At 46.1% G+C, this 72,089-nt stretch overlaps 1 protein-coding gene across 2 annotated transcripts; it reads left to right on the forward strand.

The window, feature by feature from the left end:
* Window positions 1–19,569: 19,569 nt before the first annotated feature.
* On the forward strand, window positions 19,570–38,140 carry CRLS1 (cardiolipin synthase 1). 2 transcript variants are annotated; one of them, XR_013621079.1, is made up of 9 exons: window positions 19,616–20,077; window positions 20,228–20,346; window positions 22,892–23,029; window positions 23,189–23,318; window positions 24,121–24,206; window positions 26,548–26,616; window positions 26,723–26,814; window positions 36,676–37,363; window positions 37,521–38,140. XR_013621079.1 is itself a non-coding variant. In XM_068132868.2 (8 exons), the coding sequence occupies exons 1-8, from the start codon at window positions 19,771–19,773 to the stop codon at window positions 36,764–36,766; spliced, it is 1,032 nt and encodes a 343-aa protein (XP_067988969.2). In that variant the 5' UTR covers window positions 19,570–19,770; the 3' UTR covers window positions 36,767–38,140. The 2 variants fall into 2 exon arrangements, 1 of the variants encoding a protein (XP_067988969.2); XM_068132868.2 differs by having other exon boundaries at window positions 19,570–20,077; window positions 36,676–38,140.
* The last annotated feature ends 33,949 nt before the right edge of the window (window positions 38,141–72,089 follow it).

The following is a 72,089-nucleotide window of genomic DNA, read 5'->3' on the forward strand; positions in this document are numbered from 1 at the left end:
CAAGGTTAGACTGAAGATTAGACTTCAACACAACGTTTGACTGAAGATTAGACTTCACACAAGGTTAGACTGAAGTTTAGACTTCATACAAGGTTAGACTGAAGATTAGACTTCAACACAACGTTTGACTGAAGATTAGACTTCAACACAACGTTTGACTGAAGATTAGACTTCAACACAACGTTTGACTGAAGATTAGACTTCACACAAGGTTAGACTGAAGCTTAGACTTCACACAAGGTTTGACTGAAGATTAAACCTCACACAAGGTTGGACTGAAGATTAGACTTCAACACAACGTTAGACTGAAGATTAGACTTCACACAACGTTAGACTGAAGCTTAGACTTCACACAAGGTTTGACTGAAGTTTAAGCCTCACACAATGTTGGACTGAAGTTTAGACTTCACACAAGGTTAGACTGAAGATTACACTTCACAAAAGCTTAAACTGAAGCTTAGACTTCATACAAGGTTAGACTGAAGATTGCACTTCACAAAAGTTTAGACTGAAGATTAGACTTCACACAAGGTTAGACTGAAGATTAGACTTCACACAAGGTTAGACTGAAGATTACACTTCACAAAAGCTTAAACTGAAGCTTAGACTTCATACAAGGTTAGACTGAAGATTAGACTTCACACAAGGTAGGTTAGACTGAAGATTAGACTTTACACAAGGTTAGACTGAAGTTCAGTCGTTCAAACTCCTGGGTCTCACTATCAGCCATGATCTTTCTTGGCTCCAAAGTCAGCCGCTGACTGGACATCCTCCGCCGTACGAAGTCCTTCCTGGGCACACCTGAACTCCCCATAACGGGTTTGTAAATGGATTGGACTTCGTGTGAGTTAAACGTCACGGATAGAAATCATGATGCAATGATACGATGACATCGAGATAAATGATAACCGCAACGTCAGGATTGTAACTGTGAGTTGTTGCATTTCAAGAACTTGTTACGTCATTTATGCTCCTTTTCGTCGATCAGATATTTATTTATTTGCTTTTGAACAGCAGAGAGATAGCATGTACACACAGCTCTACCAAGAAGTATAACTCATTCACAAAGCAGAACTGACTGGGCCAACGCAACAAACACGAGAACGGCACTCAGGAGAGGGCAAACCTCCGCCTGGTTGGCCATATCACTCAATGGTGAAAAATCACTTAAAAAATTATACTAGCGGGATCGGGATCTGGATCTTCACCAAAATTGAATCGATTCTTCCTTGTCACACACCCAACCTGTCCAACAAGTTTCGTCCAAATCCATCCTTAACTTTTTGAGAAATCCTGCTATGTATCGTTTTTGCCCCGTCTCCCAATGGTGAAGAATCACTTATAAAATTCTAGTAGACGGATCCGAATCCGGATATTCACCAAAATCTAACAATTTCGTCCTTGTCACATAAGCTACATCCCTGCCAAATTTTGTCCGAATCTGTCCACAACGTTTTGAGATATCCTGCTATGTATCGTTTTTGGCCCTATTCCTCAATGGTGAAAAATCACTTCAAAAATTAAATAATTCTCATATCCGAATCCATATTCAGATCTTAACCAAAATCGAATCGAATCGTCCTTGTCACACACCCAACCTCTCCACCAAGTTTCGTCCGAATCCGTCCACAACTTTTTGAGATATCCTGCTATGTATCATTTTTGGCCCGATCTCCCCAATGGTGAAGAATCACTTTAAATATTCTAGTAGCCGGATCCGGATTCAGATCTTAACCAAAATCGAATCGAATCGTCCTTGTCACACACCCAACCTCTCCACCAAGTTTCGTCCGAATCCGTCCACAACTTTTTGAGATATCCTGCTATGTATCATTTTTGGCCCGATCTCCCCAATGGTGAAGAATCACTTTAAATATTCTAGTAGCCGGATCCGGATTCAGATCTTCACCAAAATGTAATCATTTTGTCCTTGTCACATTCGCTACATCTCTGCCAAATTTCGTCCGAATCCGTCCACAACTTTTTGAGGTATTTTGTTCACAAACAATCAAACAAACAGACAAACAGTGGTGAGAACATAACTTCCATTCATTCACCTTTGGTGACGGAGGTAACAACAACAACTCATTCACAATGCACTCAGACTTTCCCCCCACCGTCCTTCCCCCACCCCAAACCCAATCCCACAACTGCATGGACGGACTTTCACGCTGTTCTGACTCTGCCACAGCCCCGAGGGGGTTTCCCCCGAGGGTGCGGGGTTTGCCGGGGTCGCTGCAAACAGATCACTCGCGCTTTCCTGCTCCGTGCATCCGTATTCGGTTTCATGAGCGCGCGGACGCGTTTACCCCCCTCCCTGAACCGATACCCCTTGGACAGATGTTAATGGTGGGGCCTGCACCCCAGAGGCCCTTGGATATTGATGAACTCACTCGGGGGTTGCATTGGGCGGTGTTTGTGTTCATACACTGTGACGCACAGCCGAACCCCATTCTCAAATTGCAAACTTTTATGTTTTCTTTTTGTAAAGTCTGTGCTCATTTAAAGAGCTGTAAAAGAAAAACTCTTATATATAGATAATCTATGTAAATCACAAATCATGGACATATATGCAACATCAGGTCATGAGGTTTCCATAAAATGTGGGAGTCGAAGAAAAAAAAATTATTAAGAAACAATGAAAAGAAAAATCGAAAATATGACAATGAACTGAAACTTACAGGAGATATAATAAATAAATAAATGAACAAAACTCTAGCTCGAGATAGAAACAATACATTGTGTAAATTTAGGTGAACGCAATGAAAATTTGCAAATAGCAAATTCTGTGTGTGTGTGTGTGTGTGTGTGTGTGTGTGTGTGTGTGTGTGTGTGTGTGTGTGTGTGTGTGTGTGTGTGTGTGTGTGTGTGTGTGTGTGTGTGTGTGTGTGTGTGTGGAATAAGATGAACGAAGGTGAGTCGACGTTTGAAAATGTTCAGCCATCCTCTACGACCATTCGATCACCATTCAAAGAGATCTCGTGGTACTCGTTTCAACCATAATTGGGCGTAGTTATACGTGGATGGACGCTGACCTGGTTCGATCGACCAAATGGACTTGAACGTAAAAATTATATGGAGACCCCCAATCTCAAACAGAGCAAGTTAAATGAACAGCAGTTTAATATCTCCCCCTGGTGGGAACACGAGCATAGAGCATGAGAGAAATGCAAAACTGAGCAGGGGGTCAACTCAACCCACCACACCACCAACCACAACCACCCACCACTACCACCAACAACCAAAAAGGAACGACAGAATGACGGATAAATGGTAGATAATAAAGGGTTAAATTTATGTTAATTAGGCATTCAATTATCAATCTTTCTCATGATTCCAAGTATGATGGTTTGTATGCAGCCTGTGGCTGCATATTTTTCTGGGGGTGCAGTTGTGCAGCTGATGCTGTGCCCCAATTGCCAGTAAGCTGATACCCATTTTACTGACCACGGAAAGATGACAGGTTGAATCAACTCACATGGTGTTAATTCAACAGCACAACAAGGGCTCAAACGCAGGACCCTAAGATCTCAAGCCACATTTCAAGTCACATTGAAAGGCCCAAAAAAGACCCCAAAAAGACCCCACAAATTTGAAAAGACCCAGAAGACCAAAAAGTCCCTGAAAACCCACAATACCCCGAAGACCCTTAACGACCCCACAGAACCAAACAATCCAAAACACCAAAAATACCCCAAAGACCATGAGGACCCCGTGCAACCCAAAGACCCAAATTACCCAAAAGACCCAAAATACCCAAAATACCTAGATGACTGACAAATGAACCAGAAGATCCCAAGGATGAAAAAGAGCTTGAGCACCCAAAAGACCCAAATGAACCAGGGGACCCAAAAGACCCTTAGGACTCTGAAGACCCAAAAGAAGAGTCATTATGTCTATGAGCAACGGTACCTGCTATATGGGCGGGGCTTCAATTGGGAAGCCCAAATGAAAAGGCAAAATATCAAAAATTGAAGGCTTTTTTATTTTAAACGATTCATATGAACATCCGTTGAATCATATCACACGCAAATCATCAAAATCTAAACAGTACATGGCGCCCGTTTTGAAAAAAGATTGATTTCTGCAAAACGGAAGCGGCCGCTACACCTGTTTCTCAGTCGCTTTGCACACGCTGCCATGTTACTTCGGAGCCGCACGTTTATATAGGAAGAGTTCATCAGGAGTCGATCTACTCTCTCCTGGTACTTAGAATAAACAGTATTTTTAGAATTTCAACAAAAGCCACATCACTGTTCATATCTGTAAATATTATTCCATCGTGTTTGGAAAAATTGGAAAATTGGAAAACTTGGAAAAACAATATAGCCAATTTTACTCCCAGGGGTCCCAGGAATACCCACCCAAAATATCGTTGCGATCGGTTGAGCCGTTTTTGCGGTACCTTCGAACGGACGGACGGACATTTGGTGAATTATAGTGAGATTACATTGGAATTGTAGACGGTGGCTTGCAAACCGAGCCTCAAGGTCAGTGTATGGAAGCGGTTGTTTTTGGGGTTTTTTTGTTACAATAAATACAGTACGTAGGGAGGTGAAATTCGCTTAACGTGACATGCAAAGTGCGCAGAGTAAACCGAGTGTTCATTTACGTCTATAGGATGTCAATCCAAAACACCAAAAAGACCCTTAAATACCCTGAAGACCCAGTGTACCCGAAAGACCCAAATTACCCCAAAGACCCAAAATACCCCAAAGAACCAGATGACTGAAAAGACCCGAGGACCCCAACGATCCAGAGGACCCAAAAGACTCAAATGACCCAAAAGACCGTGAGGACGCAAATGACCCAGAGGACACAAAAGACCCAAAAGATCCCAATGATGCTAAAGAGCTTGAACAGCCAAAAGTCCTAAATGAACCAGAGCACCCAAAAGACCATGTGGACTCCGAAGACCCTAAAGAAGAGTAATTCTTTCTCTTACATTGGAATTGTAGACGGTGGCTTGGAAATTGAGCCTCAAAGTCGGTGTACAGAAGCGGGGTTTTTTTAATCACAATAAATACAAGGCACTCGCGAGGTGACATTCGCTGAACGTGACATGCAAAGTGCGCAAAGTAAACCAAGTGTTCATTTACGTCTGTAGGATATCTAATAAATAAATAAGATATAAGCACATCTTAAACTAGGCCCAGGCTTCAGACTTTGGCACGCTCACGCGGCTGCACCGTCAAATAAACTGTTCCAACCCGTCATTTTTAACGGGCTTTATACTAGTATATATATATATATATATTGTTACGGTTTTTAGAAACATCACATGTAAATTTAGTAGTAAATTCCCTTATAAATAACCTCTGTGTACATTTCCCCTTAATTGGCTGTTAATTAAAGATTGCACCTTAGCTAGTCCATGTACAACACGTAGGACACTTTAGGATCTCAATAGTTACGTCATTAGTATGTGTTTCAGGTAAGGCTGTGTTTCCAATAGTTGACTCTACGTTGCATCAATCAAATAAGATAGATCCCCTTTCAATTTTCCCCAATCGTCTCCCGCTCTTCAAGTGCAGTAGTGGTAAGGCAGCGTTTGCTGCCAATAACAGTTGGGCTGTTTCGTTGGCATTACACCGCCAAAACTCAATTGCCCACGAGGCCAGGATCGGAGAAGAAGAGGGAGGAGCCGCCAGAGCACGGGCGTGGCACCACCTCGTCATCAAAGGTGGAGCCAGAGAGCCCGTAACGACCAACCAGGGCTCGGTGGGCATGGCTTGATAGGGCGTGGCAAGAAACATCTCGAGAGTTTGAGAGGGTTCCAAGGGCATGGCAAGAAACGTCTGGTAGGTTCGAGAGGGTTCCAAGGCGTGGTAATAAAACCCTTGGCGCGAGGCCCCACCAGAGAGACGCGGGAGGAGGTTCAAGAGAGGCGGATGAGCAAGGAGCACTGGAGAGAGACGCGATACCAACCAGCACTGACGACCAGGTTTTCGCCACTGCACCGGAGCGTGACGCTCAAGCGGGACCTCGACATCGTGCCGCGATCCCCGGACCTCCCTGCCCACCAGTCCTGTGGACCGTCTGCCCTTCTCGTCCCTCCAGCCATTCCTGCCTACAATTCCCTATTCGTGTGAGTCTGTCTGTATTGTCCTGTGGGTATAAGTAAGCCTGTTTAAGGATCTGCGCTGGGTCTTCTTCTTCTTCTGTATATTGCTTTCGTTTCTCCTTTGGTTTCTTTGGTTTTGTATAATAAATAATAAATCCCTGTTCCTTCTTATTCTCTGGCTTCTCTCTCGTCCGATCGCTTTAGTGATTTCCCCATTGAGTACCTGTGGCGCGATTTCGGCCAAACCGCTTACAATCGGGTTTAGTCTTCCGTTAACGGCCCGCGTCGCGGCTCGCTTCGCTCGGCGCAATACATCAATTATGCTGCAGCTCGGGCGGGAGTATTTCCTCGCGTACCGGAAGGCGCTGGAACTTAGGTCATAGGAAGGATTGGCCTACTACCAGTCTGGAGTGAAAGAGAACGCATGAGCGAGTATGGTGGTGGAATTGACAAAGTGCATGGGATGTATGAATAAGGAACGGAACACGTGGTGTGAGCATGCAAGTGAAGCATCGACGTTAAACGGAGCAGCGGTTTGACCGACGTTTAGCCGACGCGAGCCCTCGGTCCGTGCCGGGCTGTGGGTATTGCGGGAGCCGGCGGGGATCGGTGCAGCGTCGCTTCTCTTCGGAGCGTCGTGCACGATCCGGGCCTGGCCCCGCCCCGCACGGTCGAGTCCGGGCCTTGCCGGGCAAGGCGACCGGTCCGGTTCGAGGGCAGGTAGGAGGGATCGGAACGGCGCCCCCTTGCGGTGGCGGCATCCCACCCGTGCAAGGTTGACCCATCGCGCTTGGGAACGAGAGGCCCTGCGTAGGGATGGTGCTTTAAATCTCGTCCCAACCAAACCTCCTCCCCTGAACCGAATGCCGGACGGACCCAACTTGCAGTAGACAAACCACCTGTATGCATTGCGCAGCTTTGTGAAGCCGAGCTTTGCAAATGTCATGACGTACCGAGAGGCTCAAGTTTAATGGACGGTGATGATGATAGTGTTTTGATTCGAAATTTGGAGCAGTGAAATTTGATTGGCAAATTCTTATGGGTAAAAATGATTGGCAGTAATGATTGGCAAATTTGATTGGCAGAAAATTGGATGGGCAAAATTGATAATGGGAGATTCCCGAGGTGGAGGGATGGCAAATCCACCATCCCTCACATCCACCGGGCACATGAGCTATAGTTTATGGGGTTTGGCAGTGTAAGCTCGCCGAGGGAGGGTTTGGATAATTGTATAGGGACCTAGAAATGACCATAGGTGACATGAGTATTAAGTAGTGACATTGTACCTGTAGAGGGGACGTAGCAGATTAGTGGATTATAATAACAAGGGAGCGCAATAGTATAAGGGAAGACTGGGAAGCGCGAGTTTTAGAAGGGCACCAGGTAGATCAGATGATGCTGTGTGTGTAGACAAAGTATTGAGCAGAGTATTGTTAGTGTGGGTGAATGGCATTGTAGTGAATGAAGAAGCCTGGGAGGAAAGGAGGGTGCAAGAGCCACCAGGTGTGTGTGAGCACAGGTGTGCAAGTGAACAGGTGTATGGAGAATGGTTGGATGAAATGAATGGTCTGGGATACATGGAGTATGGAATGGATGGTGTGGAGTGAGTATGGTGGAAAACGTGGAGTGGAGTGGTTGGTATTAGGGGAGTGGATGGGGAAGATGGACCCCCTTCATGAATACCCGGGGAGGGTAGTTTAAGAGTAGGTAGAGGGTATAGGTAAATTGTGGTGGATATTGGCATCTGTGGTGCGTGTGGTAGAATGGTGTTTGGATGGGTGCATTATGCATTAGTGACGTGGAAATGGCTGGACGTGTTGCCTGTTAGTGTGTATGGTTAAATGGACACTCCGCCACTGTGAGGATGTCGGCCAGGTGAGGCCGCAGGTGGGCTCTGGGAGCTGGTAGAGTTGTGAATGGGGCCCGAGGATCCGGAGGACGGACCCGGGTAGCCCAGTGCCAGAGAGGGCACCGAGGGGGTAAGTGCCAGGGAGGGCCTTCCCCCAGTTAGATGGGTTAGGGTAAGGAGCAGGTAAGCTCGGAGGCAACTGCGGTGGCGGAGGTGTGCAGGTGAGTAGACCTGCTAGGGGAGCCACATGACTCAGCCCCGAAATTGTGCGAAGGCACAGGGAGTTGAATCGGGGGAGTGAGACCCCAAATTGATGAGCACCACAGTTTGGTCAATGGGAGTTTGGTTTTTAGAACCGCATCATGTAAGACGGCCAATGGTTTGGCAGAGAAAGACCCCGGGTAGTGTAAAGTGTGTTAATGTCATTTAGAAAGTAGTTAGGATTAAAAATCTCCTCGCACCATCTACACCCACTCACCGGAGGTGACGACAGTGCTCCACGCCATGCCATGGTTTGTTTATTTTTTTTGTTGCAGATGTTTTTGGGAATGTGAGACGCATCATGACGTGGGTGAGACATTGTGCTTGGTATTCCATCTCTTCCTCCTTAAGAGGGATTGATGATGAATTGGGTGATGGCAAATTTGGTTAAGAGGGATTGGTAACGAATTTGGTATTAGGGGAGATATGGGGAAGACGAGACGATAGAGATGAATTGTAAATTGTTGTGTAAATACTGGGTAAGTGGCGAGGGTAGAGTAGGTGACAGGGGGGGTGACGTACGTTAGGGACGTGCTTTCTCCACTCGATCTTCAGGCGCACCTCACCTCTGCATTGCCTTGTGTTGATGTGTACCCTTGCGCCCTTGCCCTCGCTGACTCTGCTTTGTCTTCCTCCCCACCCATGGACCGTGCTCTCTGGGCACTGAGGGAGAGCGTGCGGGAGCCGCATCTGTGTGCCCGAGCCACCGCTGCCAGCTGCCTGGATCGATGCACCACCTTATGGACCACATGTTTGTGGCTAAGCACCATACCACTATGGACCATGGTACTGTGGCCGAGCACCACTGATGGGACCCCACTTGTTGGGGCCTGGCCCCTCTGCTGGGACCGGCCACGATGGCCCAGGAAAGGTGCTTGCGGACCACGGTGAGGTGGCCCCTTTTGCCCTACAGGTGGACCACCCATAGTTGGCCCCTGTGGGCTATAAATAAAAAATGGACGCGTTTTGTGCCTTTTTATTATGTGCAAATAGGCAGCAAGCAAGAACAGCAAGCCAGAAGAAAGAACGACAACATGTAGAAGAAACATCGGACCAGCAGAGGGAGCAGAAAGAAGACCATCAGTTTGTTTTTATTGTGTGTGCTTATTATTTTTGAAATGTAGCACTGGATGGTGCTTGATGGTGCTTATTGGTGCTTTGGTGCCTGCATGCTCGGGGATGCATTACAATATCAATTCTGCATCCCCGGGCATGTAGAGGTGGTGTATCGATGCAGTGCATGCTTTTTCCTCCCTCCCACAGGGTTATTTTTGTTTCCCAAAACAAATGACAGGTCCTGGGTTGTAGTGTAAATACAAATAGTGTCACTTGTAAATAATGCTCCCTACCGTAAATGTGTAGTTTGCGAATTAATTCCGCAATTCGGTTATCCTGTGGGTGCGAATCTGTTAGGCAGGATGCAACATAGCAGGCGGGACATACTTAATTGTGTTTTAAAACTGTCGCACTCAAGGGCAAGGTTAATAGTAGAGGGGTATTACACCTGCGTGTCACATTAAGTTAAAGTTTTTTCGGCCCGAGCAGTGCCGTGAGGAATGAGGGTGCTGTGTTACGGTTTTTAGAACCTTCACATGTAAATTTAGTAGTAAATTCCCTTATAAATAACCCCTGTGTACATTTCCTCTTAATTGGCTGTTAATTAAAGATTGCACCTTAGCTAGTCCATGTACAACACGTAGGATACTTTAGAATCTCAATAGTTATGTCATTAGTATGTGTTTCAGGTAAGGCTGTGTTTCCAATAGTTGACTCTACGTTGCATCAATCAAATAAGATAGATCCCCTTTCAAATTTCCCCAATCGTCTCCCGCTCTTCAAGTGCAGTAGCGGTAAGGCAGCGTTCGCTGCCAGTAACAGTTGGGCTGTTTCGTTGGCATTACACCGCCAAAACTCAATTGCCCACGAGGCCAGGATCGAAGAAGAAGAGGGAGGAGCCGCCAGAGCACGGGCGTGGTGCCACCTCGTCATCAAAGGTGGAGCCAGAGAGCCCTTAGCGACCAACCAGGGCTCGGTGGGCATGGCTTGATAGGGCGTGGCAAGAAACATTGAGAGAGTTTGAGAGGGTTCCAAGGGCATGGCAAGAAACGTCTGGTAGGTTCGAGAGGGTTCCAAGGCGTGGTAATAAAACCCTTGGCGCAAGGCCCCCACCAGAGAGACGCGGGAGGAGGTTCAAGAGAGGCGGATGAGCAAGGAGCACTGGAGAGAGACGCGATACCAACCAGCACTGACGACCTGGTTTTCGCCACTGCACCGGAGCGTGACGCTCAAGTGGGACCTCGACGTCATGCCGTGATCCCCGGACCTCCCTGCCCACCAGTCCTGTGGACCATCTGCCCTTCTCATCCCTCCAGCCATTCCTGCCTACAATTCCCTATTCATGTGAGTCTGTCTGTATTGTCCTGTGGGTATAAGTAAGCCTGTTTAAGGATTTGCGCTGTGTCTTCTTCTTCTTCTGTATATTGCTTTCGTTTCTCCTTTGGTTTCTTTGGTTTTGCATAATAATTAATAAATCCCTGTTCCTTCTTATTCTCTGGCTTCTCTCTCGTCCGATCGCTTTAGTGATTTCCCCATTGAGTACCTCTGGCGCGATTTCGGCCGAACCGCTTACAATCGGGTTTAGTCTTCCGTTAACGGCCCGCGTCGCGGCTCGCTTCGCTCGGTGCAATACATCAATTACGCTGCGGCACGGGCGGGAGTATTTCCTCGTGTACCGGAAGGCGCTGGTACTTAGGTCATAGGAAGGATTGGCCTACTACCCTATTCAGCGCTGACCGGGCATGACGTCATACCCCCAGGACCGGTCGGACGGCCAGCTTAAAAAGACGAAGGGATTAAACCCCCCTCGGTAAGGGGAGTGCCGTCCCCCGGATCCGTAACAATATATATATATATATATATATATTTATTGTTGCGGTTTTTAGAACCCTCCACTTTGTAAATAATAATCCCTTGTAAATAATCCCCTGTAAATATCCCCTCTTCTAATGTTAAAAGAGAGCACCATAGATAGGCCACGAGCAACACGTAGGACACCATAGGATCTTCTTTAGTTATTTCATTAGTATGTGTTTCAGGTAAGGCTATGTTCCCAATAGTTTGAATCTACGTTGCATCTATCTATAATTCCAGTAATCTCTGTGTGTTTGTTTGTACGTTTGTACGTTTGTACGTTTGTACGTTTGTACGTTTGTACGTTTGTTTGTCTGTGACCGCTGTTTCTCGACAACCACGGGTCCGATATACTTTAAACTTGCCAGGTATATTGCTGGGGACCCGAGGATGTGCCTTTTCAAGGTTTCATATTAATCGGACAATTACTTACCGAGCTATGTCCAAAAAACGATTCAACCAATCAGAGAGCAGCGAGCTATCGCGTGTGCCGAACGTGGCGGACACACTCTGCCTCGGATGGCACATTTGAGAGCGTATTCATTTATTTCACGTTTGCAAACTATGTTGGCGCTATGTTGGCGTTAAACTATGTTTTAAAACTAATAAAAACCATTTCATGTAAATAGAGGGGGGGGGGGGGGATTGTCACTGTACTCGCACGAGCAGATGGCGGAAGTGCCTGACCGCCAAGTGAAGTCCGAGCAACTCGCGGTCGAAGGTACTGTAACGGCGTTCGGGCGGGCGAAGCTGCCGGCTAAAGAACGCCAGCGGTTGCCAAGCTCCGTTTTAAAACTAATTAAAACCCCGGGGGGGATTGTCACTGTACTCGCAAGCCGTTCGCCGTTCGCTTTGGCGTTGCGAATGGACCAAAACATTTCATGCACCAAACCATTTCATGTAAAGCGTTCGCCGTTCGCTTTGGCGTTGCGAATGGACCAAAACATTTCATGGACCAAACCATTTCATGTAAATAGAGGGGGGGATATAATTTTAGATATAGATATAGTACGGGCATGCCCTAGTTATTGAAATAAGGATAGGCCCTACAGCTCCCTCAACATCAGTGCGATTGGTTTTCTAACCCGTGCGATGCCATTACGCACGCGGTCGTCTTGGAGAAGAAGGGGGAAGAGTCAGCCAAGCGCCAGGAACAAGGCGTGGCTCTGTCAACGCCTCACCAAGGGGCGAGACCGGTGAGCCCTCGCGACCAACCAAGGCTGAGGCGAGCTCACCGGTGGGCGTTTCCAAAAGGCAGGCGGCTTGATACGCGGGCGGCCAATATAAGCGCCGCCGCGGACTACTTAAAAAGTCGACAAAGTCGGGCGAGGTCAAGTTGAGCGGTCGAGTCGAGCGAGCGAAGTCGAGCGGTCGAGTCGAGCGAGCGAAGTCGAGCGAGCGAGTCGAGCTAAGAAGGGGAGAGAAGGCGTGCACAAGAGAGTTGTGGATGAGGCCTTGGTTATGTTCATGAACTTGTTGGAGGCGCGCGCCATGAAAGAAGGGTTGGAGAGGGTTCGCTAGCACGACCATCCAGCTATTACGTACGCGAAGGATCCCAGTTTTCCCCCGCTGTATATAATTGTCCGGTCGCGTTCAACGACACGTGGAGCTGGTTGCCGGGTTTTGCCTCGAACCCGGAGCGTGGACCGGAGCGCGAGGTTGGAGCCGGACCTTGACGCCTACCATCTGCCTGGACCCTTCTCTTCCTTCCCACCATCCCTGCCATTCCATCCTTTCGTGTAAGTGTGTTTGTTCTGTCCTGGGCATGTTAATTAAGACTGTTTAAGCTTGCCCTGTGTCCTTTTATTTCCTCTCTTGTATATTCTTGCCCTTTCGTTTCCTCTTTAATCATTACTGTATAAATAAACCATATATGTTCTTTCTTTACCCCTTGGTTTCTTCTCATCCGATCGCTTTCGTCCTGTCCCCAATTGATATACGTGGCACGATTTGGCAGAACCGCTCAGAATCGGGTTAGTGTTATTAACGGCTCGGATTTCGGACTGCTAACTGCTCGGCAAACTCCATCTTGTCCGGTCCGAGCAGGGAATTATATCCCTGCTTTGCGGAGGGATTGGCAAAGGTATTTGGGAACCCGTTGACCAATCACCCTGGCCAATCTCACCCCGCAAAGGAGCGTGTAATTTCCAGGACTGGGGGAATCGGCCAGTGTAAAAGACAAGGGGATTAACCCCCCCTTGGTAAGGGGAGCGCCGACCCCCGGATCCACAACAATATATATATATATATATATATATATATATATATACATACATGTATATATATATATATATATATATATATATATATACATACAGTCACGTCAAAAAGTAAGTACACCCCATGTAAAGTTTTGACTTTTTCAACATATTTCAACATACAGCTATTTGATCTTCATTTCAACAATATTGATAGATAAAGGTGATATAATATAACAAATATCATGAAACATTTACATTTTGTAGTCCATTGTATAATTTAAATAAACATAAATGCAAATTTCGCATGTGGAAAAAGTAAGTCATGAAAGCCCGCTTGGAGTTTGCAAAAAAGCATCTAAAGGACTCTCAGACTGTGAGAAACAAGATTCTGTGGGCTTTCATGTGTTTTTCACTGAGGAGAGGCTTCCATCTGGCCACTCTGCCATAAAGCCCAGATCGGTGGAGTGTTGCAGTCAACAACTGCCAAAATTGGAGTCAATTCCCAAATAAATCAACTTAAACCCGAGTCAACTTGGACCCAAAATGAATCAACTTCTACCCTAGTCAACTTGTACCCAAAATGAATCAACTTCTACCCTCGTCAACTTGTACCCAAAATGAATCAACTTAAACCCAAGTCAACTTGTACCCAAAGTGAATCAACTTATACCCTAGTCAACTTGTACCCAAAATGAATCAACTTATACCCAAGTCAACTTGTATCCAAAGTGAATCAACTTATACCCTAGTCAACTTGTACCCAAAATAAATCAACTTAAACCCGAGTCAACTTGTACCCAAAATGAATCAACTTAAACCCTCGTCAACTTATACCCAAAGTGAATCAACTTGTACCCGAGTCAACTTGTACCCAAAATGAATCAACTTATACCCTCGTCAACTTGTACCCAAAATGAATCAAATTATACCCGAGTCAACTTGTACCCAAAATGAATCAACTTAAACCCGAGTCAACTTGTACCCAAAATGATTCAACTTCTACCCTCGTCAACTTGTACCCAAAATGAATCAACTTAAACCCGAGTCAACTTGTACCCAAAATGAATCAACTTCAACCCGAGTCAACTTGTACCCAAAATGAATCAACTTCTACCCTCGTCAACTTGTACCCAAAATGAATCAACTTAAACCCTCGTCAACTTGTACCCAAAATGAATCAACTTCTACCCGAGTCAACTTGTACCCAAAATGAATCAACTTCTACCCGAGTCAACTTGTACCCAAAATTAATCAACTTAAAACCGAGTCAACTTGTACCCAAAATGAATCAACTTATACCCGAGTCAACTTGTACCCAAAATGTATCAACTTAAACCCGAGTCAACTTATACCCAAGTCAACTTGTACCCAAAATGAATCAACTTATACCCGAGTCAACTTGAAGCCAAAATGAAGCAACTTATACCCGAGTCAACTTTTACCCAAAATGAATCAACGTATACCCTAGTCAACTTGTACCCAAAATGAATCAACTTAAACTATCGTCAACTTCTACCCAAACTGAATCAACTTCTACCTGAGTAAACTTGTACCCAAAATGAATCAACTTCTACCCTAGTCAACTTGTACCCAAAATGAATCAACTTAAACCCAAGTCAACTTGTACCCAAAGTGAATCAACTTATACCCTAGTCAACTGGCACCCAAAATTAATCAACTTATACCCTAGTCAACTTGTACCCAAAATGAATCAACTTATACCCAAGTCAACTTGTACCCAAAATGAATCAACTTCTACCCTAGTCAACTAGTACCCAAAATGAATCAACTTCTACCCGAGTCAACTTGTACCCAAAATGAATCAACTTAAACCCTAGTCAACTTGTACCCCAAATGAATCAACTTATACCCTAATGAACTTGTACCCAAAATGAATCAACTTAAACGCGAGTCAACTTGTACTCAAAATGAATCAACTTATACCCTCGTCAACTTGTACCCAAAATGAATCAACTTAAACCCGAGTCAACTTGAACCCAAAATGAATCAACTTAAACCCTCGTCAACTTGTACCCAAAGTGAATCAACTTGTACCCGAGTCAACTTGTACCCAAAATGAATCAACTTATACCCGAGTCAACTTGTACCCAAAATGAATCAACTTAAACCCGAGTCAACTTGTACCCAAAATGAATCAACTTATACCCGAGTCAACTTGTACCCAAAATGAATCAACTTAAACCCGAGTCAACTTGTACCCAAAATGAATCAACTTCTACCCGAGTCAACTTGTACCCAAAATGAATCAACTTAAACCCGAGTCAACTTGTACCCAAAATGAATCAACTTCAACCCGAGTCAACTTGTACCCAAAATGAATCAACTTCTACCCTCGTCAACTTGTACCCAAAATGAATCAACTTAAACCCTCGTCAACTTGTACCCAAAATGAATCAACTTTGACCCGAGTCAACTTGTACCCAAAATGAATCAACTTAAACCCGAGTCAACTTGTACTCAAAATGAATCAACTTCTACCCTCGTCAACTTGTACCCAAAATTAATCAACTTAAAACCTAGTCAACTTGTACCCAAAATGAATCAACTTATACCCGAGTCAACTTGTACCCAAAATGAATCAACTTAAACCCGAGTCAACTTATACCCAAGTCAACTTGTACCCAAAATGAATCACCTTATACCCGAGTCAACTTGTACCCAAAATGAATCAACTTATACCCGAGTCAACTTGTACCCAAAATGAATCAACTTATACCCTAGTCAACTTTTACCCAAAATGAATCAACTTATACCCTCGTCAACTTGTACCCAAAATGAATCAAGTTAAACCCTCGTCAACTTGTACCCAAAGTGCATCAACTTCTACCCTAGTCAACTTGTACCCAAAATGAATCAACTTATACCCTAGTCAACTTGTACCCAAAATGAATCAACTTAAAGCCAAGTCAACTTGTACCCAAAGTGAATCAACTTATATCCTAGTCAACTTTTACCCAAAATGAATCAACTTATACCCTCGTCAACTTGTACCCAAAATGAATCAAGTTAAACCCTCGTCAACTTGTACCCAAAATGAATCAACTTAAAGCCAAGTCAACTTGTACCCAAAGTGAATCAACTTATACCCTAGTCAACTTGTACCCAAAATGAATCAACTTATACCCGAGTCAACTTTTACCCAAAATGAATCAACTTAAACCCGAGTCAACTTATACCCAAGTCAACTTGTACCCAAAATGAATCAACTTCTACCCTCGTCAACTTGTACCCAAAATGAATCAACTTAAACCCGAGTCAACTTGTACCCAAAATGAATCAACTTATACCCTCGTCAACTTGTACCGAAAATGAATCAACTTATACCCGAGTCAACTGTACCCAAAATGAATCAACTTAAACCCGAGTCAACTTATACCGAAGTCAACTTGTACCCAAAATGAATCAACTTATACCCGAGTCAACTTGTACCCAAAATGAATCAACTTATACCCGAGTCAACTTGTACCCAAAATGAATCAACTTATACCCTAGTCAACTTTTACCCAAAATGAATCAACTTATACCCTCGTCAACTTGTACCCAAAATGAATTAAGTTAAACCCTCGTCAACTTGTACCCAAAGTGCATCAACTTCTACCCTAGTCAACTTGTACCCAAAATGAATCAACTTATACCCTAGTCAACTTGTACCGAAAATGAATCAACTTAAAGCCAAGTCGACTTGTACCCAAAGTGAATCAACTTATACCCTAGTCAACTTGTATCCAAAATGAATCAACTTATACCCGAGTCAACTTTTACCCAAAATGAATCAACTTAAACCCGAGTCAACTTATACCCAAGTCAACTTGTACCCAAAATGAATCAACTTCTACCCTCGTCAACTTGTACCCAAAATGAATCAACTTAAACCCGAGTCAACTTGTACCCAAAATGAATCAACTTATACCCGAGTCAACTTGTACCCAAAATGAATCAACTTATACCCGAGTCAACTTGTACCCAAAATGAATCAACTTAAACCCGAGTCAACTTGTACCCAAAATGAATCAACTTATACCCGAGTCAACTTGTACCCAAAATGAATCAACTTATACCCAAGTCAACTTGTACCCAAAATGAATCAACTTCTACCCTCGTGAACTTGTACCCAAAATGAATCAACTTAAACCCGAGTCAACTTGTACCCAAAATGAATCAACTTAAACCCGAGTCAACTTGTACCCAAAATGAATCAACTTATACCCTCGTCAACTTGTACCGAAAATGAATCAAATTATACCCTCGTCAACTTGTACCCAAAATAAAATAGGCCTTCCGTTTTTTCTTGTTCACCTGGAACATAGATCTGGGGAGCTAATGGAATGGCGCCTCGTCCGTCCGTCAGTCCATCCTTCCGTAAACACTTGCAAATCTTCTCCGAAACTGCTGATGGGATTGTGACCAAACTTGGCTAAAATGATATTTAATATGTTGCAACTCAAGTTTGCTCACAGCATTAAAAAAAAAAAAAAAGAGGGTCCAAGGGAGGATCCACATTGGGGGCTGGGGAGGGAAGAGGGTTGCTCCCCAAAGAAGGTATTTGCTTTCTTCTCAGGAACTACACACACAATTCCGATGAAACTTGACGTCAACCTTCATCACTCATGATGCAATCGGGGTTTAAGGGGGATATACGGGGGTGGGGGGGGAGTGGTGACTGTTGTTCCTGATCCAGGTGAGCTTCAGAACATGCAGTCCAATTATTATTATTTTATTTTTTATTAAAGCCTAACGACGCTCCTCATTGGTCGATTTAACAGGACAAGCTGGTCAATCTTGTAACGGTGATGTTGACCCGCTAATTTAAGAGGGATGACGTAACATTCCTGGACTCTTTCAATTGTGGACTCGGCAACAAAAATGGAAGGATAACTTAGTTTTTCACGAAAATTAGTGCAAAAATCAACTATGGATTTCCAGGTTCCAATTCTTCGTATTTTTACCTCCGCCACCAAGAAAGGTGGATGGAGGTTATGTTTTCACCCCTGTCTGTTTGTCTGTCCGTTTGTCTGTCCGTTTGTCTGTGAACAAAATATCTCAAAAAGTTGTGGACGGGTTCGGACGAAATTTGGTGGACAGGTTGGGTGTCTGACAAGGAAGAATCGATTCAATTTTTGGTGAATATCTGAATATGGATTGGGATATGAGAATTATTTCATCTTAAAGTGATTCTTCACCATTGGGAGATCGGGCCAAAAACAATACGTAGCAGGATATCTCAAAAAGTTATGGATGGATTTGGACGACACTTGTTGGATGAGTTGAGTGTGTGACAAGGAAGAATCGATTCAACTTTGGTGAAGATCCGGATCCGGATACAGCTAGCAGAATTTTTAAGTGATTCTTCACCATTGAGTGATATGGCCAACCAGGCGGAGCTATGTATGCTCTCTACTGAATGCCGTTCTAGTTCTTCATTTTAGCATGTGAAATGTATCATGTGAAATGTATCATGTGAAATGTATCATGTGAAATGCACGCTCAGCTTGATAATGAGCTATACCTTTTGGTCGATGACTGCTTTTATTTATTCGTCCCATCATATTATTTAATTTATCCATATTAAATTAAATTATTTATTCATATTAAATTATTTAATTTATCCATATTATTTAATTTATCCATATTAAATTAAATTATTTATTCATATTAAATTATTTAATTTATCCATATTATTTAATTTATCCATATTTATTCATACATATTTAATTCCCCATCCTAATCAATGATCCAAATCCTAATTAACGTCTATAACATCTTCCCCACCACTGGTGAAACTAACTTGTCTATTATTATTGTACTAGTTTAGTCTTACTAATACTAGCATGACTCGTCGCGCTCCGCGCGCCTCGCTCGCTACGGTACACGTCGTTTCAGAGAGATGGGCATCTTTGACCATTTTGGTGTCTTTTGGGTCTTCATGGTGTTTTGGGATCTTCAGGGCCATTTGGGTCTTCAGGGTCTTTTGGATCCTCTGGGTCTTTAAGGGTATTTTGGGTCTTTGGGGTGTTTTGGGTCTTCGGTGTCTTCGGTTCCGTTGGTACGTGGCTTTTGGGTCTTGAGGGTCTTTTGTTTCCTCTGGGTTCAAAATTTATTTATTGACCAATGCTTAGCTACCATGACGGTGTTATGACGCTGGGTTACACAGCGGAATATCGTTCTCCGCTCTTCAAGCATATTTCCTTCTCCTTCAACACAATATAATGTTATTATAAAATATCATCAATTTAAAATTATACCAGTATGCTAAGGTTTATTTTAGGTGAGCAAAAAATATATGGATGATAAAAGTAAAACGAAACCTTTTATATTTAAAATGGCCGCGCCCACAAGAGGCTTATGGTGCAGCGGCCTTCGGTCTTGGATCGTGTGAATCAAAGACCAACAAGATCTGTTGGGTTGTTCGCAGGTCACGGGATTCCCTCGACATGTAGAGGCGTTCGTGACTCCGATCAAAAGGCATGCTCATGGCTCGTCATTGGGGCCACCTTGGCCGCACGGCTCGCCTGCTACATGTGGGCCCCCACGGTCGTGTTCTCGGTCATTCACCACACAACGTGCCGTGGCACGGAAGAGGGCTTGAGACTCGTCTTGAGGCCGCGCAGCCGTCAGCCTGGGGTTCCAGGAAATGTTTGTGGACCCAAAGACCCAGTGGGGTTGCAGGCGGTGTTTGTGGACGGTCTGTAGTGGAACGGCACCAGTTCGGGTTCATTTACAAAGGGACTCGCCTTCTGCGGCGATCTTTGCGCTGCGGGACTCGGGGACTTGGTAAGGACTTTAGTTTGGAGCACTGCTTCGTCGTAAGACCAACACCTACTCAGAAAGGGCTACGTGCTTTGGCTGGTTTTATTCAAATCTGAGGGTTTCTGCCTGAAATATGTCTGCTGATGTTCCGTTGGTACGTGCTTGTGCAATTAGATGCTGAAACCGCACGAACGCGGCCGATCAGCAGGGAATCCGAGGAGGCATCACTTGCTGGTGTGGAGGAGACAAGAAGGACCGACACGGAGGGGCAGCAACAAGGCAGGGTGGACATTGTAAGCTTTGCAAGAGTCCCTTTTGTTGTATTTTCTGTTGCAATCAATAACTCGAAAGCATCTGAAAAGGCAAAGCCCATCCTCGTCCGTTTCACGTTTGTATTCAGACATCTTCTTTTTTGATGATTTTAAGCAGCCTTGACCTTTAGATCTTAAAAAAAAAAAACAATCGGCTTCTAGCTTTTGATTGGTGAACCAAATATGTGACCCAATATACAAATTCTTCAAATTTCAGGTCAATCAGATGAAAATTGACGTTTTTATGTGATGCTGACCTTTCACCTTTTGCCCATATCATTAATTTGCCTTCTCCATGTTATAATAAAGCTTTGTTGAAAATTTGATGACAAAACTCAAATGGTAAATTTAAATTTCAGGTCAGTCGGATGAAAATTGATGATTTTATGACGCTGACCTTTGACCTTTTGACAAAATTATCAAGTTGCCTCCTCCGTATTATCATAATAAATGTTTGAATATTTGATGACATTAGCTCAAACGGTAAAAAAAAAAAAAAAAATTACAGCCCGGACAGACACACAGAAGTGATTGCAAAACCGCGTCTTCTGCTGCGCAGGGGACGAGCTAATAATCGATAATCATGTTTTAAAATAGCGATAAAGAAAACTAGAACGGCACTTAGTAGAGCGCATACTCCCACTGTGGGTCAAGTTGGAATAATACGTTTTGTTTAACATCCCCTCTCCCCAAAACAATAAATGAAAAATAAAGTAGGCCCTAACTGTCAGAGAATTTATTTTGATATATCTCGGAATTAGAGGAGAAAAACATCATTTAAGAATAAAACATCATTTAAGAATAAAACATCATTTAAGAATAAGAATAAAAGCTTTAATGCAGTAAAATAGAAAAAAAATTCCCAAAAATAATTCCTGGATCCGGAATAATATCCTGAGTTTCACCAAAAACTAATCAATTCTTCCTTATCCCAAGGGCAATCATCCCACCAACTTTCATCCAAATCCGTTCAGAACTTTTCCAGATATCTTGTTCACAAACCAAAAAAATTCCCCAAAAAAATTCCTGGATCCAGAATAATATCCTGAGCTTCACCAAAAACTAATCAATTCTTCCTTATCCCAAGGGCAATCATCCCACCAACTTTCATCCAAATCTGTTCAGAACTTTTCCAGATATCTTGTTCACAAACACACACACACACACACACACACACACACACACACACACACACACACACACACACACACACACACACACACACACACACACACACACACACACACGGACGGACACGATCGAATGCATTACTCCCTGGTGGGAGTAATAATCCAGCCGGAACCAGTCCGCCTCTGGCTGGCACGATGGCCGAGAGGTACACACACTCGCCTCTGACTCAGCTCTCCAGCCTGGGTTTTAGTCCCGACCCAGCTATAAACGGTCATCCCGGTGTTTCACAGGCAGGGTATTTTGTCAACGTGTCCCTCGGATGGACCTTACGCCTGGTGTCCCATTGGAAGTTAAACATCCCATGGTGTCCTTAGTCAAGAGTAGGTGACCTATCGCGGGCACCCTAAACAAATAACAAATTCCTGCTCTATCCTACAGGGGGCACTGCATTACTGGCACAGCGATGCTCTTAGCTAATGATGCTACTCGCAGCCATGTGCTACATCGGAAAGAACAAGAAGAAGAAGAACCACTCCACCTTGAGTCTCTTAACTGTAAATTAATTGTCACCTGCAGATGAATCTGTGTTCACAAGTCGAGAAATGCAGACGAACAATGATCTATTCCAGCAGAATTTTCGCAAATCTTTTGTTCGACAAACTGTTATGGCTTAGAATTCACGTGTGGGCACATCTTGATTGGGATTTGAAAAGTGTTACGCACATGACGTGTGAAGAGAGCCTTCAAACATGCGCAGCTGCTGTTTAAACAACAACCTGTCGACACTGAGGTAGCGAGTGATGTAAACTGGTGCGGTCAAGGGTTATCCAAGAAGACCAGACCACTTGTCACCTGCAGTGTTGGTAGGAATTTGGAAAAACATTTTCAGGGTGCCGGTGATAACTCGTCTGCTCTTCACGGAAGACTTGAACCGAGGGATCTTTAACGTCTCCCATGGAACATTCCTGGCAGACGAGTCCTCCGGCTCAACGTCCATCCGAGGGACCGCGTGCACGTCTATGCCTCACCCTGCATGTGAAACACCAGGGTGACAGTTTATAGCTGGGCCGAGATTCAAACCTAGACTATAACTGCTCATAGGCGAGGGCACATCCTTCTAAGCTATCCTGCCGGCCTTGATTGATTTTTGGGATAAAGAGGATTTATATTACATAAACTTTTGTACCATTCTCTGATTGGGTGTGACAGATTTGAATGCAGATAACTTAGTTTATTTTCCCATCTCCATATGATGTCACAAATTATGTCTGTTGGTGAGCATTTGCATTATTCCACACTCCCGAGTTTTTAAGTGTTTCGGTAGAACTCACCTGTTATCTCCCATGCGCCTCAAACTCACACCACCGCACCTTGAATGTGTCATGGTGCCTGGCAGTATGAGAACCCATGGACCATACCGAACGTGCTGTGCGTCACACGTATTGCCATGGCCCCTGTAATTGGCTACCTGATCACATACGAAGAATTTGAAGCTGCGCTGGGGATGTTCATCTTGGCTGGAGCAACAGACCTTGTGAGTACCTGGCGTATATATTTATTTATTTTTGTATTTACTAATCCCACAAAAACCAGACTCGGTGGTGCAATGGTGAGAGCGTCTGAGTAGGGTTCACCCACTTCCACCTCCCCCCTATGCCTGCACCCTGTAATGCTTTTCCACCATTCATTCCAGTTGGATGGCATTGTCGCCCGCACGTGGGCAAGCCAGAAGTCTGCGATGGGAAGCATTCTGGATCCTCTGGCTGATAAAATTCTCATCAGCATCTTGTACATTTCTCTCACCTGTGCCAGTCTTATTCCAGGTTCGGATCAGGTTTGGCTGCATCCCCCATTGAGTTGCTCTATCCACGGTGAATTTTATATTTTATCTATACACAAAGAATTAAGTTAAGCACCCCTACACAACGAATTAAGGTAAGCACCCCCTAATATATATTCTTTGTGTATATGTATACATTGGCATATATTCTAAGGTATGTGAGATCAAATAATGATTGGTATGACATTAGCAATTATCCATTGATGAAATTGAGTGATCAAAGTGAAAAAAAGTGATTGGTTGAGTCAGTGATCCGATCACGTGGGTCCTACACACGTTATTGACGCAAAGATCGCTAGAGGTCTTCTCAGAACAATGACTGTACGTTAGAAAACATAAACGTCATCCACACTGTCCGTGATGGACCTATAGCTCCATACTTAAATTGAGGTGAAAATATGCCTAAAATTCCCAAAAAATTTCACCTTAAATTATTCTGAATAAAATATTGAAAACGGCATGATTGTTATGTTATTATGTGACCATAATATCACTTCTCCAGAAAATATAGCAATATCATGGGTATATTACACTGTTTTGACGACAACAAACTTGTAATGTGCGAGGTTGTAAAAAAACGGGGGGGGTGCTTAACTTAATTCTTTGTGTATAGTTTCCCAGCTTTTTGTTGGCGCCATTTGAGTATGTAATAAACGGTAACTTTTTTAAAATATTGTTGTGATTGTTGATGGATTTTTGTAAACATTCCCCTTTTTGTGTTTTCCCTTCACATTGTTATCATCCTCTCTTCTCTCTCTCCCTGACATCCCCTCCCACCCTCCCAGTTGCCTTGACAACCCTCATAATTGCAAGAGACGTTATTCTAATTGCAGCAGTTTTCCACGTCCGATACCGGACTCTTGCGAGACCTGTGAGTCGCTTTCTTATTGATCACCTACCGATTTCACCGGAGGGGACTATAAGCTTTGCTCTCCATCTGTCTGTCCACCCTACCTGTGGTTTTCCAGACTTTTTTCCCATACCATTTAATCTATTCAACTGAAAGTTGGTACATGGCTTTATTATGAGTTATTATTATTATTATATTATGAGTTATTATATTATGAGTCCAGCTGAGTTTTTGTCGTGGGTCTGTCTGTCTGTCGTCTGTAAACAATTGGACGTCTATGCTCTAAAAGTCACAAATATTGATTAAATTTGATGAAACTTGTTATGCAGCATCTTTAAGACATAAACTAGTTTGGGATTGCATTTGGGCGTTGTATGCCCAAAAATGGGCGTGGCAGGGCGGCCATATTGAAAATCAATTTTTGTCATATATTTTTAGCACATATAAACTATATAGTTTGTGGTTCTATTTTGCATATTTTAACCATATTGATAAAGACCAGTCGAGTTCAGGTTCCCTGGAACCTCTCTAGTTTCATGGAGTTGTGTTCTCTCTGGACTTAGAAAATATCACATATTATCCAGGGGTCAGTTTTCCAGACTTTTTCCCCTTATCCCCAAACATATTGAACTGAAACTTGGTACATGGCTTCTTTATGATAAGTTACAGAAACTGAAGCTTATTCTGTAGCAATTGCCGAGTGCTTGGAACAAGAACATTTATCAGGACCATTAGGGGACATGTATTGCAAAACAAATCTCCCTCTTGTTTTTTTTTGTTTTTTTAAATCCTATTTTGCATCCCTTGATAACAAGCAACATGGTTAAAGTTGCTTCACTCATCAATGGCGTATATGTGGTTTTGGTGCGGCCTTGCTCTGTGGATTAGGAATGTCGACACGAACGCCTGCCATGTTCTGTCGCAGGCGTGCGACTCACACTTGTAGAGACTCACGCTTGTAGAGAGCTACACAAATCTCCACGCATGGCTGGCGGACTTCCTCTCTAGTCGTAGTCAACATGTGGCCCTGAATGGGTTTCTCTCATCCCCTCTTCCTGTTCAGGCTGGAGTTCCCCAAGGCAGTGTTCTGGGCCCTGTGCTTTTTCTGGTCTTCATCAATGATCTCTCTGACTCTCTTGAAAATCCTCTCTATCTCTTTGCTGATGACTCTACTCTCTGTCGCTCCATTCTTCATCCCTCAGATCAGCAGTCTGCAGCCTCCTCACTCTGCAGACCTGGACAAAATCACAGACTGGTCAAACCAGTGGAACATGTCTTTCAATCCTGACAAATCTCACACTCTTACGATGTCTCTCTGAAAAGACTGACTGGACAACCCTCCCATCCACTTTCTGAATAATCCTCTCCAAGAAGTTCTGTCACTCAAGCTTTTGGGTCTCACTATCTGCCATGATCTTTCCTGGGAAAACTCACATTTCAAATCTGGCCTCCAAAGCCAGTCGCCGACTGGGCATCCTCTGTCGTGCGAAGTCCTTCCTTGGCACACCTGAGCTCCTCACCACATAACAAGGCTTTCATCTGCAGCTCAATGGAATACTGCTCTCCCCTCTGGGCTGGTGCTCCTGCCTCACACCTAGCTCGTCTTCACGCTGTTGAAACCAAAGCATTCAGAATCATTGGAATCTCCCGCGATGAAGCTAACTCCAAGGGCCTCTCACTCACTCACCGCAGGTAGGTTGGTGGTCTTTCCGTCTTCTACCGACTCCTCTCTGGCCTTGCCCCCCCAGCTCTCTCTGGGCTCTGTTCTGCAAATATTCCTACAGGTCCCACAAGATCTGCCTGCAACCCTCTTATGGTTAAACTGCCAAAATCAAGACTCTCTGCTCACCTTCACTCCTTCATTCCTCTTTTCTCCCACCTCTGGAACAAACTCCCTCACTCTCTTCAATCCCACTCCACCCTCCAGGTCTTTAAAACAGCTGTTCACCACCATCTCTTATCTTCCCCCATCCAAAACCTTGATCTTTTCTACCCCCGCTAATTTCACCCCAATTCCACTTTTTTGAAATACCAACTTCTGTCCTGGAAGTCCTTGGTGTCCTTGAGTTTTATACTTCTCCCACCCCCCCCCCATGCCCCCCCCCATGCCCCCCCCCCAAGCCCTCTCCCTCCCACACATCTCCCTGCTCTCAAATGTTGTGTTTGTGTGCTTCCCCTTCTCTCCCCATCTTGTCTTCCGCTCCCTCTTTTTATATATTTTGTTTGTCTGGTTGATTTGTTTGTAAAGTAAATGTTAGCTCTTTCACGAGTTTCAATTCAGTATACCAAAAAAAAAAAAAACTTCTTTCACTTGTTTTATTTTTATTTTTGTGGTATTGTTTGTCTGCTTCCTTTCTTCCAGCGAAGAGCAGCGCTGTTTTTTAACCCTTGCTATGCCACTGCTCAGTTGAAACCCACCTTAGAAAGTAAGGTAAGTTGAGAAGACGTTGAGTTGTGTGCCCAGCAAGGAATAAAACTATTTTAGCATTTTGACGTTTCGACTGAGCAGCTTATTGCCGCAATTTCCTAACCTGCAGGTGAACACAGCAGTTCAGCTTTTCCTGGTCGCTGTCTCTATTGCTGCGCCTGTGTTTAACTTCACTGAAAGTTCACTATTTCCTCTGTTATGGTGAGTCACACAACTGACTGAGCTATTCTTCCTTCCATCGGCAGGTTGTGCATTACGCCACTGTGCTCCACCACGTGGGTCACCGTACAAACTACGCAGGGTGTTTAAAAGGTTACAGAGACGGGGTATTCATTGGCACTTTTTGTATTCTAACTGTTTCACTAATCTTGTATTGTCTGTTGTTTAAGAATATAATCCAGAAGTTTGTAATTCAGCATAAAAGTGTCAAATTTATATACTCCAAAGAAAACAACCGATGCGTGGTAGCCTTCCCCACATATTCTACAGTATCCAAATGCACAGCTGAGTGGACCCGAGTCAATCGTATATTACAATATGTCAGGATGGCCGGTAGATGCAACCGATCCACAAACTGTTGACCATGTTGAGACATTAATCGGAGGCACTATTCACTCCGTTAAGGCTGTAAAATTTTCTGTAGAACGTGAAAACGTTACCCTGAGAAATTCCCTCATTCACAAACACTTCAACACGTTCAAGCTATTGGCAATATTGGTCCTCTGAAACCTCAGCACTCAAGATCGACAGCAATGACTGATATCTTGTTGCAGCTTCTCAAACCCTTTACAGGAGATCCAGCTGACCTAATCATTTGCCTGGTAACTGTTAATAAAACGTGTCTTCATCATTGGGATCCTGAAACCAAAATTTAATCCATGCAATGGAAGCGTGCGGGATTGCCACCGTCCAACAAATTTTGCACCCATTGCTCAGTTGCGTCAGTATTTCTGGCCTGCCAAAGGAATCTTGTTGAATGACTAACTATATTCCTCACAAAACGATAATCACAAGGGAATATTATGTCGGCCTTGTGCAGAAATTGAGGCAGGCTACCAAGCACAAACATCGTGAAACAGAAGCACACTTTTGGTCAACGAGCCTGTGCAAAAGGCCCGCTGTTTGTACTGCCACTTCAAATGGCTGGATGTCCCCAGTACAGTGTAGAATTGGTGATGAAACGGATAATATGGTGGCTCGGTTATCTGTTTTGACATTTAAGTCCCACCTGCATGGCTGCCTATTTACTGACAAAATGTAACTCGCAGGCAACCACCACATGGTTGATGTAACAATTTGAAAGCTTCTGTTTCTACTCACACAGATAGTTGAAGGAAAATCGGAGCAAGTGCATTGAACTCGAGGCATGATATTAAAACATGTAATTGTCCTGGACAATTGTAAGTACTGGTGGGAGTACCCTTCTGAAAGTTGGGCATTGTGCTGCGGCACAGTCTTGGAAATGCACTCTGTAGTTTTTGAAGGAAATTTTATTGATCACAACATATAGGATAAGGGAATATTATTTGTAAAACCGACTAACACCAAAGGTGGCGCTATACAGCATAATGGGAGGGACCTGTGGAAATTCCACGTAACATATGTGACAAAGTCCTCAACCCCTTTCTTTTTCAAGTCCGCATCCCTCCCCCCTCTCCCATCTCATTCTGCATCCCTCCCCACTCTCCCAACTCCAATTCCAATTCTGCATCCTTACTCCCTCTCCCAATTCCAATTCTGCATCCTTGCTCCCTCTCCCAATTTCAATTCTGCATCCCTCCCCTGTCTCCCACCTCCAATTCCAATTCTGCATCCCTCCCCCCTCTCCCAATTCCAATTCTGCATCCCTCCCCCCTCTCCAACTCCAATTCCAATTCTGCATCCCTCCCCCCTCTCCCAATTCCAATTCTGCATCCCTCCCCCCTCTCCAACTCAAATTCCAATTCTGCATTCCTCCCTCCTCTCCCAATTCCAATTCTGCATCCCTCCCTCTCCAACTCAAATTCCAATTCTGCATCCCTCCCCCCTCTCCCAATTCCAATTCTGCATCCCTCCCCCCTTTCCCAATTCTGCATCCCTCCCCACTCTCCCAACTCCAATTCTGCATCCCTCCCCCCTCTCCCAATTCTGCATCCCTCCCAACTCCAATTCTGCATCCCTCCCCACTCTCCCAACTCCAATTCTGCATCCCTCCCCCCTCTCCCACCTCCAATTCCAATTCTGCATCCCTCCTCCCTCTCCAACTCAAATTCCAATTCTGCATCACTCCTCCCTCTCCCAATCCCAATTCTGCATCCCTCCCCCCTCTCCCAATTCTGCATCCCTCCCCCCTCTCCCAATTCTGCATCCCTCCCCCCTCTCCCAATCCCAATTCTGCATCCCTCCCCCCTCTCCCAATCCCAATTCTGCATCCCTCCCCCCTCTCCCAATTCTGCATCCCTCCCCCCTCTCCCAATTCTGCATCCCTCCCCCCTCTCCCAATTCTGCATCCCTCCCCCCTCTCCCAATTCCAATTCTGCATTCCTCCCTCCTCTCCCAATTCCAATTCTGCATCCCTCCCTCTCCAACTCAAATTCCAATTCTGCATCCCTCCCCCCTCTCCCAATCCCAATTCTGCATCCCTCCCCCCTTTCCCAATTCTGCATCCCTCCCCACTCTCCCAACTCCAATTCTGCATCCCTCCCCCCTCTCCCAATTCTGCATCCCTCCCAACTCCAATTCTGCATCCCTCCCCACTCTCCCAACTCCAATTCCAATTCTGCATCCTTACTCCCTCTCCCAATTCCAATTCTGCATCCTTGCTCCCTCTCCCAATTTCAATTCTGCATCCCTCCCCTGTCTCCCACCTCCAATTCCAATTCTGCATCCCTCCCCCCTTTCCCAATTCTGCATCCCTCCCCACTCTCCCAACTCCAATTCCAATTCTGCATCCTTACTCCCTCTCCCAATTCCAATTCTGCATCCTTGCTCCCTCTCCCAATTTCAATTCTGCATCCCTCCCCTGTCTCCCACCTCCAATTCCAATTCTGCATCCCTCCCCCCTTTCCCAATTCTGCATCCCTCCCCACTCTCCCAACTCCAATTCTGCATCCCTCCCCCCTCTCCCAATTCCAATTCTGCATCCCTCCCCCCTCTCCAACTCAAATTCCAATTCTGCATTCCTCCCTCCTCTCCCAATTCCAATTCTGCATCCCTCCCTCTCCAACTCAAATTCCAATTCTGCATCCCTCCCCCCTCTCCCAATTCCAATTCTGCATCCCTCCCCCCTTTCCCAATTCTGCATCCCTCCCCACTCTCCCAACTCCAATTCTGCATCCCTCCCCCCTCTCCCAATTCTGCATCCCTCCCAACTCCAATTCTGCATCCCTCCCCACTCTCCCAACTCCAATTCTGCATCCCTCCCCCCTCTCCCACCTCCAATTCCAATTCTGCATCCCTCCTCCCTCTCCAACTCAAATTCCAATTCTGCATCACTCCTCCCTCTCCCAATCCCAATTCTGCATCCCTCCCCCCTCTCCCAATTCTGCATCCCTCCCCCCTCTCCCAATCCCAATTCTGCATCCCTCCCCCCTCTCCCAATCCCAATTCTGCATCCCTCCCCCCTCTCCCAATCCCAATTCTGCATCCCTCCCCCCTCTCCCAATTCTGCATCCCTCCCCCCTCTCCCAATTCTGCATCCCTCCCCCCTCTCCCAATTCTGCATCCCTCCCCCCTCTCCCAATCCCAATTCTGCATCCCTCCCCCCTCTCCCAATCCCAATTCTGCATCCCTCCCCCCTCTCCCAATCCCAATTCTGCATCCCTCCCCCCTCTCCCAATCCCAATTCTGCATCCCTCCCCCCTCTCCCAATTCAAATTCTGCATCCATCCACCCTCTCCCAATTCAAATTCTGCATCCATCCACCCTCTCCTAATTCCAATTCTGCATCCATCCACCCTCTCCCAATTCCAATTCTGCATCCCTCCCCCCTCTCCCAATTCCAATTCTGCATCCATCCACCCTCTCCCAATTCAAATTCTGCATCCATCCACCCTCTCCCAATTCCAATTCTGCATCCCTCCCCCCTCTCCCAATTCCAATTCTGCATCCATCCACCCTCTCCCAATTCCAATTCTGCATCCATCCACCCTCTCCCAATTCCAATTCTGCATCCCTCCTCCCTCTCCCAACTCTAAAATAATGCATCCCTCACAACTACAAGTGCGTGCATTCCTCTCCCAACTCCAATTCCACATCCCCCTCCCCTACCTCGCAAGCACTGATTAGACTTGTCGCGATCTCGAGCCAATATGGAAGGTATAACGCTGGTCTCCAGTTTTTCCATATTTTCGTTCATTTGTTCTCCTAATACCCCCAATTATTTGGGCTATGAAAACAATATGCAAGTCTGTATGACGTCAAGAGCTTTCCTTCACCGAAGGCTACGTTCACAACCCTCCAGGATTCTACACGCAGTATCACTTAACTTCCGATCACGTCAAATAAGTAAAATTTAAATTAAAACCCGCTTTCGATTTGTAATCGTACCAACTCGTTTTTCGTCACCTCCAACTTGTCACGGATGGATTAGTAAGGAGTCTGAGGTTCCGTTTATTGGAGAATTCATTCGTTTCCAAAAGAATGAAGTTTTCTCGGTGAAGTAAGATGGACGGAAAGGAAATTATCCCTCGTATTTTTTGCTTTGATTTTCCTTTAACAGCATTGGTCGCTAACTGTCAAGACTGCTAAGGTTTCTCAGTAAAGTAAATCAATGGAAAGGTAATTATACATAACAGAGTTGACTGAATTGTTTGTGTTATATTATTTTTTACGGCGTAGCCCAAAGGGCAAAGCCGTCTGGAACAGTGTTTGTCTGTCCGTATGTATGCATGCATGTATATGTATGTCCACTCAAACGTACACCAATCAGAGCTTAGGATCTGGTCACATGACAGGGGTGATGTGATGTCATTATGGCGGTGCGACGGCTGACTCCATACACCGCCATTTTGATTTTGACATATATTTGATTTTGACATTTGACATACATATCATTTGACATATCGTTGAACCTGTCAGGTATCACAATCTGCATGCTCTACCTTCACGTTTTTCATTCAGTGTGAAACACATGAAGTAAAACACGTGAAACTAGAATCCGGGCACTCGGTAGAGCGCATACCTTCGCCGCAGCTACTGTTCTGTACTTGGCATGGGAGTGTATGCGATGTGAAACTTTATGTGAAATGCGATCGATTTTTAAAAATCAGAATTTGAGCAAATCTGTTTCATTCGTCTGTTAATATGCCTCCCCGATTGACAAATCTGCAATTTGAATTTCATTTGAGGTTGAAATGATTGCGGGAGATCGCGTTATAGTGATGACGTCTTGGATGGACATCCTCTTCTTCAGTCGCTCATAACTTTGAGTGAAATACGATCGAGTTAAAAATAGTCAGAATTTGAGCAAATCTGTTTCATTCGTTTGTTAATATGCCTCATCTCTTGACAAATCTGCAAATATAATTTTTTTTGAGGTTGAAATGATCGCGGGAGATCGCGTTATAGTGATGACGTCCTGGATGGACATCTTCTTCTTCAGTCGCTCATAACTTTGAGTGAAATACGATCGAGTTAAAAATAGTCAGAATTTGAGCAAATCTGTTTCCCAAAATCTAATCAAATGTGTCCCGTATAATAACCAATCATCCCACCAAATTTCATGCAATTCGGTTGAATACTTTTTGAGTTATGCGATTAACATACACACACACAGACATACAAATAAATACACAGCGATCAAAACATAACCTTCCGCTTTTGCGAAGGTAATTAAGGATCTTTTATAACACTCGATTGTTATCGTGGCTGTGATTGTTGTTGTTTGTGGGTCATTCTGTGTAATTTTATATATTTTTCTATTGCTTCACAAAATATCACTACTGTATATAGGATTTTGTATGCTTGTTCTGTGTCCTAAAGGGTTTCTACTGTCGTAGAATAATAAATGTTTCTGTTCAAGCTGCTGTGTGAATAAACTATACATTAGCGCTTCTTCCTCTTCTTCAAACTCACAAAGAGGCTTTTAGAACTGGCAAATTCGTGATTAAACAAACGATTTTTTTTACGGCGTAGATGTTTGGTTCCTATGTTTACAGCGGTTGTCTCTCCGTATGTAAGTATGTGCCTCACATATTTATCCTACATATTGGGTACATTTTATAACCACAATTACGCTTCTGAAAGGTAGAATGTAATGCCATTTGGCTTTGCCAGTTATGTTTCTTTCAACACCCTTTAGGGAACGTTCATATATTATGTCATATACCTGGTTGGGGCAAATTGTCACACTTGATGATTTGGGGGAACTGAAATTATGACAACAGGGTGATGATATATGACGGGGAGTGGGGAGGGGGTGCATGCCCACCTAGATCATATATAATTAAAACTTTGATTAAGGGCTCTTCAAACATTGAAGCATTTCTTATAACTGCCTCCAACCACCTTAAACCTGGTGCTGGCTTAACGGTTAGGGTGGAAGGCTTGGGATCCTAGGGTCTTGAGTTTGAACACCAGTCAGCTGTTGAATTAACACCAGGTGGGGTTGATTCAGCCTGTCATCCTTCCGAGGTCGGCAAAATGAGTGCCAACTCACTGGATCCTCTCTCAGAGGTTGGTGGCAGGATTTTTTTTTTTTTTTTTGTATACTGAATCGAGGCTCGTGAAAGAGCTAATATTTACTTCACAAACAAATCAACCAGACAAACAAAATATATAAAAAGAGGGAGCGGAAGACAAGATGGGGAGAGAAGGGGAAGCACACAAACACAACATTTGAGAGCAGGGAGATGTGTGGAAGGGAGAGAGCTTGGGGGGAGGAGGCGTGGGATTTGCACAACCTTTACCACCTGAAGATTTGCACTTCCGGCCTCAGTAAAACACCTCATTCCGTAACACACACAGTGGTGTGTGTCGGGATGGTGCTGAGGTCACTTTGATAGTGTTGACTAACTGACCAACATATAGAATAAACCAGTGTCTCAATGCAGGGGAGCTTGTGCGATGGCGCATCATCTGTCCATCCGTAAACACTTGAAATTTCTTCTCCGAAACCGCCGATGGGATTGCGACCAAATCTGGCACAAATTATATTTGTTATGTTGTGACTAAAGTTTGTTCACGGCCTTTTAAAAATCGGGGTATAAGGGGGTCTACTGGGATCAAAGTGGATCCAGGTTTGACCCCCCTCCGCCCCCCCCCCCCCCCAACATAGGAATTTGCTTTTTCCTCTGAAACTACACACACTTTCGATGAAACTTGACCACAACCTTTACCACCCGAAGTTTGTTTGTTCACGGCACTAAGAAAGATGGTGGTGACTTTGGCTTAGTGGTCAGGGTGCCGGCTTCGGAACCTAGGATCCTGGGTTCGAATCCCGGTCGATCGCTGAATTAACGCCAGGGGGTTGACTCAGCCTGTCATCCTTCCGAGGTGGGCAAATTTGAGTACCAGCTTGCTGGGATGAATGATCCCGGTGTGTACCCCGGTTTAGAATAGGTACACCGTATCCCTGCGCATCGTAAGAGCGTGACCAAGGGTTGGCGTCAGGAAGGGCATCCGGCCATAAAAACATTGCCTCAAACAGGGAACCATGATTGTCATGGGGCCCGCAAGGCTAACCCCCGCTCCAGCGAGGAAAATGGCCTTAAAACGATCATTCATTCATTCATATTCACTAAGAAAATCTGCCCCGTTGGGGGTTTACGGGGGTTGCCCCCCAAAATCGGTGTTTGGTTTCTTCTCAACCTACACACGCAATTTCAATGAAACAACCTTCACCACCCATGATGCACCAATGTTTTTTCAAGGCATTAGAAAAATTGGGGTCTTGGGAGGTATGTGGTGTTGGGGAAGGGGAGGGGTTGCCCCCCAAAATAGGTATTTTTTTTGGTTTGTTTGTTTAACACTAGAACCCCCGGAGCAGTCAATTTGACCGCAAGCACATGTTTGGTAGCTGACTATGAGTGTAATTTTTTTTGTTCACAGTTTTGATTTTCCTTGACTTGTCTTGATTCTGGGTGTTGAATATTCATACAAAATATTGACCTCCTGACCTCAACCACATTTGAGTTACAGGCGATTACCTAAAACCGCCACTGCGGTCAATTTGACCGCTAAGGAAATGTATTGCCTAGAACACATGGGTTCAGCATTGATGAATTGTAATTTGAGATAAGTTATTATCAATACATGTTTCGATGAGATTTCATCTCTGTGTGCCGAATCTGCTAAGCAAGAAGTGCATGTAAAATTTCCCAAATTTTCATTCATTCGATTTCAGACAGTGTACTGTATTGAAGCTATACAGTAAACATGTCACGGCGGCCAGGGCTCACGGACAAAGAGATTTTTGAGCTATTGGGTAGGTGGGTGAGGCTGGTAGTTCTAGTGTTAAAGTCTTATGATTATGTGAGTATGATTCTACATGCTGCCCTGTCTTCTAGCAACCATTGAAATGGTTTAAAATACCCTTAGTCGGTGCAGTATGCTGTTTATTCTACCAGGTGAGCGGCAGGGGTATTGCCCCCATTTTTTTTAGTTACACTGATGCTACAACTTGGAGTTGATGCTTCCACCATTCTTCAGGCACTGAAATCCTGAAGCTTTTGCAAACAAATCTCGTGGCTCGTTGTCGACATTATTATCCTACTATTCATTTGTGATTTTTCACTGGCTTTGACACCGATACTATGGACTCTAGGCATCGAAAAGCAACATATATCGAACGAACAGTCAAATGTGTGGGTAGAATCAAAGCGCCATACTGTTCCAGGGTATGAACAGGACGTGCAATTGATTTGGAACCGCCAACATAATCTGATTTGATCGCCATGCTAACAACGCGCTCTCTTCCTTGTGCCAGTGTGATGTTTCAGCTTGATGTTGCATGATTTTTTAGAAGCTGACATGCATGGAAAGATTGGTTTCCCATTGTTTTGGGATTAAATATTTACGATTTGTTTGGGTGTTTTATGGGACGTGGGAGGGGGGAACAAACTTTAAACGTCCACTCCTGATAAAGTGACTATTTGGAAGAGTGCCTCCGTTATGCGTTTGTTTCTGGCTTAAGAAGCCCGTTTTCTCTTTTTAGTTATTTTTACCATAGAGGAGGAAGAGGAGGAGGAGGAGGAGGTGGGAGTGGCTCAATAGGCTCACAAATTGTATGGGAAGGAGAGGAGTTCTGCAGTTCTTCCAATAGTGAAGCTATGTGTTTTCGTTTTGTTTGATGCCAAGATTGTTGGCAAGATAAACAAAAGCTTTTCTTTCCATCGGACAAGAGTATGAAACGTAAGACTAAAATGACGATTTCCACTGTTCTGTTTTAATCTGCATGGGAGGAGTGCTGGGACGAGGAGGAGGAATCAAGTTTCCAAAATGCCCCAGTGTTTTAAAATCTGTTGTGCTGTCGATATAAAATATCAGTTTGTCCGTACCTGGCTCTATTACCTTCTCACCTTTCCTGCCACAAAACACGAACTGCCTTTTCAATTGGTATTTTTTTAAATCGCTTCATTGTCTGTTTGGCAGGAGGACATTGGGGTACGCACACTCACCTATCCTGGAATCTCGACCAACATATAAAGTCTCATCCCGGTGTTTCACGGGCGTGGTTCATCAGTGTGTGCGCCGTCCCTCAGACGGACGTTAAACCGGGTATCCCATCTGCCCACATTAGTTGGCGGACGTTAAAGAACCCATGGTGTCCTTCCTGAAGAGTCGGTGGGCTATCGCCGGCACCATAAACAAATTCCATTCATACACCCGTAGTTTTAAGTACCTCGTGTCGGAGTGGCAACCCGTCGAGGATTGGTACCCACACAAGACCCCGCTTCGGCAGAATTGCCGCTCTTTGTCGAGTGTGGTACATTGATGATAATCTACTGCGACCTCAACTTTATCCTGACCACAGTCAATCTACTTTTGTCCTTATCTGAAATATGATTGTAAATAGGTTTGACAGTGGTCTCCTGGAATTTTTTTCAAGTTTGCCTTTTCAATGTCCCACCCTGTCCCCCTTAGGTTTATCACAGCGGTTACCACCCTGGCCTCGGGCCACAGCTACTACTACTATGGCGAGGAATCGGTGAGGATACTGAACCACAAGAAGTAGAAAAGTGCCCGGCTCCCTTTGGCCGCTCCACATTATGAATCTGTGCTCGCTTCCCCTACAGAGTAGTTCGTTTGAACAAACACCGTATGGTCAGGTGCGCTTAGCTTGAAGGAGATGGAAACGTTTTGGAATTGATGATGGTGTGGAGGTTGTGTTCATGCAGCGAGGAGATCAAGCTTTCCTCCAGCAAACGACCTCGGTCTCCATGTGTAGCAATAACCTGAACTCCGTCACATTTGTACCCAGGTACATGCCCTATGAGCCGTCCGGTCTGGGTTCAAATAGCTACACAGTTATAAAAGACCACCCTGGTCTTTCAGGTGCAGGCCAAGGCTGCGATGTGTGTGCCGTACCCAGAGTACCCGTCTACCAGCACTGGGGGTATTTAGAAGCCCTCGTGGTACCAGATGGATGAAAGATCCCACTCGGTGTGGCCTTTCCACTCTAAGTTGGTGGTGGTGCAGCAGACATCTTTTGACACAGCAAACCCTCTGTGGTGTGACCGGTCATCTTTTGACACAGCAAACCCTCTGTGGTGTGACGGGTCATCTTTTGACACAGCAAAGCCTCTGTGGTGTGACTGGTCATCTTTTGACAGCAAACCCTCTGTGGTGTGACGGGTCATCTTTTGACACAGCAATGCCTCTGTGGTGTGACGGGTCATCTTTTGACACAGCAATGCCTCTGTGGTGTGACGGGTCATCTTTTGACACAGCAAACCCTCTGTGGTGTGACCGGTCATCTTTTGACACAGCAAAACCTCTGTGGTGTGACTGGTCATCTTTTGACACAGCAATGCCTCTGTGGTGTGACCGGTCATCTTTTGACACAGCAAAGCCTCTGTGGTGTGACCGGTCATCTTTTGACACAGCAAAGCCTCTGTGGTGTGACCGGTCATCTTTTGACACAGCAAACCCTCTGTGGTGTGACCGGTCCCGTAATCGGCGTTCGGAGCCGTCCCAGTAAATTTCTCGAAACAACCGCATATTGTCATCCGTCCGCATCGTACGTGACGTCGTGACACCATAATCCAATTTGTATTTCAAAGTGTTTGCAAGCGCCATGACAGCGAGACATTTTAAAAGAGTTAATCGAGGAATCGCACGACGGCGGCTCATCCTTTATAAACGGATGATGTGACTCGATGTGCAATTTTGTTGTATTAAATTGTCCGAACCGTTTATGACAGTCGCGGATTGTTTTGCTGGCACTCGATTACGACTTCAATTGTAATAACTTCACTTTGTGCTCGAGGGGGGGCGGGGGTGCCTTAGACCCCCCCCCCCCTTTCTGCCCCCCATCCCCCCCGCTTTTGAGGCACGTTTGTATTGCCATTGGAAGGCGAACGTTTTATATAAATGTCGGATGCTGTAACCATGTGTGTGCTGTGCTTTCTCAACCCACAACGAATGCTCTTCCAGGGTAGAAGTTCGCAACTTTCCATTCATTCCGGTTCATGCTCATCCTCTGAATAGTGTGACGCTTGTTGCTGTGAATGTGAAACTTCAGCCCCGCACGTCGCTGGCACTTGCGGAGCGCGTGGAGCCCCCCAAGCCCCCCACGTGCGCCTGGAGCCCCCCAAAGCCCCCCACGTGCGCGTGCTCTCCGCGACACTTTTTAGCGAGGAGGAAAGGGGGGCGGGTGGGGGAGTCGCCCCGCTTTTGTGGGAAACATTTTTTCTCCCCAAACGAAAACACGAACCCCATTGCGCGTGTCCCCGTAATAGTGTAAGAATAATAATTATTGCGCTGCCATTCACGCCGAGCATTTAAAGCTTTCGCCGATCGGCCGCAGCGAAATCTAAAGGACTCTGTGCAAATTACTGTAATTTTCCTGAACAGCTTTGCGTTGATTGTCGCTTCAAGGCGACACTAAAAGCTTTAACTACTTTCGTTTACATTCAGCCTCTCCCTTCATTACATGCACGATTGAAAGCGAAACATCCACGGTTAACCACGGCTGGGGAGAGAGAGAAGGTGGGGGTGCTGGGGGCGGGAGGGTGGGGTGCTGGGGGCGGGAGGGGTGGGGGTGCTGGGGGAGAGAGAGGGGTGGGGGTGCTGGGAGAGAGAGAGGGGTGGGAGGTGCTGGGGGTGGGAGAGGGTGCTGGGGGAGGGAGAGGGTGGAGTGCTGGGGGAGGGAGAGGGTGGAGTGCTGGGGGAGGGAGAGGGTGGAGTGCTGGGGGAGGGAGAGGGTGGAGTGTTGGGGGAGGGAGAGGGTGGAGTGCTGGGAGAGGGTGGAGTGCTGGGGGAGGGAGAGGGTGGAGTGCTGGGGGAGGGAGAGGGTGGAGTGCTGGGGGAGGGAGAGGGTGGAGTGCTGGGGGAGGGAGAGGGTGGAGTGCTGGGGGAAGGAGAGGATGGAGTGCTGAGGGGGTGTTGGGGGAGAGAGAGAGGGGTGGGGGTGTTGGGGGAGAGAGAGAGAGAGGTGGGGGTGCTGGGGGAGGGAGAGGGTGGAGTGCTGGGGGAGAGAGAGGGTGGAGGGGTGCTGGTGGAGGGGTGCTGGGGGAGGGTGGAGGGGTGCTGAGGGAGAGGGTGGGGGGTGCTGGGGGAGGGAGAGGGTGGAGTGCTGGGGGAGGGAGAGGGTGGAGTGCTGAGGGAGGGAGAGGGTGTGGAGTGCTGGGGGAGGAAGAGGGTGCTGGGGGAGGGAAAGGGTAGGGTGGGGTGCTGGGGGAGGGAGAGGGTGGAGTGCTGGGGGAGGGAGAGGGTGGAGTGCTGGGGGAGGGAGAGGGTGGAGTGCTGGGGGAGGGAGAGGGTGGAGTGCTGAGGGAGGGAGAGGGTGTGGAGTGCTGGGGGAGGAAGAGGGTGCTGGGGGAGGGAAAGGGTAGGGTGGGGTGGGAGAGGGCTGTGGAGTGCTGGGGGAGGAAGAGGGTGCTGGGGGAGGGAAAGGGTAGGGTGGGGTGCTGGGGGAGGGAGAGGGTGGAGTGCTGGGGGAGGGAGAGGGTGGAGTGCAGGGGGAGGGAGAGGGTGGAGTGCTGGGGGAGGGAGAGGGTGTGGAGTGCTGGGGGAGGGAGAGGGTGTGGAGTGCTGGGGGAGGGAGAGGGTGTGGAGTGCTGGGGGAGGAGGAGAGGGTGTGGAGTGCTGGGGGAGGGAGAGGGTGGAGTGCTGGGAGAGGGTGTGGTTGTGCTGGGGGAGAGAGAGGGTGGGGGTGCTGGGGAGGGAGAGGGTGGAGTACTGGGGGAGGAAGAGGGTGGTGGGGTGCTGGGGGAGAGAGGGTGGGGGATGCTGGGGGAGAGAGGGTGGGGGATGCTGGGGGAGAGAGGGGTGGGGGGGTGCTGGGGTAGTTCCCCATGATGTTTATTCCGACTAATATTAAGTTCGATTCCTTTAGTTTAAACAAGCGGGTACTCGCACTCCTGGCCCTCTCTTATTCATCGCTCCCCGCATCAATGTTCGACATTAAGCCCGACGTCTCCGTTCGAGCCTTGCATTGTCCGTCCTTGCTCGTCCAACGTCGCCTATTATGCTAAGGAGCACGCGCACCCCAAGAGAACAGTTGCTGGAGGGGGTTGGACGGCGCGGAGATTTCGCCCCGTCCATTTGCGCCGCGGCTTTGTGCCCCGGTTGCTTCGGCCGTGTTTCTCTGAATGGAGACGCTCCCCGGCAGAGAGCCGTTTCCGCCGGGCAGACGCGGGGACGCGGTCGAGTGGAAAAAATCTATGGTGGACAGCGAGCGATTCGAGGATGAACAGCTTGGCTTTTCGTGGGGTTCCTGTTTATACAAAACGTTTCCTTTTTAAGGGAACGGGGGATTATTGCGACGTCGTCCCCTTCTTCCCCATTTTAACGCACAATGTCACCGCCTTTCTCATGCAATATGTTCGAATGATTGCCACGGGTCGCACATCAGTACCGATGTGTGGTATTGGGAGTTACTTTTCTTGTCTTTTTCGCAGTTTAATGTCGTAATAATACTAATAGGGTAATGCACGACGAGTCCAAACACGGCGCGGTTCGACCATTGTCAACCCTCCATTCCTTCCCATGTTCGCCAATATCGGGCGGGACCGGAGATCGGCAGGGTCCGTGGGACTGGAGATCGGGGGAGGGGGGTGGGGGATGCATGGGACCTGAGATCGGTGGGGTCCGCGGGACCGGATATCGGGGAAGGGTCAGCGGGACCTGAGATCGGGGGAGGGTCCGCGGGACCGGAGATCGGGGGAGAATCCGTGGGATCGGGGGAGGGTCCGCGGGACCGGAGATCGGGGGAGAATCCGTGGGACCGGAGATCGGGGGAGAATCCGTGGGACCGGAGATCGGAGGAGAATCCGTGGGACCGGAGATCGGGGGAGAATCCGTGGGACCGGAGATCGGGGGAGAATCCGTGGGACCGGAGATCGGGGGAGAATCCGTGGGACCGGAGATCGGGGGAGAATCCGTGGGACCGGAGATCGGGGGAGAATCCGTGGGACCGGAGATCGGGGGAGAATCCGTGGGACCGGAGATCGGGGGAGAATCCGTGGGACCGGAGATCGGGGGAGAATCCGTGGGACCGGAGATCGGGGGAGAATCCGTGGGACCGGAGATCGGGGGAGAATCCGTGGGACCGGAGATCGGGGGAGAATCCGTGGGACCGGAGATCGGGGGAGAATCCGTGGGACCGGAGATCGGGGGAGAATCCGTGGGACCGGAGATCGGGGGAGAATCCGTGGGACCGGAGATCGGGGGAGAATCCGTGGGACCGGAGATCGGGGGAGAATCCGTGGGACCGGAGATCGGGGGAGAATCCGTGGAACCGGAGATCGGGGGAGAATCCGTGGGACCGGAGATCGGGAGGGTCCGCGGGACCGGATATCGGGGAAGGGTCCGCGGGACCTGAGATCAGGGGAGGGTCCGCGGGACCGGAGATCGGGGGAGTCTGCGCGATTGGGGAACGGGTCCGCGGGACCTGAGATCGGGGAACGGGTCCGCGGGACCGGAGATCGGGGGAGTCCGCGCTATCGTTAGGGTGTCCGGGATGGATTAATCATGAGGGACAGTGATAAAAACCCCTGCTGGTCGCCTGCGGGCGTAAGCGGCGATTAGAGACGGCAGCTCTGTTAAATGTCCACCCTGGTGGCTGCGGCTTTTTTTCGCGACCACCCTCCCAGTACCCCCCTCTTTCTCCACCCGCCCCTCCCCCCACTTAGTGGCGCCTGGAAATGCGCTCGCGCCCAATTCAATGTGACGTTGCTAATGGTGACTAATGCCGAGCGTCTCGCAGCTGCATATTTGTCAAACGCAGTTTCCAAACCGCAGTCACGGCGAGGAGTATCCCGAGGACGTCCCGACGGTTTTGCGCCATTCCATCCTCCGGGCGAACTGCTCTGACCTCGGTGGCGCGTTTTACTCTAGGCCCACTTGCACCCTCGTATGCAGGGACCCTTGGGTCGTGTCACAAAGCTAAAAGCAGAGCTTCCCTTTCCCGCAGTCCTCCGGTAACCCGATACATTCAGGCACAATGTTATTTTCCCGGGTGAGGTCAGGCACACTCGCTGCCATCACGGTGGGGGGTTCGATTGTACGCGACGGGAAGAGGAAGAAGAAGCGGGTGCTCTATCCGGTCCAGACGATCCACGGTGTCCCATCTGCTTCTGGGCCGGGTGCACGACACACCTTTTGCGCCTTTGATGGTTTTTTTATCGGACGAGGAGAGGTACAAAAGGACGAACTGCAAACGGTCATTCGACCCTTTCCCTCTGCATCATGTGTCCTATCCACTTCCAATCTATTTTCCTTTAACCCAAAGTTTGGAACTTTTTATGCTGATTGTCAACATGGGAATCTCATGTAATCACCTTCATTCTTTCTGTACTTCTCTTGTCTACGCACCCCTCCCTTCTACTTCAAATCAAATCGAAATAGACTTGTACCACGCATATCAAAACATGACGTCATTGGTGTCATTGTCCGTTGGGGAGGGGGTGGGGGACCCAATGGGCATTACACTCTGGAAACGTTATAATGTCTTGCAATCACTAATAAATACTTGTATAATACAGATTATCATTTGATTTGTAAACTATATACAGTGCCTTCAGAAAGTATTCACACTCCTTCACTTTTTTCACATTTTGTTGTGTTACAGGCTGAATTTAAAATGTATTAAATTGAGATTTTTTTGTCACTCATCTACACAATACCCCATTAATGTCGAAGTGGAATTTTTTTTTTCCCCGAATTTTTTTTACTAAATAATTAAAATTTTTAACCTGAAATGTCTTCAGTCAATAAGTATTCAACCCCTTTGCTATGACACTCCAAATTGAGCTCAGGTGCATCCAATTTCCTTTCATCATCCTTGAGATGTCTCTGCAAGTTGATTGGAGTCTACCTGTGGCCAATTAAATTGATGGGACATGATTAAGAAAGAAACACACCTTTCCACACAAGGTCCCACAGTTGGCAGTGCATGTCAGAGCAGAAACTCTACCATGAAGTCTAAGGAACTGTCCGTAGAACTCCGAGATAGAATTCTGAGCAGGTATAGATCTGGGGAAGGGTATAAAACAATTTCTAGAGTGTTAGAAGCTCCCAAGAGCACAATGAGCTCCATCATTGGGAAATAGAAAGAATATGAAACTACCCAGACTCTTTCTTGAGCTGGCCGTCCGACAAATCTGAACACCTGGGCAAGAAGGACCTTGGTCAGGGAGGTGATCAACAAACCATTGACCACCCTGACAGGACTACAGAGTTCTTTGGAGATGGGAGAACCTGCCGGAAGGACAGTCTTCGCAGTACCTCACAAATCTAGTCTTTATGGGAGAGTGGCCAGACGGAAGCCACTCCTGAGATAAAGGCACATGACAGCACACCTGGAGTTTGCAAAAAGGCACGTAAAAGTTTCTGAGAACATGAGGTAAAAGATTATTTGGTCTAATGAGACGAAAATTGAACTCTTTGACCTGAATACAAAGCGCTACGTCTGGCGGAAACCAAGCACTGCACATCACCCATCCAACACCATCCCACCGTGAAGCATGGTGGTGGCAGCATCATGCTATGGGGATGCTTTTCAGCAGCTGAGACTGGAAGACTTGGAGGGATAGAGGGAACAATGAATGGAGCCAAATATAGGCAAATCATTGAGGAGAACCTGCTTCAGAGTGAAAAAGACCTTGGACTGTGACAAAGATTTACGTTCCAACAAGACGATGACCCCAAACACACAGCCAAAGCAACACTGGGATGGCTTCAGAACAAGAACGTGAAAGTCCTTGAGTGGCCCAGCCAAAGCCCACACTTGAATCCCATTGATAATCTGTGGAAAGACTTCAACATTGCTGTTCAGACACTCCCCGTCCAACTTGACAGAGCTTGAGCAAATCTGCAAAGAAGAATGGGAGAAACTTCCCAAATCCACATGTGCAAAGCTGATACAGACATGACCAAGAAGACTCGAAGCTGTAATTGCTGTCAACGCGCTTCTACAAGTTTCGTCTCAAGGGGTGAATACTTATTTAAGTTATATGTTTCTGTATTTCAGTTTTAATTGTTTTGTAAAAACAATTTTTTTTAAATTCCACTTTGACATTATGGGGTCAAATCAAGGGGTGTGAATACTTTCTGATGGCACTGCCGAATGAACCCTTTAATATATATACAAAGAATAAAATTTCCCTGCAATCCATAAACATGAAGGCTTCACTTCTCTTTCCATCGTTTAAAAGATTTCCCATTTGGATTCATAAAGCCACGTGATCCATGTGAAGGCTTACTTTTTGAAAGTAAATAAATATGAGTGTAAAACCCCCCCAAATAAATAAATAAAAGTATTGTTTCTCCCACTACTCCAAAAGGCCCTAAAGCAAAATAAACCAGAACGGGCACTCGGGAGGGCGCATGCTTCCGGCAGGCTGAACAGTTTACATTTTGTATCCACCGATAGGCCGGATCTGTATCCGGACCTGAACCAGAATCTAATTGGCTTGTTCTTCTCACCTACCCAACTCATCCACCTGGCTTTGTCATGATCCGCCCACAACATTTTGAAACATCATGCTATACATCGTTTTTGTCCCCATCACTCAATGGTGAAGAATCACTTAAATATTAAAAACAATTCTTGTATTTCGATTCGGATTCGGATCTTCACCAAAATCGAATCGATTCGTCCATGTCACACACCCAACCTGGCCACCGAGTTTCGTCGGGATGCGTCCACAACCTGGTCACATACAGACAAACACAGGAGTGAAAACGTAACCTCCCTTATAATCATCAGACACGAAGGTGTCCAAAGGTGGACGGACACCTTCGGTGGCAGAGGAAATAACATGAAAAAGTAGAAAATACAAAACTATTTTTTATAACTTCCAATAATGTTATCTTACTATAATTCACCAAATGTCTGTCTGTCTGTTTGTCTGTCTGTTCCCAGGTACCGCAAAAACGGCTGAACCGATCGCAACGAAATTTTGGGTGGGTAATCCTGGGACCCCCTGGAGTAAAATAGGCTATATTGTTTTTCCAATTTCAGCTTTGGTCTCCAGCATTTTCAGGTTTGGACTCCCGCCTAACGTTATTGTCCCAGGTACGGTACCTTAAAAACGGCTGCACCGATCGCAACGAAATTTTGGGTGGGTAATCCTGGGACCCCCTGGAGTAAAATGGGCTATATTGTTTTTCCAATTTTTCCAATTTTTTCCAATTTTCCAGTTTTTCCAAACATGATGGAATAATATTTACCGATATGAACAGTGATGTGGCTTTTGTTGAAATTCTACAAATACTGTTTAGATTTTGATGATTTGCGTGCGATATGATTTAACGGATGTTTATATGAATCGTTTAAAATAAAAAAGCCTTCAATTTCTGATATTTTGCCTTTTCATTTGGGCCTCCCAATTGAAGCCCCGCCCGTCGGGAGGGTAACGTTTCTAGTAAATATAATTACTGTTTGTTATATAATAATATATTAATATCGTAATATACGATATAGTATAATAAAATGAGTAATAGAACTGCTAATGAAACTTTATTCCCATTTACAAGTATCTAAGTGACATTTATTGGTCGCAGCTGTCATTGTGTGAGATGATTGTCCCCCTCCCTTCCTGTCCAATAGACACGATTGCACACGGGATCGATGGGAAACAAATCTGGGAGTGTTTAGCCGAGAACGCGTGCAGTGACATTGACTCGCAGACGAGACTCGAACCTACCTTTCCCCTATCCGTACATAGCCACCGGAATTATTTTCTGCTCGGAAATGTTTTGCTGGCATCCGTGTAAAGATTTACCGGTGTGTTTATCACGATACACACTCGCCAAATTGCCTATTGTGTGTTGATTGTTGGCACGCTGTATAAACGATGCCGCAACACGATGCCCCAACACGCGAACAATTGTGACTAATTATCCTGCCTCACTTTGCGGCCACCCGGCTGTTGCTCGTTATATATTAATATATCATGTACTAAAACTAGCAGGAGGAGCCGGCGCTGCCCCGGTAATATTCTGATCCTGTTGGCATTTTGAAGAATTTTTTTTTTTTTTACCTCCACCACCAAAGGAGGTTATGTTGCCACCCCTGTCTGTCCGTCCGTTTGTGAACAAAATATCTCAAAAAGTTGCGGACGGATTCGGACGAAATTTGGCAGAGATGTAGCGTATATGACAAGGACGAAATGATTACATTTTAGTGAAGATCCGGATTCGGATCCGGCTTGTAGAATCTTTTAAGTAATTCATCACCATTGGGAGATTGGGCCAAAAACGATACATAGCAGGATATCTCAAAACGTTGTGGACGGATTTGGACGAAACTTGTTGGACCGGTTGAGTGTCTGACAAGGACGATTCGATTCGATTTCGGTGAAGATCTGAATATGGATTCGGATATGAGAATTATTTAATTTTTCAAGTGATTCTTCACCAATGGGATATAGGGCCAAAAACAATACATAGCAGGATATCTCAAAAAGTTATGGATGGATTTGGATGAAACTTGGTGGACATGGGATTGTGTGTGACAAGGAAGAATCGATTCAATTTTGGTGAAGATCCAGATCCGGCTCGTAGAATTTGTAAATGATTCTTCACCATTGAATGATATGGCCAAAAACGAGGGGTAGATCAGGGTATGAAAGACTGGACCTATGGTGATTCCTGTGATTGATTTTCATTAAATGTGATTCTGTATTGTGATTTTCTTGTCTACTCTGGGATACAAAATGTAAACTGTTCACCAGGTGGAGGTATGCTCTCGACTGAGTGCCGTTCTAGTTTTTGATTTTTTTTCTCTATTTTTTGAAGGTGCCTAAAACACTCCCCGACCTGCACCCAATTTTATATGTAAAGGAAAAAATTTATTTAATATGATATTACCCACACTAATCAGGGATAATGTATTACCTTTCATGTAGCTACAAAGGCTCAGGCACTATAAAGCGATTTTTTTTTTAACGTTATAAAAAAAACGAATGTTTTTTTCAACATTTTTTTTTTCTGCCGAAAACCCTCCCAGGCACTCACTGATGAACCTCAAAGTTTGACGAAGATCCGTTCAGCCTTAGAAAAATGGCAACACACAAACGGATTTGTTATAGTATAAAATAGATAAGCGTCATTATCAGCACACACACACAAACACTTATGACCCGACCGTGTCCGGCGGCCTGTAATGGGCGATAATGATTGCATCGCCGTCTTATTCCACCAGCCTCGTCTCCCCTTCTCACCCCTCCCCAAACTCCTTTATACTAGACGAGGCGCACTGGTGTCAAAGTTGAGGCCGGAGCGCCGGATCCAGGCGACGACTCTCCGAGATAAATCCCAAACACACGTCGACCATTCGCGCGACCAAAACGATTCGCGAGAAAATTTATTCATAGCGTTTTGTGCGAGTCGAAGCGCAATTTTGATAAAGGGATGAAGGTTCGCGTGAAGGCTGATCAGGAAAAGGGAAATGGAGAATGGCGTAACGTGTGCAGAATTGGCGGGAAGGGAGGTGGGCGGGGGTCAGCAGGTACAGTTTGAGAACAAGAGGTGGTATTTTGCAGGGAATAATAAACCTATGGGATGTTGTGGTTTATTAAAGTTGTACATTATATAAATAATGTTATATTATTTCATCATCATCATAATCATCATAACCATCATCATATCACTCATTAAAGTCCCCCATAATCATCATACCAGACTCATTAAAGTCCCCATGATCATAATCATCATCATACCAGACTCATTAAAGTCCCCCATAATAATCATCATCATTCCAGACTCATTAAAGTCCCCCATAATCATAATAATCATTCCAGACTCATTAAAGTCCCCCATAATCATCATACCAGACTCATTCAAGTCCCCCATAATAATAATCATCATCATCATCATCATACCAGACTCATTAAAGTCCCCCATAATCATCATACCAGACTCATTCAAGTCCCCCATAATAATCATCATCATCATCATACCAGACTCATTAAAGTCCCCCATAATCATCATACCAGACTCATTCAAGTCCCCCATAATAATCATCATATCAGACTCATTAAAGTCCCCCATAATAATCATCATCATCATCATACCAGACTCATTAATGTCCCCCATAATAATCATCATACCAGACTCATTAAAGTCCCCCATAATCATCATCATCATCATACCAGACTCATTCAAGTCCCCCATAATAATCATCATCCTCATCATACCAGACTCATTCAAGTCCCCCATAATTATCATACCTCACTCATTAAAGTCCCCCATAATAATCATCAAACCAGACTCATTACAGTCCCCCATAATCATCATCATCATCATACCAGACTCATTAAAGTCCCCCATAATCACCATACCAGACTCATTAAAGTCCCCCATAATAATCATCAAACCAGACTCATTACAGTCCCCCATAATCATCATCATCATCATACCAGACTCATTAAAGTCCCCCATAATCACCATACCAGACTCATTAAAGTCCCCCATAATCATCATCATACCAGACTCATTAAAGTCCCCCATAATCATCATCAAATCAGACTCATTAACGTTCCCCATAATCATCATACCAGACTCATTAAAGTCCCCCATAATCATCATACCAGACTCAGTCACCCATAATAATCATCATCATCATCATCATACCAGACTCATTAAAGTCCCCCATAATCATCAGACCAGACTCATTCAAGTCCCCCATAATAATCATCATCACCATACCAGACTCATTAAAGTCCCCCATAATCATCATACCAGACTCATTCAAGTCCCCCATAATAATCATCATATCAGACTCAAAGTCCCCCATAATAATCATCATCATCATCATACCAGACTCATTCAAGTCCCCCATAATAATCATCATATCAGACTCATTAAAGTCCCCCATAATAATAATCATCATCATCATACCAGACTCATTAATGTCCCCCATAATCATCATACCAGACTCATTAAAGTCCCCCATAATAATCATCATACCAGACTCATTAAAGTCCCCCATAATCATCATCATCATCATACCAGACTCATTCAAGTCCCCCATAATCATCATACCTCACTCATTAAAGTCCCCCATAATAATCATCAAACCAGACTCATTACAGTCCCCCATAATCATCATTATCATCATCATACCAGACTCATTAAAGTCCCCCATAATCATCATACCAGACTCATTAAAGTCCCCCATAATCACAATCATCATACCAGACTCATTAAAGTCCCCCATAATCACAATCATCATACCAGACTCATTAAAGTCCCCCATAATCATCATCATCATCATCATACCAGACTCATTAAAGTCCCCCATAATCACAATCATCATACCAGACTCATTAAAGTCCCCCATAATCATCATCATCATCATCATACCAGACTCATTCAAGTCCCCCATAATCATCATACCTCACTCATTAAAGTCCCCCATAATAATCATCAAACCAGACTCATTACAGTCCCCCATAATCATCATCATCATCATCATCATCATCATCATACCAGACTCATTAAAGTCCCCCATAATCATCATACCAGACTCATTAAAGTCCCCCATAATCACAATCATCATACCAGATTCATTAAAGTCCCCCATAATCATCATCAAATCAGACTCATTAAAGTCCCCCATAATCATCAAATCAGACTCATTAAAGTCCCCCATAATCATCATCAAATCAGACTCATTAAAGTCCCCCATAATCATCAAATCACTCATTAAAGTCACCCATAATCATCATACCAGACTCATTAAAGTCCCCCATAATCATCATACCAGACTCATTAAAGTCCCCCATAATCATCATCATATCAGACTCATTAAAGTCCCCCATAATCATCATCATACCAGACTCATTAAAGTCCCCCATAATCATAATCATCATGTCAGACTCATTAAAGTCCCCCATAATAATCATCATCATCATACCAGACTCATTAAAGTCCCCCATAATCATCATGTCAGACTCATTAAAGTCCCCCATAATAATCATCATCATCATACCAGACTCATTAAAGTCCCCCATAATCATAATCATCATGTCAGACTCATTAAAGTCCCCCATAATTATCATCATTATACCAGACCCATTAAAGTCAATGTTTTGTACTGTAGGATGGGCCGGTGTTTCTGATTGGCAGATTTCGAGGACAGCCCCCAAGCTGTCTCGTCTGGGTTCGAATCCCGACCCAGCAATAAACTGTCAACCTGGTGTTTCGCATGGATGGCGAGGTATCAACATGTGTGTCGTCGTTCACGACCGGCAGTGGTAGTTGGTGGACGTTAAAAGATCCCACGGGGGTCCTTCGTGAAGAGTGGGCAAGTTATCACCGACACCCCGAACAAATTCCAAATTCCTGTCCAATGTCAGGCCTGGCAGATTTGCGGTAAAAACGTTCCTCAGCCGACCCCAGAAGGTGGGAATCATTGGGGAGGTGGTTGTCGTAATACTAATAGTAGTAGCGTTTCCTATCAAGGACACGTGACCGACCTCCATGACAATGTGGGGGAGGTCGGTGGAGAAAATTATATGAAGGAACCAAAAATAAAGTTTAAAATGTTAATTTATTGCAAGTGTGTAAGATGAGGTAAAAACCACGTGTTGTTTTCCAGCAGGCAGAGGAATTGTGTAAAAGGCGGTAAAACGTGAGTGGTGTAGAAAGTGCAGATTTCTTTTTTGTGTGTTGACTCGTTATGGCGAGGTCGTCGTGGATGGTGTTCAGCAGTTAGGTGGTAATGATTTTCGAGTTTGAATGGAATTGGTTAACGTTAGCACTCGTCGAGGCGTTAATGAAGAAAGCGCGTCATAATGTGTCGATTGTTCACAGATTGCAGGACGAGGAGAGTCGAGAACTCTTAACGGCCGTGATTACAACGTGAAGGATGTGTGAGCGTCGTTGGAATGCTGAAATCCTCGGCACGCTTTTCCCGCACTCGGTACAACCTTCCAGACAGAGGAATGTCGCTCGCCTGATCCTGCGAAGAAACAAAGAAAACTCAGGCAAAAGAAGAAGAGGTCTCCCGGGCCAACGCGCCCGTGTCACATCCACCTGTGTCCTTCCCCAACACAGGACACTTGACTGCGTGTGCAGGAATTTGCAGTTTGTTCAGGGTGCCGGCGATAGCTCGCCGACTCTATTAGGAAATCGTTCAGGTTTCTGCACCGATAGTTCTCCGAAAGGCTTCCAAAGGAGATCTAGGATGAGTCTCGCGTCTCGTGACCGCTTTCAACACTTTTCCTTCCTCGTCTGAGTCCAAATATACAACATATAGATACATGTCGATGTGCTGTCTCGTCACCGTTAACTAAACAAAATAATATCGGTCTCACGGAGAATTAAAAAAAAAAAAATCGATCTCCGTCGGTGTAAATCGATCCGAACAGCGGCGCAGAGCCTATACATCGCCTTAAAGGGTGCGTGCTAAGTGGTGCGTTTATACCTCCCCTCTATCTAATCTCTCTCTAATCCACCACGCACGCGAACAACCGCTTTGCACGCGCACGGAAAGCACGACGAGCGCACGGATCGAGCAACGTTTAAACGAACGAACGTCCATAATGAAATGCGGTGTTGCCGGGAAATAGACGGTAACGCGGCTCGGAGGAGACGCGATGAATCGGGCGGCCCCGGAATCGGACGATGACCCCATCATCAGGACCAAAGTCATCACAACATTTACAAACACAAGAACTGTCCGGGGAGGGACAGCGCGGACCTTTTGTGCGCTCAGCCCGTGACAGCTGCACGAACGTATTGTTTCAAGACGCGTTTTTCAGCGGAAAATGTAATTTTGTTCTTTGAATGGAGCAATTACGAGTCCATTTAGATTGCGCTGATTGAGCGCTTACGGGATTAGCGGCGCAATAATGAAGGTGAGCGCGGAGCGCTCTGAATGCGGGGACTTGCGCCACCCGGGTCGGAACTCGGGCCGCGGTGGTGGCGCTTGTGGGTGTGGACTGTGGAGCTTAGGGCCAGAACGTGGGAGGAGGGGAGAGTGGGAGGGGAGGGGGTTAGTGGGAGGGGAGGGGGTTAGTGGGAGGGGCGGGGGTTAGTGGGAGGGGAGGGGGTTAGTGGGAGGGGAGGGGGTTAGTGGGAGGGGAGGGGGTTAGTGGGAGGGGAGGGAAGAGTGGGGGGGGAGGGCAGAGTGGGGGGGTAGGGAAGAGTGGGGGGGGAGGGCAGAGTGGGGGGGTAGGGCAGAGTGGGGGGGGGGGAGGGCAGAGTGGGGGGGAGGGCAGAGTGGGGGGGGAGGGCAGAGTGGGGGAGAGGGGAGAGTGGGGGGGAGGGCAGAGTGGGGGGGGGCAGAGTGGGGGGGAGGGCAGAGTGGGGGGGGCAGAGTGGGGGGGAGGGCAGAGTGAGGGGGAGGGCAGAGTGGGGGGGGAGGGGAGAGTGGGGGGGGGCAGAGTGGGGGGAGGGCAGAGTGGGGGGGAGGGCAGAGTGGGGGGGGGAGGGGAGAGTGGAGGGGAGAGTGGGGGGGAGGGGAGAGTGGGGGGGAGGGGAGAGTGGAGGGGAGAGTGGGGGGGAGAGTGGGGGGGAGGGGAGAGTGGGGGGGAGGGGGTTAGTGGGGGGGGAGGGGAGAGTGGGGGGGGAGGGGGTTAGTGGGGGGGGAGGGGAGAGTGGGGGGGGAGGGGAGAGTGGGGGGGAGGGGGTTAGTGGGGGGGAGGGGAGAGTGGGGGGGAGGGAAGAGTGGGAGGGGAGGGAAGAGTGGGAGGGGAGGGAAGAGTGGGGGGGGAGGGGGTTAGTGGGAGTGGAGGGAAGAGTGGGGTGGGAGGGAAGAGTGGGAGGGGAGGGAAGAGTGGGTGGGAGGGTAAAGGTGGGAAGAGTGGGTGGGAGGGTGAAGGAGGGAAGAGTGGGGTGGGAGGAGAGAAGGAGGGAAGAGTGGGGTGGGAGGAGAGAAGAATGGGGTGGGAGGTTGAAGGAGGGAAGAGTGGGTGGGAGGGCAAGGGAGGGAAGAGTGGGTGGGAGGGCAAGGGAGGGAAGAGTGGGTGGGAGGGCAAAGGAGGGAAGAGTGGGTGGGAGGGTAAAGGAGGAAAGTGGGGTGGGAGGAGAGAAGAGTGGGGTGGGAGGTTGAAGGAGGGAAGAGTGGGGTGGGAGGGTACAGGAGGGAAGACTGGGGTGGGAGGAGAGGAGAGAAGAGTGGGGGGGAGGTTGAAGGAGGGAAGAGTGGGGTGGGAGGGTAAACGAGGGAAGACTGGGGTGGGAGGAGAGAAGAGTGGGGTGGGAGGTTGAAGGAGGGAAGAGTGGGGTGGGAGGGTAAAGGAGGGAAGAGTGGGAGGGTGGGAAGAGGAGTGGGAGGGTAAAGGAGGGAAGAGTGGGGTGGGAGGGTGAAGGAGGGAAGAGTGGGGTGGGAGGGTGAAGGAGGGAAGAGTTGGGTGGGAGGGTGAAGGAGGGAAGGGTGGGGTGGGAGGGTGAAGGAGGGAAGAGTGGGGTGGGAGGGTGAAGGAGGGAAGAGTGGGGTGGGAGGAGAGGAGGGAAGAGTGGGGTGGGAGGAGAGAAGAGTGGGGTGGGAGGTTGAAGGATGGAAGAGTGGGTGGGAGGGCAAATGAGGGAAGTGGGTGGGAGGGTAAAGGAGGGAAGTGGGGTGGGAGGAGAGAAGAGTGGGGGGATGTTGAAGGAGGGAAGAGTGGGGTGGGAGGAGAGAAGAGTGGGAAGAGTGGGGTGGGAGGGTAAAGGAGGGAAGAGTGGGGTGGGAGGAGAGAAGAGTGTGAGGGTGGGAGGAAGAGGGTTTGAAATGGAGGGTGGTGGTTGGGAAGAGGGGAGGCGGTGAAAATTTGGGAATGGTGGAAGAGTGAGAGGAGGAGAGTTTGAAATTGGGGTCTTGAGGAGGGGAGAGTGGGAGGATGAAGGTGCTGTGAGGATGGGGGAAGAGTGAACTTTATTTACGAAGAGACTTACCTGGTTGGAAGTTATTTGTCCGAGAATGTTTTCATTTTACCCTTATTCCCAGCAATGGAGTATTTTGACAGAAATCAAAATTTGTAAATAACCCTCCCCTCCATTTATTTACCTGATACCAATTTGTCTCGAAAGCCCCGCCCTTCCCCCACTCCCCCGGAATGTTTGTCACCCTTGAATCAGCGACAAACTTTGTCCCATTCGGCTCCTCCTCGCAGCTGACAAGAGTCGTGTTTCAGTAAATTCCCGCGAGCAAATAATAATAAGTAGGTTTGTGTTTACTGCGCACACCTGTCCATCTCAAGATTGCTTCGAATTTGAAGGCCAGTTACACCCATTGTGAAACACACAGCCAGGTATATCGGGCTCAACTCACCTGCAGAGCGAACCATGATCGGAAGATCTACACAGGTGTGCAACACCCATCCCCCCTGAAAACCCCTCCGGAGTGCTGAAGCAGTAACTCCATAAAAAGGCAAATTCCCTGCTCTCTCTCTCTCTCTCCACCGACCACTAATCCCGCGCAGGATCGTCTTGTGGCCTTAGCGTGCGCGGGGCGATCTCCCCGTGAGCCGATAATTAGAACCTGTAAAGTTCATTCATTCGAGAAAACCATTCCGAGATTACACCGAGCGATTTCATTTCAACACTTTCTCGGGTTTCTTTGTTCGCCCTCGGCCTCATTCCAGGGACACGAACTACGATTCTCCGAATGCTGCACGACGCGCGCTTTCGCGGACAAAGCCGAGTCGCTCGGCCGCATTATGACGTCATCGTCGTTCCAAAGTGGCGCTTCCTTTACAACGCGAACTTGCAGCCACGTAAGGACCGAGCGAATGATTCGGAGTGAAACTTGCGCCGTTTCCACGTGCACGTCGTGCCGTGTTCGACAACTTCCCATCCTATAATGTGCTCATTTATGACGTCCGCCACCGACGGCAGACGGAGCTTACGTTTCCACGTCTGTCTGTCTGGGAGAAGGATATCTCAAAGTTGTGGATGGATTCGGACAAAATTTGGTGGACAGGTTGGTTGTCTGACAAGGACATGTTGATTAAATGTTGAAGATACGGATACGATAAAAAAATTTTTTTAAGTGAATCTTCACCATTGAGAGATAGGGCCAAAAACAATATATGGCATGATATTTCAAAAAGTTGTGGACAGATTCGCACTAAATTTGATGGACAATGATGGTTGATGTCTGACATGTTCATTAAATGTTGCTGAAGATATGGATACGATATAAAAATAAAAAATTCAAAGTGATTCTTCACCATTGAGGGATAGGGCCAAAAACAATATATGACATGATATTTCAAAAAGTTGTGGATGGATTTGGACTAAATTTGATGGACAATGATGGTTGATGTCTGACAATGACATGTTGAAGATACGGATACGATAAAATAAAAAAAATTCATTCTTCACCATTGATAGGGCCAAAAACAATATATAGCATGATATTTCAAAAAGTTGTGGATTGCTTCAGACCAAATTTGGTGGACAGGTTGGTTGTCTGACAAGGACATGTTGATTAAATGTTGAAGATACGCATACGATATAAAAAATTTTTTAAAAGTGATTCTTCACCATTGATAGGGTCAAAAACAATATATGGCATGGTATTTCAAAAAGTTGTAGATGGATTCGAACTAAATTTGATGGACAAGTTGCGTGTCTGACAAGGACATATTTTTTAGATTTTGGTGAAGATACGGATACGATAAAAAATAATTTTTAAAGTGATTCTTCACCATTGATAAGGCTAAAAACAATATATACCATGATATTTCAAAAAGTTGTGGATGGATTCAGACCAAATTTGGTGGACAGGTTGGTTGTCTGACAAGGACATATTTTTTAGATTTTGGTGAAGATACGGATACGAGAAAAAAATTATTTAAAGTGATTCTTCACCATTGATAGGGTCAAAAACAATATATGGCATGGTATTTCAAAAAGTTGTAGATGGATTCGAACTAAATTTGATGGACAAGTTGCGTGTCTGACAAGGACATATTTTTTAGATTTTGGTGAAGATACGGATACGATAAAAAATAATTTTTAAAGTGATTCTTCACCATTGATAAGGCTAAAAACAATATATACCATGATATTTCAAAAAGTTGTGGATGGATTCAGACCAAATTTGGTGGACAGGTTGGTTGTCTGACAAGGACATATTTTTTAGATTTTGGTGAAGATACGGATACGAGAAAATAATTTTTAAAGTGATTCTTCACCATTGATAGGGTCAAAAACAATATATGGCATGGTATTTCAAAAAGTTGTAGATGGATTCGAACTAAATTTGATGGACAAGTTGCGTGTCTGACAAGGACATATTTTTTAGATTTTGGTGAAGATACGGATACGATAAAAAATAATTTTTAAAGTGATTCTTCACCATTGATAGGGCCAAAAATAATATATAGCAATATAGCATGGTTTTTCAAAAAGTTGTGGATGGATTCGGACAAAATTTGGTGGACAGGTTGGTTGTCTGACAAGGACATGTTGATTAAATGTTGAAGATATGGATACGATAAAAAAAAAAATTAAAGTGATTCTTCACCATTGATAGGGCCAAAAACAATATATGGCATGATATTTCAAAAAGTTGTGAACGGATTCGAACGAAACTTGGTGAATGAGTTGGTTCGGTGTCGAAAACAAGGCGATTATATTCTGGTTCAGGTCCGAATCCAGATCCGGCCTATCAGTGGATACAAAACATAAACTGTTCAGCCTGGCGGAGGTTTGCGCTCTACCGAGAGCCATTTTAGTTTCATTAGAATTTACCTGTTATTTCAGCAATATTTAAACATTTTCTCAGAATCTATTGTGCTGTCATATATTCTCTCTTCAAATGCAGGGACGGAACTCGATAAAGGAACAACAAATATGGGTCTGATAGGTTGTCACTGTGGGGCCAGTGTTCTTTACAATATCGAGGCTCATGGAAGAGCGAGGTGATAGAGGGTAACATTTAATGAATTAACAGGTGGACAAGAAGCATGGGAATGAACAAATGAAAAAAAGAGATGGGCAGGAGGGCAAGAAACACAGTAACCTGCAAGATGAGAGGGTTTGGTTAGGTAGGGTTAATGGGGATAGAAAAGATTGTGGGTAGAAATGGGACATCATCTTGCTGGTAGAGGGAATGCACCACCTGCTATAAGTTCTGAAGGGAACAGTGGAATGGAATACTCTCAGGAAGACTGTTCCTCAAATGAGACAAAATAGAGGAGGTGTGCAGAAAGCCTGGATTTTGGGATTTTGACCAGCAACTGGTTCAGCAAGAAGAACATGTGTGCGTGAGAAGAACATGTGTGTGCGAGAAGAGTTCGGAAGTGTCGTGGGGAGGCTGAGAGCAGAGGGGGCTGGACCAGAGGAGAGGCAGTGAAAGGTAACCACCTGTCGGTGATGTGGAAGCTCGTGATTCGGCCTCGGCGTGAGAGATTCCAATGATATTGAGAGACTAGGAAAGTACCCGTCCCCAGTGATGGGAAAAGCAAGCAAAAGTACCTGTACCTACTGACGGGAAAAGTTTAAGTTGATCTATCAATTTAAATTATTTCATGGACTTTAAAACACTCAGGGCGCATGCGCAGAATTCCCAGGATACTGCAGAGATTGGGGCGAAATAAAATATATTATGTATCCAGGATAAGGATTGTTAACTAAAATGGCTCACCAAGCTTCTGAAGGATACTTGGAAAAGTACCTGTGAGAAAAGGCCGTCCTTCTGCACAAGGAAAGACCTGGCCAACTTTGTCAGCTCGTCAAAACGGGCACCTGCTCGTACTGCAAATTCCCGACAAGGTGGGTCAGTGAAAGGTCTGAATGGACAGACCTGTGCTACACAAACCCCTGACGAGGTGATAGAGGGTAAACCAGTGATGCACTGTGTATCTGGATTCGATACTTCTGAACACTGATGGGAAGGACATATGTGGGGCTTGTGCATGTGCAGGGCAAGTTTAAAATGATTGATTTATTTATTTATTTAAGTTCGCCATAAACAAGGCTGACAGCCACTTAATATAAAGGGCTACATAAGATATTTACTACTCGTATTAATGATTTTGGGAGGGGAGGAGCTACGGGAGCTGTGACTCAAGGTTGAAGAGAGTGTATGTGTTAGTGTAAGTGTTATATCCACGCCCGACGCTGGAATGTACTAACTGTAAATGGTGCAAACCCAAAACTTCAATCAAGGATGTCTCTGTATTTCCTATATTTCCGCGAGTCCGATTTGCATTTAGGAACACAACAATTATGGTTAACCATCTTGAAATTGCCATTATTTCATTTGATTGCAGAAAATTATGTTTATAAGACGATATGAATCATACATTTCGCGCTAGCAACGGTAGATTAAAAGTGCCCGCCGAGCAAACCAAGTCATTGTAAACACACACACACACAGGGTATGCACAAAACGCCTCATTTAACAGTCATACATCATATTGAAAGTCCATATTGTATTACACTCTTGGTTTCACTCAAAGCTACATATACTGCTCACTATGAAATGGTGGTGCAACATCGGGCGGCGGAGGTTAGATTTGTTTAAAAGAGGGCAAAATATAGCTACTATTTAAAATTGTGTTCCTCCTTGAAGATCTGTATTAAATCTACTTTATTGCAAATGTTCATGTTGATTTTAAAGATTACTGGAAGGGACAATAAAGTGAATGACTATACTGCATGACAATGCAAAATAACCAATCAGGAGGTTTTCAAACACAGCACGGGAAGCGGCCGCCGTAAATGGGAGACAGACAAACGCACGGCCAAACACCCGTGGTTCGCATTACTGCATACACAAGATTTAGATTCCACAGGATCCAGGAGAGATACATGTGATGCTGGGGTGCCAGCCTATAACAGAGAGCAATACTCCATTGAGATACAGACAAAGGCTTTTGTGGACTGAGTCGTTCTGATTTTCCAAGGAAAGAATTGGATCAACATTGGATGCCCTGTGGAAAGCTTTGGAGGCCAACTTTGCTACAAGGTCGGCCGAGGAGAGGTCATGGCTGATGGTTAATCTAAGCTTTATTTAAACTTTATGGTAAATGTAAACTCACAAATCTTTGTCTCTCATATGATATGATCTGGCATCAAATCGTAAAACCTACGTGGGCTGTTCAAGTAATTTTCAGAAGGAGATTTAGTGGTGATAGTGCAAGAAATGCCAACTTTTTATTTTCCAATATACTGTACAAGTATAGATGATTAGTAAAAACAGATATACAGTGCAGCGGATGAGGTTTTATTGCAGGTTTTCACACATCTCATTGGACTATATTGTGAGAGTCCCGTTCAGATAACCTTTCGAATGCCCCTCCTACAAAATGCTCGCATTCATCACAGTGTATGGTGAACTCAAGTCGAAGTTGATTTGCAGAGGAAATTGCAAATCAAAGTTTGAGTTTTATATAAACTACCAGGGGTACCGGCGTTGCTCGGTGCTGTTCTAATTCTGTTGGCATTTTGAAGAAATCAAATTGTTTTTTGTTTTTTTCTATTTTTTTTGTGCAGGCCTAAAACGTTTCCCGACATTCACTATTACCTTTCACATCGCTACTACAATATTACCTTTCACATAGCTACAAAGGGTTAAGCACTATGGAGTGATTTATTAATTTTTTTAATCGAAAAAAACTTAGTTTCTTTTTCAAAAGTTTATATTTCTTTCTTTTTGCTTAAAACATTCCCCGGCACTCACTGATGAACTTCTAAAAGTTTGACGAGGATGTGTTTGGCTATCTCAGAGAAAAATGGCGACACAGACACACCCAGACAGAAAAACATCTCTCAAAGTATAGATGAATGTAAAGCATTCATATACTTTCATCTCACAAAGAGTTTTGTATTTGTACTAGCTAGCACACCCGTTCCCCACGGGGGTGGCAGGAAGGGTCATTCCTCTCTGGGATATATAGATTACAGTAGATCTACGCGGTTGGGCCTGAAGAACTTTGGGGGGTGGTGGGGGGGGGGGGGGGGAGGGTAATGTGTGCATTTCCCAATTTTCTTGCGGAGCGCTCGTCAAGTGGTTTAAGCATTCAAGCAAGCATTCCATTCAAAACCGTTGATAAGGAACGGCTGGCTTGGCAAACGCTAGCTAGCTGCTTGGTAACTGAACACACCCCTGGGTTTCCTTCCCTTCAGTTTCGTGTCAAACAGCAGTAGCCACTGCTTCAAAAGGCCACCACGAAAAACGCCATGTTAGTGGCAGGAAGGGTCATGGTATTAACCTTTGTGGGGGTATATAGATTACAGTAGATCTTCGCTCAGTTCCATAAGTAAAATTTGCGTCACGGATGTTGGGATTCCTCCAAATTTATTTTAGTTTCGTGTTAAACAGCACTAGCGACTGTTTAAAAAGGTAATCATGTGTTTGTAGTTTATAATATTTTTACTTCTGGTCAGGGCCGGTGCTCTCATGAAACACCACAATAAAGTATTTGTAAATGTTGACATGGTGTTTGTTCAAGGAGGAAACACCCCATGGGGAGGTGAGATATTATTAGTATTAATTTTGTTTTGTAATAACATTAATATTATGCTTTTGTTATTAGAAGTGTCCTTGGAAAAACGTCACGATAAAGCTATCTTAACACAGATATACACCTCAACACGCAACCCCATTGGCAGGGAAAAACCCCCTTGGTGGAGAAAGCCCCTTTGGGGAGGGGGGCAAATAATTTTGCTACAACCTTCATTGTGTGACCCTTCGTCCTCCTGTCAAGTTTGGTTGAGATTGGAAAAGTAACGATCGAATGTATCGCAGTCAAAAATCGTCAGACAGACAGACAGACAGACAGACACCAAATTGCGTATTTTAGTATGAAGAGCAGATGAGTAAAGGTACAATCGTAATGCCTCCACAATCGTTTTCTTATACCTGTCTGTCTCTGTACCTGTGTGAACATCATTCTTATTATTTGTTTAGTTACTAATATTTATTAATACGATTTGTGGTGGCAGCATAATGTTATGGGGATGTTTCTCATCAGCAGGGACTGGGGTGCTTATGAGGATAGAAAGGAAAATGGATGGAGCAAAATACAAAAAAAAAATCCAAGGTAAACCTGCTGCCCTTTGCTCTTAAGCTGAAATTTGTAGAATTTGTTCTTCACTTGGAAGTTGTGGGTTAAGATGTGTAAATAAAGGTGGCAAATCCAGGCTATAAGGCAATAAAAGGTGAAATTTTGAAAGGGGGTGTAGACTTTCTATAGGCACTGTATCGGTGCCGATACAACCATGCACGAAGTTTGAAGCTCTCACTTGATAATTAAAAAAGGATGGACAGGTATTTAAAGGTTTCTCAAGAGATCCACAAAGTTTTGCGAAAGCCCCTGAAGATTAGTTCATAATGAGCGTTTGCCAATGTCCGAGTGTGAAAAGCAGCAGTCAATTTAATACATACGCAAATATGGCTGATTTTCCCCATTCACCGTATGCGCCGTTACTCTTCCACATTTAAACTCTTCAATACTCTACTTCCCCCCACCCCCTTTTCTCTCATCTTACCCCCTTCGTTCCCCATTCTCAATTTAAACTTTTCCAATGCCACCCCTAACCCCCACCCCTCTGAGTGTAAGTAATAAAGTTTGACCCAAAAGCCTTCTTGCGAAAAAGATTCGTTTTCATAACAAAAGAAACCTGAAGATGCGGCTCGTCTAGTTTTTCGTGTTGCATTTTGCGGTCAGACAATAAGTTTGAAAAAAATGAATTCGTTTGTTGTATGAAACATTATACGCAGATACGTGTTCTGCCGTGGGTTATGTTAAATTATATATTTTAAAAAGATACCAACTAGGACATCACTCGGTAGAGCGCATACCTTTGCCAGGATGAACAGTTTATGTTTTGTATCCCACTGACAGGCCCGATCCGGATTCGACATGAACTGAAATCGAATCGACTTGTTCTTGTCCCCGAACCAACTCATCCAGCAAGTTTTGTCATAACTCGTCCACAAATTTTTGACGTATCGTGATATATATCGTTTATACCCCTATTTCTCAATGGAGAAGAATCACTTTTAAAATTCTCATATGCGGATCTGGATTCGGACCTGAACCGAAATCGAATCAGTTCGTCCCAGTCACAAACCCAACCTGTCCACCAAGTTTCGTCCGAACCCTTCCACAACCTTTTGAGATATCGTGGTGTATATCGTTTTTAGCCATATCTCTCAAAGGTGAAGAATCAATGAAAAAAATTATAGTATCCGGATCTGGATCTTCACCAAAATCGAATCATTTCTTCCTTGTCACACACCCAACCGGCCCACAAAGTTTCATCCAAATCCGTCCACAACTTTTTGAGATATCCCGCTATGTATCGCTTTTGTCCCTTATCACTCAATGGTGAAGAATCACTTAAAACATTAAATAATTCTCATATCCGAATCCATATACAGATCGTCACCAAAATCGAATCGATTCTTCCTTGTCAGACACCCAACCGGTCCACCACGTTTTGTCCGAATCCGTCCCCAACCTTTGAAGGTATCAGGCTCACAAACAAACATGGGTGAATAGACATAGCCCCCATTATCTACAGAACCCACCATTGTGTCTCGTTCAACGCATGAGCAGAAGTGTGATTGTTCTTTCCCGACTTTTGTCCAAAATTGGCGTCTTCATCGCAATGGTTAAATTATACATTTATTGCTCGATCTCCTGTAAAGTTCATCACTAGTCCAATTGACCGGGTCCAAAATCCATGCGGCAGAAGCAATGAGGAGGGTGAACTGCGTAATGCAGAGCGGTATCGTGATATTGCCAGGACTTGGAGGTCTCTTGTGTGTTGGGTGATGCATGCTGGGATTGGTGCAACACAGGCATGATGGCCCAGATGGAAAATAGTGATTTAACAGGTGATTAACTTTAACCACATTAAACCAAGCTATTTATCGACTCCTGCGGAGGGAGGAATGGGGAAGCTGAATAGGGACATATGGGATGTTTTAGGATCATGTCCTCCTGTTGATGGTTATATGGCTCCCGTCAATGGACCTTAACAGGTAAGTACAAGGACAGTGACATCAGGATGATGTATATACAGTGTCTATAGAAAGTCTACACCCCTTTTCAAAATCTTCACCTTTTGTTGCCTTGTAGCCTGGAATTAAATTGCATTAAATCAGACTTTTTCCACCTTTATTTACAAATCATAACCCACAACTTCCAAGTGAAAAACAAATTCAACAAATTTCAGAAAGTTAATTAAAAATACAAAACTAGAATATCTTAGTTAGATAAGTGTCCATCCCCTGAGTTAATACTTGGTGCAAGCACCTTTCACCGTATATATATATATATTGTTGCGAATATGGAATTTGGCCTCCATATCCGCTTGTAAATATTCCCTTATTTTCTCCAATACTCCCCAACTTTCCCCAATCCCCCGTTCCCTAGTCCCATTGCATGTAAATAACAATCAGTAGAGCCGACCTTCCCCTTATTCCCCCATTAAATGTCGTGCCCAGGTCCACCGCACCACACGTAGACAACTTTCGGACATCTTCCTAGTTATTCTTATTCTATGTCAGTTAAGGCCTCGTCTCCATTAATTATGACTCTTCGTTGCACCAGAATGTGATTATATGGCATCAGTAGTGAGTTTAGGACCTTTCCCATACCTCCTTCCATCTTCTTCCCCAACAATTACAACAACAACAGAGGAGATGGCGGCGGAGCGGGGGAGGATGCGTCCTCACACCGGCTCGATTAGCGCCATAGACCATGCGCTCCACGGGGTTACCACGAAGGGGCTCCTTGTCAGCTCCTCGTCAAGGGCGGAGCCTGGTAAACCCCCCCCGCACGCACCCAATGAGAAGCAACGTGCCGATTCCACGAGGCGGAGCTAACGAGCCGAGGGCGTGTCACTCCCCGCCGGATATACGCGGCCCCGCGCCGGATGTGACGAGAGATGCGCACCCAGCTTAGAGAAGGAAAGCCACCTGCGAGCGCTGAGTCAGATGCGCCCCCAGCTTGAGCAGACAAGACGCCATCCGAGCGCTGCGACCTCCCCGCATCTCTGGACCGGACCGAGTCGATTCTGACCTTTGAGCCCAGGTGCACCTGGAGCCATCGCTACCCGCCTGTCCTTTCCATCAACCCCCGTGTGAGTCAGCCTTGTCCCGTTTGTCTGTCGTCTGTCCGGGGTTAATATAAGAGTGTGTCTAAGTGCCTGTCTTTCTGTGATTATAACTCTAGCCCCTGTAATCTGACCTTTCCGCCTTAATATAACCTCCTCCGGAGGTCTTGAGAACTGAACCCCTGGTGTCGTATTGTGTTATTGTAATCCAGCCGGGTGTCTTCTTTTTCTTATTGAGCCAGCATCGCGCGACTTCGTCAACGTCGAGTATAGTCGGGTAATTTGTGCGGACACGACGGCCATTCCGCTCGGCCCACCTTAACATCAAAGTCGTGTCTGTAACAATATGTATATATATATATATATATGTGTGTGTGTGTGTGTTGCCTTTTAATTAATCCTTCACGAAGAGTTCTATCGCCAGCACCATCGCCAGATTCCGAATCCCTGCCCTAACTAGTCGAACGTCAGGCTGGGAAACCTGGTTCGTGAAGACTTGGGCCAAGTTTCCCTTGGCCAACTACACAAGAAAGGTGGGATAATGGAGGCTGTTAAAGAAGAAGAAGAAGTTGTCTTGTGCTTAAATCCATCAGCGAAGCAATAGGTAAAAATGCCTAACGATGCCGAAAATTTGATGCTTAAAATCATATTATACATATTTGGAACATTTTTCCAATAGACAAATAAAATGCCTCCAACGAAATAAAATATTGGCAGGAAAACAAGTGGTACGAAGCGAACACGTGAAGTCGGAGCTCAGGAGAGCCAGGAGCACCAGCAAAAGCGTCCAACAGCCGACCGTGTGGCCCGTGTAGCCCATGCTGAAGCTGACCGTGTGGCCCATGCTGAAGTCAGTGTTGTGGAGAGCGAGGAGGTGTGTGGGTTGAGGAACACCTCTTTACACACAGCCAGCTTTACAATGCTACTTGTCGGGTCGGGCAACCCCAAAACATATACATACATATATATTACGCAAATAAAGTTTACAACAGAGCTGTTTTATGGTATTTTTAAAGGGGTGTTGGAGGGTGATTAAGTCAATTGTAGGGTGAGAAATGAACATTATATATATATATATATATATATATGTATGTCTATATATATATATATATATATATATATATATATATATATATATACAGTGGTACCTCGGCTTACGAGTTTAATCCGTTCCGTGACGGAGCTCGTAAGCCAAATCGCTCGTAAGTCAAAGCAAATTTTCCCATTCAAATGCATTGAAATGCTATTAATCCGTTCCAGCCTCAAAAAAAAAACACCAATTTTTTTTGTTAGGTGCTTTTAAATAACAAAAATGTACTTTATAAATAACAAATAATGTATAAACAAGCACGACCTCGTATATACTGTACATAATACAAGAGAATGTAAAGAAATAAACTGGTTTTATTAAGCAGAGGAGAAGAGCATGCCAGGTGAGGTGTGCGTGTTGTCGACTTGGCGAGGCAGTACGATCGTACTCCTTCTACGATATGTACGATTTTGAAGCAGAAGGAGTCCATAAAGGCTATAACGCCAGCCAAGGGCGTTACGATTATTTCAAAGCTCCGGACCTCTATCCATGAAGATATGGAGAAGTTGTTGTTTGTGTGGTTGAAGGAGAAGCAGCTCGCAGGAGATACCGTGACCGAGAGCATCATGTGTTTGAAAAGATTGAAACTCGGATATCGAGCACGGACCACGAGGTGTTTTTTCTTTTTTCTTAATCTCGGTTTCAGTGAACTTTTGCTCTGTGCTCACGTGTACTGTACCTGTACCTGTAATGGTACGTCAGAGGATGGCACCTGTTGTCATCATATTAAGTGCAAGATGTTCTGCATCGTAAGTTGGTACACCGTGGTCTTTCGGCGGTGTTTAAGCCGGCCGTCTTGGCTTCTGTCACCATTGGCATTGAGTCTTTCGATGTAGGTAGGTCGTTGTGTGCCGGTGCCTTGGCCGAATTCCTTCATTGCTGCATTGTTAGCTCACCTGGTTTTTTATACCACATCTTTGGTTATCGGACCAGCGAATGACGTCATCTCCAAAGTATGGCTTATTCTCACTTGTCTTGGACGATCTTCTACTTCTAGCCTTCCACCGTGCATTTGGTGTCCACTGTACTTACTGTACAGTGCCTGGTAAAATTGATGTAATGGGTTTTTGACCGTCAACGCCATGAACCGTCATGAACCGTCATGAACCGTCAACGCCATGAACCGCTAACACTCAAAAGCCCATTTATCGCGCCTTATAAAGCAAAACGCAAACCGAAAGCCATGCCTCTCAAGCGAGGCGTGCTGCCGTGGTCACGTGATCCACAGGTGTAGCTCATTATACCCGCACGCGCGACACGCTTTGGCGGTCACGTGACCAGCCACTCTGGAGGCGGGGATCCCCGCCGATGACGTCACCGGCTGGAGCAAGGAGATTCCTCGCTCATGTATTTCGACGATTGCGTGTTTTATATCCAAGCAGAGATGCTTTCACGGCAAGATAACCACGTGACCGGAACCGGAAGCCACAACCGGAAAATTCAAAAAAATAAATTTTTTGAGCTCGTACATCGGATCTCGGCTCGTATCCCAAAGCAACAAACCGCCCGAGCGACGGCTCGTATCCCGAAAAACTCGTACGTTGGGGCACTCGTAAGCCGAGGTACCACTGTATATTGTTACGGATCGCGGTTAGATGTTATTTCGACCGAGCGGTGGTGTATTACCGCGACCTAACAGTTATTCCCCGACTCTTCCCCAACTCACCCGATTCCACCCGAACGTTGGCCAAATCGCGCTACGCTAAATCAATGATTGGAAAGGACACAACGACTGGGATAAATGAAACGACGCAAGGGGTACAGTTCTCAAGACCTCCGGAGGAGGATATAATTACAGTGGGGGAGAAAAGGGGTAGATTACAAGGTAGTGAGGTAAAGACACAGAAGAGATAGGCACTTAAATACAATCTTATCTTATCTCAGACAGACCACAGACAAACGGGACAAGGCTGACTTACACAGGGATTGATGGCAGGGAAGGACAGGTAGTTCGATAGCACAAGGTGCACCTTGGCTCGGGGACAGGATCAAGCACGGTCCAAGAGATGCAGGGAGGCCTCACAGCGCTCGGAGGTGGCGTCTTTCTTTCTCCAAGCTCAGCGCGCATCTGACGTCACCTCCCTCTTCCTGCGCATGCTCAGCGGGGAGTGACACGCCCTCGGCTGGTTGGCTCCGCCCCAAATGGGACCGGACCGCCGCTTCTATTGGGTGCGGGGGTTACCGGGCTCCGCCCTTGACGAGGAGCTGACAGGGAGCCCCTATTTGGTAACCCCGTCGAGTACATGTTCGATGGCGGCTCGTTGGAAAGGCCTGGTGCCCTCCCAACACCCCTACCAACCAAGCCGGAGTGAGGACGCACACTCCCCGTGCCCGCCGCTGCTGTTGTTGTTGTTGTTGTTGCTGAACCGTGAGGAAGAGCTGCGGGGAGGAATTGGGAGGTCCTAAACTTCCTAACGGTGCCATACAATCACATTCTGGTGCAACGAAGAGTCAGAATTAATGGAAACGAGTCCTTAACTGACATAGACTAAGAATAACTAGCAAGATGTCCTATAGTTGTCTTACATGAGATGCGGTGAACCTGGGTGCGACATTTAATGGGGGAAATAGGGGGAGGTCGGGTCTACAGAGTGTTGTTTACAGAAAATGGGACGAGGGAATGGGGGATTGGGGATAGTTGGGAAGTATTGAGGAAATAGGGGAATATTGTTGTTGTTGCCTACCGGATGGATGCAAATCCCATATCCGCAACATTGCACCCTTCTCTACCTCGGGGCGTCCCGACCTGATACATTTTTACCTACGTTAGTGTGGCACTCAGATGTAGTTCCCTCTACTATTAACTCAACCCTGAGTGCGACAGTTTTACAGATGTTCACAAATGAGTAAATATGTCCCCCTGCGACGTTGCACCCTTCTCCTAACAGAAACACACCCACAGGATAACCGAATCGCGGAAAGCATCCTCAAACTAAACATACAGCCGGTAGGGAGCATCATTTATACAAGACTGATATTTACACTACGATCCAGGACCTGTTCTTTGAGGAACACATGCAGATGTTATGCATAGGGAGAGCACGCATGCCAGCATCGATACACCAACCCACGAGTGCCCTGTGGCCCTACGGCCTTTAATAATGTGCAGAGCACCCCGTCCAAGCACCAAAAGCACCACCCCATACGCACAGTCAGCACCATCCGGTGCACCAATAAAGTGTTCAATAATAAATGCACAATCAAGTGTCCATGGTCACCGGTGGTGTCGCAGCCGGCCGATGTTCTGCCGCTGGTCTTGCCTTCATGGAGTGCACTTGGCCTTCTGGCTTCTTTAGAAATAAAGAAAGGCGCCAACCGCGTCCATTTCTAAATTGTGGCCGTCAGGGGGGCCAACTAAAAGTGGTTCACCTGTATGGCATAGGTGCCACGTTGACCCAGAGGTCCATCAACGGGTGGTGCTTGCCCGCAAAAGAACTGCGGTCCATGGTGGGCGGCCACAAAAATTGCGGTCCATATGGTGTATCGATCCAGGCAGCAAGCAGCGGAAGTACAGGCCCACAACTGCGGAGCCAGCACCTCTCTCTCCTCTCTCTCTGCCCCAAAGCCAGATCCTCGGAGGTGGGAGACAAAAGAAGACAAGTGAGTAAGGTGGTAAGGGCGCAAAAGTGCACGCAATTCAAGGTAATGCACACTGGGGGCACATGGGAACCAGGTGACACAGGTACGTTCCTACCGTACGCCCCCCCCCCAACCAGGTAACCTACATTGCCCCTCCCTTACCCCTTACTGTATCCACAAAACACAACACTACCCATAAACATCTACTTTACACATCACCAACGTCCCTACTGTCTTCCCCGTTCCTCCCATAAACCAAATTCGTCTTCTCTCCCTCCTAACCAATCAAATTTGCCATTTCCAACTCTCATCAACATTTGCCATCTCCAACTCAACATCAAAATTTGCCATCACCAATTCATCATCAGTCCCTCCTAAGGAGGGAGAGATGGAATCACCCCAATGTCTCATCCACGTCGTGATGCGTCTCACAAATCCACACAGCAATTCTCCTTTCCTGCAACACAGAACAAAGGAACACAGGTGTGGAGTCATCATCACCACCTCAGGTAAGTGGCTGCGTATGGTGCGACAGGTTCATCAATCCTAACTATTTCCTAAATGACTTTAACAACTTTACATTACCCGGGGTCTTTCCCTGCCAATCCATTGGCCAACTTACACTATGAGTTCTAAAAACCAATTCCCATTGACCAAACTGTGGTGCTTCTCAAGTTGGGGTCTCACTCCCCCGATTCATCACTCGGTGCCCCCGCACAATTTCGGTGGCTGGGTCGTGTGACGCTCCCAGCTGGTCCGCCCACCTGCACACCTCCACCACTGTTGTTGCCTACCGAGCACACCTGCTCCTCACCCTAACCTAACTAACTGGGGAAGGCCCTCTCGCACTCTCACCCCCTCAGTGCCCTCTCTGGCACGGCCTGCCCGATCCACACCCGGGATCCTCAGGCACCCACTGGCACTAACGGCTCCCAGAGCCCACCTGCGGCCTCACCTGGCCGACATCTAACAGTGGCGGAGTGCCCAACCATTCACACTCATACTAACAGGCCACACGACCAGCCAATTTCACCTCACCAATGCACCCATCCACAATACCATTCTGCAACCGCACCACAAATGCCAATATCCAACCACAATTTACCTATACCTTCTAACTATTCTTTAAACTACCCTCCCCGGGTACTCGTGAAAAGGGGTCCACTCTTCCCCCATCCACACCTTCGCACCATGCACACCACTCCGTACCACTTACTCCAACTCTCTCCACACCACTCATTCCAATACTCCATGTATTCCACACACCTGTACTTGCACACCTGTGCTCTCATACTTGGTGCCGCCTGCACCCTTCTCTCCCCCAAGCGCATTCGCGCTGATCCACAACACTCACTACTCATACACTGCTCCACACACCTGTCCAGTTCTCACACAGCATCATCTCATCTAACTACTCCCCTCTGAAACTTGCGCTTCCCAGTTGTCCCTTTAAACTATTGCGCTCCCTCGTCATTATCAAACACTAAGCTACTACGTCCCCACTACAGGTATCAGTCACTATCTAAACCTTAACGTTACCTAATGTCATCTTCGCTAGATCCCTACACACAATATCCTAACCCACCCGGGCTAGTTTTCACTGCCATACACCCCCTAATCTAGTGCTCCTTTGCCCCCCCTTCATGGGAAGGGTGGCAGGGATGCCACCCTTACCCACTGTCATACGGCGCGAGTGGGACCTTGTGGGACCACCTCGTATGTGAGTCGTTGCCCGCCTGCCGGACCCCGTGCGTCGCCCCTTGCGGGGTCAGCGCGGGGCCGAACCGGCCGGGCCCCCACAGTACATTACCCCCAAGGGGCTCTCGTGCCTCCCCTGTCCCTCTAAAAACTACCCCTGTTGGTGTCGATGCATGGGTCACACTTCCGCAACCCGCTACCCATTCCATACCACCACAACCTTGCTCACTCACACCTCGCACCTCTCCCATCACCGGACCCTCTCGCTCGCACCCTCGTTCCATACCCTCCGGACCAGCCATACACCTCACTCTTGGCCTCTCATGAACATCCGGGTCCATCTCGACCCCCAAGCTTATTAAATCACCTGGCGCATCATACGCACGACCATATTGGTCACCACTTACACCGGGTCCTCTTTCTCTTCGCTTCTCCTCCATCACCTGCGAATCCCTCATCCGGTTAATGAGCACATCATCACGATCCGAACACAGACTTTGGACCAATTCTTTTACTTCCTCCTTTATCTCTTTCTTATCCTCTCTCCGTCGCTTCTTAATTTCGCTCACCCCTTCTTCCACTTCTTCTAATTTCTGCTTCACCTCCTTCATCTCCTCGTGCGCCCCCTTAAGTTCTTCCTCTAACTCCACCTTATTTTTTTCTATGTGCTCCCGCACCTCCCGCTCTTTAACCTCCATCACCTCTACCACCTTGTTCATTTTCCTCGTCAGGTCCTCATGTACCGTCTGACACTCTTTTTTAATTACCCCTACGTCCTTTTTCATCTCCTTCTGTGTCGATTTTAAACCCTCTATTACCGCTGTGTTCTTCTTTACCTGCTCCCCCAACTCCTTTTGTCCCACTGTCAGTTGTTCTACTCCCAGCGTCAACTCCTCTATACCACCTTGCAATTTTACAGTCCCCTTTCTCACCTCCTTCTCCATGCGCTCCTTGCAGTGCCTCACCACCTAGAGCACTCCTCCGACCTCCTCACTCACACCTCTTCTGATCTCCTCTCCCATCACTTGCATCTCCTGCCCAGATGCCACCCTCATCTGCTCCATTTCCTCCCTGTGAGCATCCAATTTAGTTTCTACCCCCATTCTGACCCCCTCTATCTGCTGCCCCATTTTTTTAACTTCCCTTTCCGCTTGGTCCCTCATGTCCCTCAATTTGCCTTCCATACTGTTTTCTAACCCCTCTAACCCCTTTTTCATCCCTTCCATTTGATTCTCTTGAGCGGCCATTCTGTTTTCTACCCCCGTTAACCCCTCCTGTATTTCCCCTAATCTATTGTCTAATCCCTCTATTCTACTCCCTAACCCTCCGATCTGGGCCCCCATGTCATTCCTTAAACCCCCGATCTGGTTTCCCATGTCATCCCTCAATTTCTCGCTATTGGACCCCATCCTTTGTTCTAACCGTTCCCCCATTTCTCCCATTTTGCCCCCCATTCTGCCCCCCAATCGCTCACTATCAGCCCTCATCTCGTCCTTCTGCAGGTTGAGGG

This window comes from Myxine glutinosa, chromosome 12 (assembly GCF_964187855.1).
Source record: "Myxine glutinosa chromosome 12, kmMyxGlut1.1, whole genome shotgun sequence".
In the NCBI taxonomy this organism is placed as follows: domain Eukaryota; kingdom Metazoa; phylum Chordata; class Myxini; order Myxiniformes; family Myxinidae; genus Myxine; species Myxine glutinosa.

Coding starts and splice junctions, on each gene's coding strand:
- CRLS1 (XM_068132868.2), top strand. CDS start 19,771: ATGCTCATGGCTCGTCATTGGGGCCACCTTGGCCGCACGGCTCGCCTG. Junction 20,078..20,227: donor CTGCGGGACTCGGGGACTTG/GTAAGGACTTTA, acceptor TTGTGCAATTAG/ATGCTGAAACCGCACGAACG. Junction 24,207..26,547: donor ACCGGACTCTTGCGAGACCT/GTGAGTCGCTTT, acceptor CCTTTCTTCCAG/CGAAGAGCAGCGCTGTTTTT.